This window comes from Sarcophilus harrisii, chromosome 3, assembly GCF_902635505.1.
Source record: "Sarcophilus harrisii chromosome 3, mSarHar1.11, whole genome shotgun sequence".
Classification (NCBI taxonomy): domain Eukaryota; kingdom Metazoa; phylum Chordata; class Mammalia; order Dasyuromorphia; family Dasyuridae; genus Sarcophilus; species Sarcophilus harrisii.
In genome coordinates, this window is record NC_045428.1 from 589,405,383 (window position 1) to 589,471,976 (window position 66,594).

At 50.8% G+C, this 66,594-nt stretch overlaps 9 protein-coding genes across 9 annotated transcripts; 7 read left to right on the forward strand and 2 right to left on the reverse strand.

The window, feature by feature from the left end:
• Positions 1–7,220: 7,220 nt before the first annotated feature.
• On the forward strand, positions 7,221–8,559 carry LOC116422648 (interferon lambda-2-like). Its single transcript, XM_031961604.1, has 5 exons — positions 7,221–7,394; positions 7,625–7,702; positions 7,864–8,007; positions 8,192–8,258; positions 8,438–8,559. Exons 1-5 carry the CDS (start codon positions 7,221–7,223, stop codon positions 8,557–8,559), a joined length of 585 nt encoding a protein of 194 aa, XP_031817464.1.
• A 5,130-nt stretch (positions 8,560–13,689) lies between these two features.
• Positions 13,690–15,002, forward strand: LOC116422649 (interferon lambda-3-like). Its single transcript, XM_031961605.1, has 5 exons — positions 13,690–13,863; positions 14,092–14,169; positions 14,331–14,474; positions 14,660–14,740; positions 14,906–15,002. The coding sequence occupies exons 1-5, from the start codon at positions 13,690–13,692 to the stop codon at positions 14,999–15,001; spliced, it is 573 nt and encodes a 190-aa protein (XP_031817465.1). The 3' UTR covers position 15,002.
• A 5,247-nt stretch (positions 15,003–20,249) lies between these two features.
• On the forward strand, positions 20,250–21,563 carry LOC100914299 (interferon lambda-2-like). The gene is made up of 5 exons (XM_031961606.1): positions 20,250–20,423; positions 20,652–20,729; positions 20,889–21,032; positions 21,218–21,298; positions 21,464–21,563. Exons 1-5 carry the CDS (start codon positions 20,250–20,252, stop codon positions 21,557–21,559), a joined length of 573 nt encoding a protein of 190 aa, XP_031817466.1. The 3' UTR covers positions 21,560–21,563.
• Positions 21,564–23,566: 2,003 nt separating this feature from the next.
• LOC100914565 (interferon lambda-2-like) lies at positions 23,567–24,906 on the forward strand. The gene is made up of 5 exons (XM_031961607.1): positions 23,567–23,740; positions 23,971–24,048; positions 24,210–24,353; positions 24,539–24,605; positions 24,785–24,906. The coding sequence occupies exons 1-5, from the start codon at positions 23,567–23,569 to the stop codon at positions 24,904–24,906; spliced, it is 585 nt and encodes a 194-aa protein (XP_031817467.1).
• A 4,825-nt stretch (positions 24,907–29,731) lies between these two features.
• On the forward strand, positions 29,732–31,316 carry LOC116422650 (interferon lambda-2-like). The gene is given in 7 exon segments (XM_031961609.1): positions 29,732–29,840; positions 29,991–30,073; positions 30,076–30,171; positions 30,399–30,441; positions 30,607–30,788; positions 30,971–31,051; positions 31,217–31,316. Coding segments are annotated over 7 exon segments (690 nt in total). The 3' UTR covers positions 31,313–31,316.
• Positions 31,317–36,513: 5,197 nt separating this feature from the next.
• LOC116422651 (interferon lambda-2-like) lies at positions 36,514–37,658 on the forward strand. The gene is made up of 4 exons (XM_031961610.1): positions 36,514–36,687; positions 36,916–36,993; positions 37,147–37,290; positions 37,477–37,658. The coding sequence occupies exons 1-4, from the start codon at positions 36,514–36,516 to the stop codon at positions 37,564–37,566; spliced, it is 486 nt and encodes a 161-aa protein (XP_031817470.1). The 3' UTR covers positions 37,567–37,658.
• A 1,061-nt stretch (positions 37,659–38,719) lies between these two features.
• On the forward strand, positions 38,720–39,738 carry SYCN (syncollin). The gene has a single exon (XM_003766996.2). It carries the CDS (start codon positions 38,762–38,764, stop codon positions 39,170–39,172), a length of 411 nt encoding a protein of 136 aa, XP_003767044.1. The 5' UTR covers positions 38,720–38,761; the 3' UTR covers positions 39,173–39,738.
• Positions 39,739–39,866: 128 nt separating this feature from the next.
• Positions 39,867–44,997, reverse strand: NCCRP1 (NCCRP1, F-box associated domain containing). The gene is made up of 7 exons (XM_031961611.1): positions 44,814–44,997; positions 44,334–44,552; positions 43,010–43,096; positions 42,766–42,817; positions 42,435–42,530; positions 42,163–42,301; positions 39,867–41,057 (listed from the first exon to the last, which is right to left on the reverse strand). The coding sequence occupies exons 2-7, from the start codon at positions 44,524–44,526 to the stop codon at positions 40,917–40,919; spliced, it is 708 nt and encodes a 235-aa protein (XP_031817471.1). The 5' UTR covers positions 44,527–44,552; positions 44,814–44,997; the 3' UTR covers positions 39,867–40,916.
• A 2,458-nt stretch (positions 44,998–47,455) lies between these two features.
• Positions 47,456–59,545, reverse strand: PAK4 (p21 (RAC1) activated kinase 4). The gene is given in 10 exon segments (XM_031963128.1): positions 47,456–48,391; positions 48,537–48,671; positions 48,940–49,065; positions 49,316–49,467; positions 49,695–50,250; positions 50,525–50,762; positions 50,764–50,974; positions 51,155–51,190; positions 51,983–52,235; positions 58,788–59,545. Coding segments are annotated over 9 exon segments (1,824 nt in total). The 5' UTR covers positions 52,197–52,235; positions 58,788–59,545; the 3' UTR covers positions 47,456–48,235.
• Positions 59,546–66,594: the final 7,049 nt, after the last annotated feature.

Consider the following 66,594-nt stretch of genomic DNA (forward strand, 5'->3'; position numbering starts at 1 on the left):
AATAAAAAGAGAAAATAATTAAAAATATGCATGTATAATTAGTTTTCATATTCACCCATGCAAAATGCAAAGATAGCTTTCAACATTGATCACTGTAAAATTTTGTCCAAATTTTTCTTCTTATCTTCCCTTCTTCCCCGACTGCAAGAGAGTAAGCAACCAGAGGTTAAACATGAACAGTTCTTCTAAACATATTTCCATATTTGTCCTCCTGTGCAAAAAAAAAAAAAAAAAAAAAAAAAAAACAGATTAAAAAGGTAAGAAAAAATTGAGAAAACATAAACAAACAAATAATAACAACAATAAAAAGATGGAAAAAGTATGCTTCCATCCATATTCAGTCTCCATAGTTCTCTCTCTGAATGCACATGGCATTTTTCATCCCAAGACTACTGTAATTGCCTGGAGTCACTGCATTATTTAGAAGAGCTAAATCCAGGACAGTTGACCATGACATAATCTTGTTTCTGTTTGCAATGTTATTCCAGTTCTGCTCATTTCCCTTAGCATCAGTTTATTGTAAGTCTTTCCAGGTCAAATTCTCTTTAAATCAGATTCTAGCCTTTGACTCCCCAGGCTCTTTCCAGATCTCTTATTTGGAGTACTTCCTGCCCACATTTTCAGCCACTCCCCCCTGCTTCCAGAGGGCAGGGACTTCCTTTTATTTTGCTTATATTTAGCACTATGTCTGACACCCAGTAAACACTTAATAAATGTTATTTTTTTCCCTACCTATTGCTTTATTTTTTAGTAATTTGGATTTTTTTCAGATCTCTGTTGATAACTTGGTTTCTTTCCTTTGAGAATTGCCTGTTCATATCAGTGGGCTGCTTCTTAATAGGAGAAGAAATTCCCCATTTTTCTTTATAATACAGTTCAGGATATGCAATGATTCTTTTGGGAAAAAAATAGATTGGTAACTTTTGATTTAATATCACTTAAGTTCTCCCATGTACCTTTCATCCTTTCCTTTCCAGAGAGGCTATCTGAACTTTTTTTTAAAGAGGAAGGAAAAAGATCATCAAAAGTGATTATTGAATCATTTCAAAAATCTGACTGCAAGCATTGCTCTACACCCTTGGCCTCCCAGGCTTGTTCTTTGTAAGGCTGGACTATTCTTTTATGATTGTGTCAGTTCTTTCCATTTACTCTGTGTTGTCAAGCCAACAGGCCCTTTTAACCTGCTCTGTCAGGCAGTCTACTAAGCACTTAGGATACAGAGAAAGACAAAAGACAGTCCTACAAGGATCTCACAGTCTACTGACTGAAGGGGACAAGAAGCAAATGACCAGCTACAAATAAGCTAGTCACAAGTTAAATTGAAGATAATCCACAAAGGAAAGGCACCTGGTTTTAAGGAAAGGCTCCTTAAAGAAAGTGAGATGTTAGCCTTGAGTTGAAAGAAGCCAGTCAAGCCAAGAAGCACAGATGAGGAGGTAGAAAATTCCAGACATGGGAAAGGATGGCCAATGAAAATGACAGAAGATAGAGTATCTGGAGGAAGGAAGAGCAAGGAAAACTGTCAGTGGAAAAGAAAGCAAGGGGAAGGGAGGAATATATAGTAAGTCTAGAAAGGGAAGCAGACACTAGGTTAGGAAAGCCTTCAAACAGAGGATTTTTTTAAAATTATAACTTTTTATTGACAATACATATGCATGGGCAATTTTTTACAACATTATCCCTTGCACTCACTTCTGTTCAAACAGAGGATTTTATCATTGATTCTGGAGGTAACAGGAAACCTCAGGTTCATTGTCCTTGTGCATATTTTTTCCTTGACTCTCTTGTTTTAATCTGCCTCCATTCATTTAAGTCATCCCATGCTTTTCTATATTTATTATATTCATTGTTCTTATACAGGACTTATAGTCCATTACAGTCATGTACCATGTTGTATTTAGCCATTCCATGATCAATGGGGAGGGACAATTGATAGAATACTTTGTTTGGAATCAGGAAGACTCATCATAAATTCATTTTAAATATCTACTGGTTGTGTGACGTCAAGCAAAGTAAATACCTTGTTTGCCTTTGTTTATGTATAAAATGATCTGGAAAAGGAAATGGCAAACCGATATCTTCACCAAGAAAAAAACCCAAAATAGGGTCACAGAGAATCAGAATGAAACAATTCAACAACAATCAATGGACATATATTTTGTTTCCATTTCTTTTCTACTAAAAAAAGAAAAGTTAAAAGTAGCTAGATGGTACAGTGGTTAAAGTATGGGCGTTGGAGTCAGGAGGACTTGAGTTCAAATGTGACCAGACACTTAAGACTTTCTAGCTGTGTGAACCTGGACAAGTCACTAACTTCTTCATGCAAAAAAAAAAAAAAAGTAATATTTTGGTGTATATAGATCCTTATTTCATATCAATGAGCTCTCTGGGCTATATGTCTAGCAATAGAATCTGGGTCAAAGAGCGTGGACTAAAAGCAAAACATCTTTGTTATTTGCATAAAACACAATTGCTTTTTTAAATGCTTGTACTAATTCACAATTCCATCAACAATGCATTTATGTACTATCTAGTACTTGTCCAAAAACTGACTTTTTCCAGTTAATGTCATCTTTGACAATTCTCTGGGGAGGAGGTAAAACCTCAGAGTTGTTTTGATTTGCCTTCCATTTATTAGTGATTTGAGGCATTTTCTTACGTGATTGTATTCGTATGTAATTTTTCTTCTGAGAACTGGTCACTGTTCTAACAACTTTTGACCACGTATCTATTGGGAACTGTCTATTAAAGGTAAGTTCATTGGAGGGGCCTTTGGTGAGCACAATCCATAGGCAGTTCTGTGAATCTGGTATAGTAGCCACTTCCTTCTCCACTCCGCAGCCTTTATCCCCAGCTAGAGATCCATCCTGATACCTGCAAGTACCAAATTGGGAAGAATCAACTAAAGAGCAGTATCAACTTGAGTAAGTCTCACAGAAAGGAGATTACTGTGGCATTTTTACTTTCTGGGGAGAGTGTTTACACAACAGGCTAGTAGCACAAGTCTTGAGGAGATTGGTGGGCCCTAAAAACAATATCAAATTCCATTCTTTTCCATTGAGAGGTGATGGATTTTCTCTTTCTGTATTGGTTTATTCACTTCTACAGGTCTTTAGCATTTTATGTGTGTTTTCTCATGATCAAATACAAGTTGCCTTATTCCTAAAATTCATATTAAACAATAAATATCTGTGTGAGTTGGGGGCTCTATTATCTAGATACATTTAGAGAAACTGAGTCATGTGCTATGATTTATTTTGGAGTTTTTCCTGGATTAATTGCAGATGTGTGTGTGGGGAAGATTAAAGAAAAGATATTGACTTCTTTGGAGTCCTTCAGATTAGGAATATTTTATGTGAGTTTCTAAATTGCATGGGGGACTGAGGAAGGGGTTCACAACTTACAAATACACATGAAGATTGAATTATTTAAGATTAGGAAAAAATATGATGGGTAATCAAAGCAGTGTTGCCCATTTGAAAGAGTTATTGACATCCCCAAATAGAAAGTGGATGGGCGAACAGATATTGACCCAGATAATAGCAGATTCTTACAGAAGTTTAGCTTGTGTAAATCAAACAATTCTATAAACCACTTGAGTCAGCAAATGTCTGATCTATTTTCCAAGTGGAGAGATGTGGTAGCTAAGGGCAGTACCAATTTTACAATAGAAAACTGTAAAATGGTAAGGAAGACTTTGAGCAGTATCAATTCAGGAAACAGTGAGCAGCAGAGAAATTTAGAGAAAGCTTGGGAAGATCTTGGCAACTAAAAACCATTCCTCCTGAGGACATTTAAAGATGAAAGTGGAAATAACAAAAGATTAAAGTTGAGAAAGAGAAGTCAATATTTTCATGTAATACCTGTGGACAATATGTGACACTTGATGAGTACACCATGTGTCAACTGGGCCACAGCAGCTGTGTAAGAAGTCAAAGTCATCAATTTTAGTGTTATCATCCTGTGAAACCCACAGGAAATCAGTATCCCTTGACTCATTGCAGGGGGGGAGAGGGAGAAGACAGCATATTTGAATTGTCCACCAGATAGTGTTATATTCAAGTCACCAACCAAGTGGTCTCATCAGGGTCTCTTGGGCACCAAGCCTCCCCCACCCCACCAAACAGTCTGGCTCTAAATAAATGGGGAAATAAGCCAAAAGAAAACTTGACCAAAAGAAAATCTATTCTGACCAGGTTCAAAATTTAGATTAGAGGATTATGAAATATTAAAAACATTAAAATATGAATCCATTGGTCCTCACAGAACTCAAAGTTCCCCAATCCTTCATCTGGACTTTAGTTTATCAGTTGAAACAACTTCTGTTCCCCCCAATTCATAAGACTATGGCCACATAACAAAAAATGCAGGAAAAAGGATCCAGTATGCTTATTTGGAGTATTTTAACCCCATTTAGATCCCCAAACGTTCTTTTCCTTGTTATATTGCCATTTTTTTTGAGTTATCAGAGGGACAATTTCAAAACACCTGTATTCTGACCCTGCAGAGTGAAAGACCAAGTGTGTATTTGTGGGAAATATTGGGGAGGGGAGTTCTTTGTCTGAAACCCCACCTCAGGTACAGAACTAAGACCAGTGGAAGATTTGGAAAGAGAAGGTGGTAGATGGATGCCCCTATCTCCTTCCCAACCAAAGGGATTTTCAAAAGCTGAACCGTCTAGCCACTAGTCTACCATTGCCATGGATCTTGATTGTTCCAATTGCTACTGTTGTCCAATCTGGTGGTCCCAGCTCTCCTAGGACAGTCCTGATTATAGCAAGTTTCTACAACCTGCCCCACTCCCCACATCTTCAAAGGGTATCAGGAAATCTCTCTTGAGATCAAAAGGGAACACAAGGGAGAAAATTAATTTTAGGCAAAAGCAACAGTCTCCCTTCCCTTTTCCAATGTTAGGCTTTACTTCTTGTCATGGAGCTCTAATTCAACAAGATATTATCCCACAGCATTGTAATGATGTTTCCCCACACTCATGGGTATGTTATTGGTGAGCAGTGCTCCTCCATCTTTTCCATCCTCAAACAGTCAAACCCAAAGGCACTGTGTGGGGCACAGGTTAAATCTTTTCACTATCAAGGATAGTAGAGATGCTATATCTGGCCTCTAACAGCATAGTCCCAGATGTGCTAAGCGAAGAGATGGAAATAGCAGAGATGAAAAGAAATGTGGGCTAGAGGCAATGCAATCATGAAGATTTTGAGAGGATATTCCCTGAGTATGTGAATCCCAATTTGTTATGGGAGCTTCCTATTAGTGGCTGCTGGGGATCTACTTCCCCTTTTTTGGTATGGGGTCATGATTATTTCTCCCCCAATAGGATGGTCAGTAAGTTTGTCCAGTATTGTGAAGGGCTGTTATCTGAGTCTGAATGTTGAGGAATGCAAACAGCATTATCAGTCTTTCTGTCCTATTCTTCTGCATGAGTGAGACACTATAGCAGATATTGAATCTTGTGAGATGTCATGGAGGGAAACTTTCTGACAAATAGAGAAATAGGACTGTAATCAGAAAAGGCATTTTTCATAAGTCTCTCATCAGTCTCCTGGCTTGACACTTTGGTATGCTGGCCCATTTGAATTATGCCAACTGAAAAAGTTTTACCAGGTCTCTTCTCCCTTTCCTTCCCCATAGGTCACAGCAGGAAGTCTCCTGGAAGGATCCTACTCCTGAACAGCTCTCAAGCACTGCTGCTACTGCTGCTGCTTTGTTTGTTATGATTCTTGTGCCCCATGTTGGGCGCCATTTGTTCCTGAAGCCTCCTGTTAGTGGCTGCTGTTGATCTACTTCTAACCATCAGAATACATGCTTTAATGTGAGTAGATGATAACAATACAAGGAGACTGAGAGGCAGTTGCAATCTCTGATCTTCCTTCTTTTCTCATTTACCTCCAATTTATTTCATTCCAAATTCACAAGCAACATCTGTGTCAATAAAAGCTGATTTACAATTGCTTCAGGCATGTAATGATTCATAGTTGTGGGGGCTTTCGGGCGATCTGACCTGTCCCTTCCCACATAATCCTTAACAATTCCCCCTTTTTGTTTTGTTTCCATTGCTTCAAGCAACAGGTTATTTCAGCCTTCTAGACAAACTCCATGATCTCTTTAAAGATGAAAAATGATAACTGATCAGGCTCTGATGTGTAATTGGACATGCAATGTATGAAACTTGTTTTGCAGTATACATATTTTGTACATCCATTGCGAATAGACAAAGAACTGAGTCTAAATTGTAAAGGAAAAAGAAAGCAGAAACAATCGCTTTGGGAAATTACAGTATTATTTTAATAATTTTAAGCTTCTCCCAGAAAAAAAGGCTTCCCAAATCAGTAACATTTATATTTTTATAAGGAGTGCAAAACAGTTTACATACATTGATTCGATTCTCCCAAAAACTTTGTGAATAAAGTATTACAAGTATTATTAGCTCTATTTTATACATGAGAGAACTGATGCAGAGAGAAATTGAATAATTTGCTGTAGTTCACACAGATTCACAGAGGGGAAGATATTTGGCCAAAGTGTCATTGGGTAGAGGGGCAGCTCAATGGCAGTGGATAGAGGACCGGCCCTGAAGTCAGGCTGACCTAAGTTCAGCTCCAGCCTCACACACTTAACATTTCCTACCTGTGTGGGCTATTCACTTAACCTCAATCGTCTCTGTAAAAAGAGAAAAGTTCATTAAGAGTCTTGGATAGAGGAAAGATGTGGAGGAAATTGATAGGGTAAGAAAGGGGAGAAGGAGGAAGCTGAGAGTAAAAGAGTGGAGGGGAGACAGAGGAAAAAGGGAGAGGTGCGATGAAGGAGGAGTGCCAGCATAGGAAGATCCAAGGGAGAAAGAAGAGAAGAAAAAGGCGGGGTATGGGCAGGGGCATGGTGGAAGTCTGAAAGGGGAAGATGAGCCGGGAAGAGGCCGCGAGGAGGGAAGATGCGCCCCAACCCGGGTGAGCAAAAGAGTTGTTGCTTTTGTGGAACGACTTGTAGGCTGCCTCCCTCAGGCTGGACCTTGCTCTTTCCCTTTCCCTTTTCCGGTACCCGCCCTTCTGACCTGCAGACACCTGGTCCCGCCCCTTTTGCAGCGGGATTTTTGGAATCCGTTTCCATTTTTCATACATCGGCGGAATCTCCGGCTTGGCCGCTTAAAAGTGCAGGGATGAAGCCGTCTCCGGAGACACTTGCAACCTCATCTCTCCAAGGCCATGATGGTGCCGCAGACTCTGCCGCTGCTGCTTTCTGCCCTGATGTCAGGGGCGATTTCGAAGTCCCTGGCCCCGCCTCCCAGCAGCCTTCTCCCCAAGAGGAGCTGCCAGATCAGCCACTTCAAGTCTCTTTCGCCTCGGGAGCTGGAAACCTTCAAGGTGGCCAAGGACGCCTACCTACGTTCCTAGAGGGCTTTTTGTACTCCACTCCTGCCACCTCGCACTTCCCCGGGGTTCTAACCTCGATCTCTTTTACTGTGCTCCAATACTCATCTCTCGCACTTAGGTCTAACCTTCATCCTTCCTTCTTGATCTCTGTCCCTTTCTCTGTTTCTAACCTCCGTCCTACATCGCAAGGAGCTAAAATGGTCACAAGTCTTTAACGTCTTCCTCTTCATCCCCTCAAGGAGAAGACCATGCTTCAGACGGAGAGGAAATGTAGCTCCAGATTCTTCCACAGAAACTGGGACCTTCGGCAGCTGCCGGTAAGAAGGGGCGCTCCCCACCTGTCAGTCCCACATCACCTTTCTCCAAAATCTGTCGCATCCCCATTTCTCTCCCCCATCTGTCGGTCCTCCCCGGTCTCCTTCCCCTGTTCCCTTCATCAGCCTCTCCCTCACAACGCCTCTCATCTCTCCCCTCACAGGTGTCAGTTCGGCCCGTGGTCTTACAGGCTGAGCTGAAATTGACTCTGGAGGTCTTGAAAGCCGTAACCAAGCCTGAGTTGGACAGCGTTCTGGCTCAGCCCCTACAAACGCTCAGCCACATCCACCAAGAGATCCAAAGCTGTGTGAGTACTGGAGGATGGGCGGGGCCCCCCTGGACCAATGGGCATGGAGCTGTTCCCTGTCTCTCAGGTGCCTGGGGCCCTTGCAGTGAGACTGAGAGGCTGCAATACTTGGATCCCCCTCCCCCCACCCATCAAATGCCTGGGTTCCCTTCCCTTTTGTCAAGTCCACACTCTCCCTACACAGGTTACTTCCCAGACCTCTAAAGAACACAGGCTTCCAGGCCGCCTGAAGAATTGGCTGAACAAGCTCAGTGAGGCCAGAAAGGTGAGTTAGAATAGCTTCATATCTATTGATGGCACCCAGCTATGGAAGGGAGGAGTCAGAGGGAACCCCAGAGTCTGGGCAGCTAGAGGCTCTGTCTCCTTCTGAGGGAGGAACAGGACCCAGAATTCCCCAGAGTACCCTTATCCCTGTGTCTCTTGCCTTCAGGAGCCTCAAAATTGCCTAGAAGCATCCATCATGCTCAATCTCTTCCGACTCCTGACCCAAGACCTCCGATGTGTAGCCTATGGGGACCTCTGTTGAAGATCCAGACCCAGCTTGCGGTCTGAGACTGAACTTTTGCACTCCAAACTTTATTTATGGACCAACACCCTTCTAATTTATTCATTCCCTCCGCCCCCAACACTCACATATTTATATGCCAGAGGATTGTTTTGTACTTTTGTATTTTTTTCTATATTTTGTTAAATAAATAAGAAAACACAAAACAATTGAAAGCCTGTGTGTTGCTTTGTAGCTGTTTTCTGTGTGACTCTTTGTGGGTATAAACAAATGTGGTTGTGGGTTTCTGTGTGTAGCTTGGAGAAGGTGAGAATGGGGATTTGTGGGATTGTGTGTGTAACTGTAGATCTGTACATGACTGTGAACAGGTAGGGTTGTGAATATGTGAATGCAATTGTGGGTCTGTGTAATAGTGTATATAGTGTATATAGTATATGTAATAGAGGGCAGTGCATGGTTGTGAGCAGGTGGGATTGTGAGTCTGTCTATGTGTGTGTGCAGTTGTAGGTTTGTGTATGGCTGTAAGCTAGTGAGATTGTGGGTTTGTATGTGTGGGTATAAGTGGGACTATAGGATATGTGATGACCTGGATCTCAGTGTGGGTGCAGTCTGGATCTACTTTGACCTTGCTTGTGGGCTCCACTTTGCTGGGAAGGTAGTACCTGGGCTGGAAAATTAGATTGCATTTAATATTGTCTCTAGTCAACCCCTACGGCCTGATTCTGAGTAAGCTCCTTGGACCTAGGTGATAGGGATCAGGAATCAATGTGTCCTCTTAGAGGAGCCAGCTGCATGCTGGGGTTGGGAGACCATTAGACATAAGGAGATTTCTTGATTCATTGTCCTCCCTTGGGAAAGAAGACAGTCCATGGAATTTATGCATCTTGCCTCACTTGCCTATGGTATTTACACACTAATTTGGTTCTTGCTCTTCTCCACTAAGATCAATTGAAGATGCAGCATAAAGTAAGGGGCAGGGAGAGCAGAAAACAGGGTGTCTACACAACAGGGTAGTAGCACGATTCTTGAAGAGACTGGGGGGCCCTGAAAACAACATCAAATTCAATTCTTTTCCATTGAGAGGTGATGGATTTTCTCTTTCTGTATTGTTTATTCGCTTCTACAGGTCTTTAGCATTTTATGTGTGTTTTCTACATGATCAAATACAAGTTGCCTTATTCCTAAAATTCATATTAAACAATAAATATCTGTAGGAGTTGGGGGCTCTATTATCTAGATACACTTAGAGAAACTGAGTCATATGCTATGATTTATTTTGGAGTTTTTCCTGGATGAATTCCATATGTGTATGTGGGGAAGATGAAAGGAAAGATATTGACTTTTTTGGAGTCCTTCAGATTAGAAATATTTCATGTGAGTTTATAAATTTCATGGGGGAGTGAGGAAGGGATTCACAATTTACAAATACACATAAAGATTAAATTATTTAAGATTAGGAATAATATGATGGGCAATCCCCAAATATAAAATGGATGGAGGCACATATTGACCCAGATAATAACAGATTCTTATAGAAGTTTAGCCTGTAGTAAATCAAATTTGTAAATCTATAAACCACTTGAGTCTGCAAACGTCTGATCTATTTGCCAAGTGGAGAGATGTGGTAGCTAAGGGCAGTACCAATTTTACAATTTGATAAAACTGTAAGATGGTAGGGAAGAGTGTGAGCAGTTATCAACTAAGGAAACAGTGAGAAGCAGAGAAATTTCGAGAAAGCTTGGCAAGATCTTGGCAACTAAAAATATTCATCCTGAGGATATTTAAAGATGAAAGTGGAAATAACAAAAGATTGAAGTTGAGAAAGAGAAATAAATAGTTTCATGTAACACCTGTAGACTGTGTGTGACACTTAGTGAATACTCCATGTGTCAAGTGGTCCACAGCAGCTGTATAAGAAGTCAAAGTCATCAATTTGAGTGTCATCATCTTGAAACCCACAGGAAATCAGTATCCCTTGATTCATTGGGGGGGAGGAAGAAGACAGCATATTTGAATTGTCCACCAGATGGTGTTATATTCAAGTCACCAACCAAGTGGTCTCATCAGGTTCTCTTTGGCACCAAGACTCCCCCACCCCACCAAACAGTCTGGCTCTAAATAAATGGGGAAGTAAGCCAAAACAAAACGTGACCAAAAGAATATCTATTCTGACCAGGTTCAAAATTTAGATTAGAGGATTATGAAATATTAGAAACATTAAAATATTAATCTATTGGTCCTCACAGAGCTCCACGTCCCCCAACACTTCATCTGATCTTTATCAGTTGAAACAACCTCTTTTTTCTCAATTCATAAGACTATAGCCACATAACAAAAAATGTAGGAAAAGGTTCAGTGTGCTTGCTTGGAGTATTTTTAACCCCAAACTTATCCCCAAACTTCCTTTTCCTTGCCTTATTGCCATTTTCTTTTGAGTTATCAGAGGGACAATTTCAAAACACCTGTACTCTAACCCTGCAGGTCATGAAAAAAACCAAGTGTATATTTGGGTGAAATTTTGGGGAGGGGAGTTGTATGTCTGAAACCCCACCTCAGGTACAGAACTAAGATCAGTGGAAGATTTGGAAAGAGAAGGTGGTAGATGGGTGTACCTCTCCTTCCCAACCAAAGGGATTTTCAAAAGCTTAACCTTCTAGCCACTAGTCTACCATTACCACGGGTCTTGATTGTTCCAACTGCTGCTGTTGTCCAATCTGGTGGTCCGGCTCTCCCAGGACAGTCCTGATTACAGCAAGTCCCTACAAGCTGCCCTGCTCCCCACATCTTCAAAGGGTATGAGGAAATCTCTCTTGAGATCAAAGGGGGACACAAGGGAGAAAATTAATTTTAGGCAAAAGCAACAGTCTCCCTTCCCTTTTCCAATGTTAATATTTACTTCTTATCATGGAGCTCTAATTCAATATGGGTAATCCCCATAGCACTGTAATGATGTTTCCCCACACTCATGGGCATGTGAGCCCATTTTTTTAGTGAGCAATGCTCCTCCCTCTTTTCTATCCTCAAACAGTCAAATCCAAAGCCACTGTGTGGGGCACAGGTTAAATCTTTTCACTATCAAGGATAGTAGACATGCTATATCTGGCCTCTAATAGCATAGTCCCAGATGTGCAAAGAGAGCAAATAGAAATAGCAAAGAAGAAAACAGAGTTGTGGGCTAGAGGCAACCCAGTTATGAAGATGTTAAAAGGATATTCACAGAGTATGTGAACCCAAGGGCGCCATTTGGTTTGGGAGCCTCCTGTTAGTGGCTGCTGAGGATCTACTTCCCCATTTTTTGTTTTATGGGGACAATTATTTTCCCCCAACAGAATGGTCAGTATGTTTGTCCAGTAATGTTGAGGGTTGTTATCTGAGTCTGAATGTTGAGGAATGCAAAGAGCACTGTCAAAGTCTTTCTGTTCTATTCTTCTGGATGGTTGCAGAGTGAGACACTATAGTAGGTATTGAATCTTGTGACATGTCATGGAGGCAAACTTTTTGACAAATGGAGAAATAGAGGTGTATTCAGAAGAGGCATTTTTCAGAAGTCTCTCAGCAGTCTCCTGGCTTGACTCTTTGGTGTGTTGGCCCATTATAATTACCCCAACTGAAAAAGTCTTACCAGGTTCCTTCTCCTTTTCCTCCCCAGAGGTTACAGCAGGAATTCTCCCAGGACGATCCCATTCACAAACAGCTCTCAAGCACTGCTGCTGATACTGCTGCTTTGTTTCTTGTGATTCTTGTGCCCCATGTTGAGCGCCATTTGTGCCTGAAGCCTCCTGGTAGTGGCTGCTGGGGATCTACTTCTGACATCAGAATAGATGCTTTCATGTGGGTGGATGATATCAATACAAGGACAACGAGAGGCAAGTTCAATCTCTGATCTCCCTCCTTTTCTCTTTTGCCTCCAATTTATTTCATTCCCAATCCATAAACAACATCTGTGTCAATAAAAGCTGATATGCAATTGTTCAGGCTTCTTAGGATTCACAGTTGTGGGGGCTTTCTGGAGAATTGACCTGGCCCTTCCCACTTAGGCACAATCCTTAACAATTTCCTTTTTTTGTTTTGTTTCCATTGCTTCAAGCAACAGGTTATTTTAGCTTTCTAGATAAATTCCATGGTCTCTTCAAAGATGAAGCATGATAACTGGTCAGGCTGTGATGTGTAATTGGACATACAATGTATGAAACTTGTCTTGCAGTATACATATTTTGTACATCCATTGCGAATAGACAAAGAGCTGGGTCAATAATTGTAAAGGAAAAAGAAAGCAGAAACAACCACTTTGGGAAATTACAGTATTATTTTAATAACTTTGAGCTTCTCCTAGAAACAAAGGCTCTCAAGAACAGTAACATTTAGATGTTTATAAGGAGTGCAAAACAATTTACATACATTGATTTGATTCTCCCCAAAACTTTGTGAATAAAGTGTTACAAGTATTATTAGCTCCATTTTATACATGAGAGAACTAAAGCAGAGAGAAATTGAATAATTTGCTCTAGTTCACACAGATTCACAGAGGGGACGATATTTGGCTAAAGAGTCATGGAGTAGAGGGGCAGCTCAATGGCAGTGGATAGAGCACTATCCCTGAAGTCAGGATGATCTGAGTTGAGTCCAGCCTCACACACTTAACGCTTCCTACCTATTTGGGTAAGTCAATTAACCCCCATTGCTTGTGTAAAAAATCGAAAGTTAAGAGTCTTGGGAAGAACAAAGGAAAGATTTGGAGGAAATTGATAGGGTAAGAAAGAGGAGAAGGAGGAAGCTGAGAGTAAAATATTGGAGGGGAGACAGAGGAAAAAGGGAGAGATTGGCTGGAGAGATCCAAGGGAGAAAGCAGGGAAGAAAAAGGGGGTGGTTATGGGAAGGGACAGCGTGGCCTGGAGGAGGGAAGATGCGCCCCAAGCGGGGCGAGCTCAAGAGCTGCTGGTTTTGTGGAACACCTTGCTGGCTGCCTCCCTTAGGCTGGACCTTGCTCTTTCTATTTCCCTTTCCCGGTACCCGCCCTTCTTACCTGCAGACACCTGGCCCCGCCCCTTTCGCAGCGGGATTTTTTGAATCTGTTTCCATTTTTCACACATCAGGGGAATCTCCGGCTTGGCCGCTTAAAAGTGCAGGGATGAAGCCGTCTCCAGAGACACTTGCAACCTCATCTCTCCAAGGCCATGATGGTTCCGCAGGCTCTCCCGCTGCTGCTTTCTGCCCTGATGTCAGGGGCGATTTCGAAGTCCCTGGCCCCGACTCTCAGCAGCCTTTCCCCCAAGAGGAGCTGCCAGATCAGCCAGTTCAAGTCTCTTTCGCCTCGGGAACTGGAAACCTTCAAGGTGGCCAAGGATGCCTACGTAAGTTCCTGGAGGGCTTTTGTACTCCACTCCTGCTACCTCCCACTTCCCAGGGGTCTAACATCGATCTCTTTTACTGTGCTCCAATACTCATCTCTCGCACTTAGGTCTAACCTTCATCCTTCCTTCTTGAGCTCTGTCCCTTTCTCTGTTTCGAACCTCCGTCCTACACCACAAGGACCTAGAAGGGTCACAAGCCTTTAACGTCTTCCTCTTCATCCCCTCAAGGAGAAGATCATGCTTCAGACGGAGAGGAAATGTAGCTCCAGGTTCTTCCACAGGAACTGGGACCTTCGGCAGCTGCCGGTAAGAAGGGGCGCTCCCCACCTCTCAGTCCCACATCACCTTTCTCCAAAATCTGTCGCATCCCCATTTCTCTACCCCATCTGTCGGTCCTCCCCCGTCTCCTTCCCCTGTCCCCTTCATCAGCCTCTCCCTCACAACGCCTCTCATCTCTCCCCTCACAGGTGTCAGTTCGGCCCGTGGTCTTACAGGCTGAGCTGAAATTGACTCTGGAGGTCTTGAAAGCCGTAACCAAGCCTGAGTTGAACAGCGTTCTGGCTCAGCCCCTGCAAACGCTCAGCCACATCCACCAAGAGATCCAAAGCTGTGTGAGTACTGGAGGATGGGCGGGACTCCCCTGGACAGATGGGCATGGAGCTGTTCCCTGTCTCTCAGGTGCCTGGGGCCCTTGCAGTAAGGCTGAGAGGCTGCAATAGTTGGATCTCCCCTCCCCCCACCCATCAAATGCCTGGGTTCCCTTCGCTTTTATCAAGTCCACTCTCTCCCTACACAGGTTACTTCCCAGACCTCTAAAGAACACAGGCTTCCAGGCCGCCTGAAGAATTGGCTGAACAAGCTCAGTGAGGCCAGAAAGGTGAGTTAGAATAGCTTCATATCTATTGATGGCACCCAGCTATGGAAGGGAGGAGTCAGAGGGAACCCCAGAGTCTGGGCACCTAGAGGCTCTGTCTCCTTCTGAGGGAGGAGCAGGACTCAGAATTCCCCAGAGTACCCTAATCCCTGTGTCTCTTGCCTTCAGGAGCCTCAAAATTGCCTAGAAGCATCCATCATGCTCAATCTCTTCCGACTCCTGACCCAAGACCTCCGATGTGTAGCCTATGGGGACCTCTGTTGAAGATCCAGACCCATCTTGCGGTCTGAGACTGAACCTTTGCACTTCAAACCTTTATTTATGGACCAACACCCTTCTAATTTATTCATTCCCTCCGCCCCCAACACTCACATATTTATATGCCAGAGGATCGTTTTGTACTTTTGTATTTTTTTCTATATTTTCTTAAATAAATAAGAAAACACACAAAACAATTAAAAGCCTGTCTGTTGCTTTGTAGCTGTTTTCCATGTGACTCTTTGTGGTTATAAGCAAATGTGGTTGTGGGTTTCTGTGTGTAGCTTGGAGAAGGTGAGATTGTGGATTTTGGGGTTTATGTGTGTAATTGTTGGTCTGTATATGACTTTGTACAGGTAGGGTTGTGAATATGTGAATGCAATTGTGGGTCTGTGTAATAGTGTATATAGTGTATATAGTATATGTAATAGAGGGCAGTGCATGGTTGTGAGCAGGTGGGATTATGAGTCTGTCTATATGTGTATGTGTACTTGTAGGTTGGGGTATGGCTGTGAGTTGGGTGGGATTGTGAGTCTGTCTATGTGTGTGTGCAGTTGTAGGTTTGTGTATGGCTGTAAGCTAGTGAGATTGTGGGTTTGTATGTGTGGGTATAAGTGGGACTATAGGATATGTGATGACCTGGATCTCAGTGTGGGTGCAGTCTGGATCTACTTTGACCTTGCTTGTGGGCTCCACTTTGCTGGGAAGGTAGTACCTGGACTGGAAAATTAGATTGCATTGAATATTGTCTCTAGTCAACCCATACGGCCTGATTCTGAGTAAGCTCCTTGGACCTAGGTGATAGGGATCAGGAATCAATGTGTCCTCTTAGAAGAGCCAGCTGCATGCTGGGGTTGGGAGACCATTAGACATAAGGAGATTTCTTGATTCATTGTCCTCCCTTGGGAAAGAAGACAGTCCATGGAATTTATGCATCTTGCCTCACTTGCCTATGGTATTTACACACTAATTTGGTTCTTGCTCTTCTCCACTAAGATCAATTGAAGATGCAGCATAAAGTAAGGGGCAGGGAGAGCAGAAAACAGGGTGTCTACACAACAGGATAGTAGCACAATTCTTGAAGAGATTGGGGGGGCCCTGAAAACAACATCAAATTCAATTCTTTTCCATTGAGAGGTGATGGATTTTCTGTTTCTGTATTGGTTTATTCACTTTTACATCTTTAGCATCTTATGTGACTTTTCTACATGATCAAATACAAGTTGCCTCATCCCTAAAGTTCTCATTATACATTAAATATCTGTATGAGTTGGGGGCTCTATTACCTAAATTTAGATAAATTGAGTCATGGGCTGTGATTTATTTTGGAGTTTTTTCTGGATTAATGCCAGATGTATGTGTGGGGAAGATGAAAGGAAAGAAACTAACTTCTTTTGATTCCTTCAGATTAGGAATCTTTCATGTGAGTTTATAATTTGCATGGGGGAGTGAGGAAGGGGTTCACAAGTTGCAAATACACATTAAGATTAAATTATTTAAGATTAGGAAAAAAATACGATGACCAATCAAAGCAGTGTTGTCCATTTGAAAGAGTTATTGACAGCCCCAAATAGAAAATGGATGGGCGAACAGATATTGACCCAGGTAATAGCAGATTCTTACAGAAGTTTAGTCTGTGGAAATCAAAGGGTTCTCTAAACTACTTGAGTCATCAAATGTCTGATGTATTTGCCAAGTGGAGAGATGTGATAGCTAAGGGCAGTACCAATTTTACATTATAAAACTGTCAGATGGTAAGGAAGTGTTTGAGCTGTATCAACTCAGGAAACAGTGAGAAGAAGAGAAATTTGGAGAAAGCTTGGCAAGATCTTGGCAACTAAAAACATTCATCCTGAGGAAATTTAAAGATGAAAGTGGAAATAACAAAAGATTAAAGTTGAGAAAGAGAAGTCAATATTTTCATGAAACACCCGTGGGCAGTACATGACACTTGATGAGTACTCCATGTGTCAACTGGGCCACAGCAGCTGTGTAAGAAGTCCACGTCTTCAATTTAAGTGTCATCATCTTGAAATCCACAGAAAATCAGTATCCCTTGATTCATTGCGGGGGAGGGAGAGGACGGCACATTTGAATTGTCCACCAGATGGTGCTATATTCAAGTCACCAACCAAGTGGTCTCCTCAGGGTCTCTGGCACCAAACTTCCCCCACCCCACCACGCAGTCTGGCTCTAAACAAATGGGCAAGTGAGCCAAAACAAAACTTGATGAAAAGAAAATCTATTCTGACCAGGTTCTGAATGGAGGTTAGAGGGTTATGAAATACTAAAAACATTAAAATATGAAATGATCGCCACAGAACTCAAAGTCCCCCAACACTTCATCTGGTCTTTATCAGTTGAAACAACCTCTTTTCTCTCAATTCATAAGACTATAGCCACATAACAAAAAATGTAAGAAAAAGGGTTCAGTGTGCTTACTTGGAGTATTTTTTAACCCCAAACCTATCACCAAACTTCCTTTTCCTTGCCTTATTGCCATTTTGTTTTTGAATTATCAGAGGGACAATTTCAAAACACCTGTACTCTGACCTTGCAGGTAATGAAAAAAGAACAAGTGTATCTTTGTGGGAAATTTTGGGGAAGGGAGTTTTATGTCTGAAACCCCACCACAGGTACAGAACTAAGATCAGTGGAAGATTTGGAAAGAGAAGGTGTTAGATGGATGTACCTCTCTTTCCCAACCAAAGGGATTTTCAAAAGCTGAACCTTCTACCCACTAGTCTACCATTATTACGGGTCTTGATTGTTCCAACTGCTGTTGTTGTCCAATCTGGTGGTGCCAGCTCTTCCAGGACAGTCCTGATTACAGCAAGTCCCTACATGCTGCCCCATTCCCCACATCTTCAAAGGGTATGAAGAAATCTCTCTTGAGATCAAAGGGGACACAAGGGAGAAAATTAATTTTAGGCAAAAGCAACAGTCTCCCTTCCCTTTTCCAATGTTAGTCTTTACTTCTTGTCATGGAGCTCTAATTCAACAAGATATTATCCCACAGCACTCTAATGATGTTTCCCCACACTCATGGGCATGTGAGCCCATTTTTTGGTGAGCAATGCTCCTCCCTCTTTTCTATCCTCAAACAGTCAAACCCAAAGGCACTGTGTGGGGCACAGGTTAAATCTTTTCACTATCAAGGGTAGTAGACATGCTATATCTGGCCTCTAACAGCATAGTCCCAGACCTGCTAAGAGAGCAAATGGAAATAGCAAAGAAAACAGAGTTGTGGGCTAGAGGTAACCCAGTTATAAAATTTTTGAAAGGATATTCCCAGAGTTTGTGAACCCAAGGGCACCATTTGGTTTGGGAGCCTCCTGTTAGTGGCTGCTGAGGATCTACTTCCCCATTTTTTGTTTTATGGGGACAATTATTTTCCCCCAACAGAATGGTCAGTATGTTTGTCCAGGAATGTTGAGGGCTGTTATCTGAGTCTGAATGTTGAGGAATGCAAAAAGCACTGTCCAAGTCTTTCTCTTCTATTCTTCTGGATGATTGTAGAATGAGACACTATAGTAGGTACTGAATCTTGTGAGATGTCATGGATGCAAACTTTTTGACAAATGGAGAAATAGAGTTGTATTCAGAACAGGCTTTTTCCATAAGTCTCTCAGAACTCTCCGGGCGTGACATTTTGGTGTGCTGGCCCATTTTAATTACCCCAACTGAAAAAGTATTACCAAGTTTCTTCTCATTTTCCTCCCCCCAGGTTACAGCAGGAATTCTCCCAGGAGGATCCCATTCACAAACAGCTCTCAAGCACTGATGATGATGCTGCTTCTTTGTTTCTTATTATTCTTGTGCCCCATGTTGGGCGCCATTTGTTCCTGAACCCTCCTGTTAGTGGCTGCTGGGGATCTACTTCTGACATCAGAATAGATGCTTTCATGTGAGTGGATGATATCAATACAAGGACACTGAGAAGTAGGTGCAATCTCTGATCTCCCTCCTTTTCTCTTTTGCCTCCAATTTATTTCATTCCCAATCCACTAACAACATCTGTGTCAATAAAAGCTGATATGCAATTGCTTCAGGTATGTTAGGATTCACAGTTGTGGGGGCTTTCTGGAGAACTGACCTGCCCCTTCCCACTTAGGCACAATCCTTAAAAATTTCCTGTTTTTTGTTTTGTTTCCATTGCTTCAAGCAACAGGTTATTTTAGCTTTCTAGATAAATTCCATGGTCTCTTCAAAGATGAAGCATGATAACTGGTCAGGCTGTGATGTGTAATTGGACATACAATGTATGAAACTTGTCTTGCAGTATACATATTTTGTACATCCATTGCGAATAGACAAAGAGCTGGGTCAATAATTGTAAAGGAAAAAGAAAGCAGAAACAATCACTTTGGGAAATTACAGTATTATCTTAATAACTTTGAGCTTCTCCCACAAACAATGGCTCTCAAGAACAGTAATATTTATATGTTTATAAGGAGTGCAAAACACTTTATGTACATCGACTTGATTCTCCCCATAACTTTGTGAATCAAAAATTGCAACTATTATTAGCTCCATTACATGAGAGTACTAAAGCAGAGAGAAATTGAATAATTTGCTCTAGTTCACACAGATTCACAGAGGGGACAATATTTGACTGAATAGTCATGTGGTAGAGGGGCAGCTCAATGGCAGTGGATAGAGCACCAGCCCTGAAGTCAGGATGATCTGAGTTGACATCCAGCCTCACACACTTAACACTTCCTACCTATTTGGGCAAGTCAATTAACCCCCGTTTCTTGTGTAAAAAAATCAAAAGTTAATTGTCTTGGGCAGAGCAAAGGAAAGATTTGGAGGAAATTGATAGGGTAAGAAAGGGGAGAAAGAGGAAGCTGAGAGTAAAATATTGGAGGGGAGACAGAGGAAAAAGGGATAGATGGGCTGAAGAGAGGTCCCCAAGGGAGATAGAAGGTAAGAAAAAGGGGGTTATGGGAAGGGACAGGGTGGCCGCGAGGAGGGAAGATGCGCCCCAAGCGGGGCGAGCCCAAGAGCTGCTGCTTTTGTGGAATTACTTGCAGGCTGCCTCCCTTAGGCTGGACCTTGCTCTTTCCATTTCCCTTTCCCGGTACCCGCCCTTCTTACCTGCAGACACCTGGCCCCGCCCCTTTCGCAGCGGGATTTTTGGAATCTGTTTCCATTTTTCACACATCAGGGGAATCTCCGGCTTGGCCGCTTAAAAGTGCAGGGATGAAGCCGTCTCCAGAGACACTTGCAACCTCTTCTCTCCAAGGCCATGATGGTTCCGCAGGCTCTCCCGCTGCTGCTTTCTGCTCTGATGTCAGGGGCGATTTCGAAGTCCCTGGCCCCGACTCCCAGCAGTCTTTCCCCGGAGAGGAGCTGCCAGATCAGCCAGTTCAAGTCTCTTTCGCCTCGGGAGCTGGAAACCTTCAAGGTGGCCAAGGATGCCTACGTAAGTTCCTGGAGGGCTTTTGTACTCCACTCCTGCCACCTCGCACTTCCCAGGGATCTAACGTCGATCTCTTTTACTGTGCTCCAATACTCATCTCTCGCACTTAGGTCTAACCTTCATCCTTCCTTCTTGAGCTCTGTCCCTTTCTCTGTTTCGAACCTCCGTCCTACACCACAAGGACCTAGAAGGGTCACAAAACTTTAACGTCTTCCTCTTCATCCCCTCAAGGAGAAAGCCATGCTTCAGACGGAGAGAAAATGTAGCTCCAGGTTCTTCCACAGGAACTGGGACCTTCGGCAGCTGCCGGTAAGAAGGGGCGCTCCCCACCTGTCAGTCCCACATCACCTTTCTCCAAAATCTGTCGCATCCCCATTTCTCTCCCCGTTCTGTCGGTCCTCCCCCGTCTCCTTCCCCTGTTCCCTTCATCAGCCTCTCCCTCACAACGCTCCATCTCTCCCCTCACAGGTGTCAGTTCGGCCCGTGGTCTTACAGGCTGAGCTGAAATTGACCCTGGAGGTCTTGAAAGCCGTAACCAAGCCCGAGTTGGACAGCGTTCTGGCTCAGCCCCTACAAACGCTCAGCCACATCCACCAAGAGATCCAAAGCTGTGTGAGTATTGAAGGGTGGGCGGTGCTTCCCTAGACCAATGGGCATGGAGCTGTTCCCTGTCTCTCAGTTGCCTGGGGCCCTTGCAGTGAGACTGAGAGGCTGCAATACTTGGATCTCCCCTCCCCCCACCCATCAAATGCCTGGGTTCCCTTCCCTTTTATCAAGTCCACTCTCTCCCTACACAGGTTACTTCCCAGACCTCTAAAGAACACAAGCTTCCAGGCCGCCTGAAGAATTGGCTGAACAAGCTCAGTGAGGCCAGAAAGGTGAGTTAGAATAGCTTCATATCTATTGATGGCACCCAGGGATGGAAGGGAGGAGTCAGAGGGGACCCCAGAGTCTGGGCACCTAGAGGCTCTGTCTCCTTCTGAGGGAGGAGCAGGACTCAGAATTCCCCAGAGTACCCTTATCCCTGTGTCTCTTGCCTTCAGGAGCCTCAAAATTGCCTAGAAGCATCCATCATGCTCAATCTCTTCCGACTCCTGACCCAAGACCTCCGATGTGTAGCCTATGGGGACCTCTGTTGAAGATCCAGACCCAGCTTGCGGTCTGAGACTGAACTTTTGCACTCCAAACTTTATTTATGGACCAGCATCCTTCTAATTTATTCATTCCTTCCACCCCCAACACTCATATACTTTATATGCCAGAGGATCGTTTTGTACTTTTGTATTTTTTTTCTATATTTTTTTAAATAAATAAGAAAACACACAAAACAATTGAAAGCCTGTGTGTCACTTTGTAGCTGTTTTCTGTGTGACTCTTTGTGGGTATAAGCAAATGTGGTTGTGGGTTTTTTTGTGTAGCTTGGAGAAGGTGAGATTGTGGATTTGTGGGTTTATGTGTGTAATTGTAGATCTGTATATGACTTTGTACAGGTAGCGTTGTGAATATGTGAATGCAGTTGTGGGTCTGTGTATATAGTCAGAGGGTTGTGCATGGTTGTGACCAGGTAGGATTGTGAGTCTGTCTATATGTGTGTGTGTACTTGTAGGTTTGGGTATGGCTATGAGTTGGTGGGATTGTAAGTCTCTCTATGTGTGTGTGTGTGTAGTTGTAGGTTTGTGTTTGGATGTAAGCTGGTGAGATTGTGGGTTTGTATGTGTGGGTATAAGTCTCAAGCACTGCTGCTACTGCTGCTGCTTTGTTTGTTATGATTCTTGTGCCCCATGTTTGGGCGCCATTTTGTTCCTGAAGCCTCCTGTTAGTGGCTGCTGTTGATCTACTTCTAACCATCAGAATACATGCTTTAATGTGAGTAGATGATAACAATACAAGGAGACTGAGAGGCAGTTGCAATCTCTGATCTTCCTTCTTTTCTCATTTACCTCCAATTTATTTCATTCCAAATTCACAAGCAACATCTGTGTCAATAAAAGCTGATTTACAATTGCTTCAGGCATGTAATGATTCATAGTTGTGGGGGCTTTCGGGCGATCTGACCTGTCCCTTCCCACATAATCCTTAACAATTCCCCCTTTTTGTTTTGTTTCCATTGCTTCAAGCAACAGGTTATTTCAGCCTTCTAGACAAACTCCATGATCTCTTTAAAGATGAAAAATGATAACTGATCAGGCTCTGATGTGTAATTGGACATGCAATGTATGAAACTTGTTTTGCAGTATACATATTTTGTACATCCATTGCGAATAGACAAAGAACTGAGTCTAAATTGTAAAGGAAAAAGAAAGCAGAAACAATCGCTTTGGGAAATTACAGTATTATTTTAATAATTTTAAGCTTCTCCCAGAAAAAAAGGCTTCCCAAATCAGTAACATTTATATTTTTATAAGGAGTGCAAAACAGTTTACATACATTGATTCGATTCTCCCAAAAACTTTGTGAATAAAGTATTACAAGTATTATTAGCTCTATTTTATACATGAGAGAACTGATGCAGAGAGAAATTGAATAATTTGCTGTAGTTCACACAGATTCACAGAGGGGAAGATATTTGGCCAAAGTGTCATTGGGTAGAGGGGCAGCTCAATGGCAGTGGATAGAGGACCGGCCCTGAAGTCAGGCTGATAAAGTTCAGCTCAACCCTGCTGTTCCGTAGATAAAAATAAAATCCTGTAAAGTTATTAAGAGTCTTGGATAGAAAGGAAGATGGAAGTGTCGAATGAAAGGGAGAAGGCTAAGAAATCCGTGGAGACAGAGGAGGGTCTGATGGTCCTGCTCGGGAAAAGATCAAAATAAGTGTCGACAGAACCTCGTTAAGAGATCGAAGATAAAACAGGGAAAACCCGCTGAGGAGAAGATGCGCCCCAACCCGGGTGAGCAAAAGAGTTGTTGCTTTTGTGGAACGACTTGTAGGCTGCCTCCCTCAGGCTGGACCTTGCTCTTTCCCTTTCCCTTTTCCGGTACCCGCCCTTCTGACCTGCAGACACCTGGTCCCGCCCCTTTTGCAGCGGGATTTTTGGAATCCGTTTCCATTTTTCATACATCGGCGGAATCTCCGGCTTGGCCGCTTAAAAGTGCAGGGATGAAGCCGTCTCCGGAGACACTTGCAACCTCATCTCTCCAAGGCCATGATGGTGCCGCAGACTCTGCCGCTGCTGCTTTCTGCCCTGATGTCAGGGGCGATTTCGAAGTCCCTGGCCCCGACTCCCAGCAGTCTTCTCCCCGAGAGGAGCTGCCAGATCAGCCAGTTCAAGTCTCTTTCGCCTCGGGAGCTGGAAACCTTCAAGGTGGCCAAGGATGCCTACGTAAGTTCCTGGAGGGCTTTTTGTACTCCACTCCTGCCACCTCGCACTTCCCCGGGGTTCTAACCTCGATCTCTTTTACTATGCTCCAATACTCATCTCTCGCACTTAGGTCTAACCTTCATCCTTCCTTCTTGAGCTCTGTCCCTTTCTCTGTTTCGAATCTCCGTCCTACATCGCAAGGACCTAAAATGGTCACAAGTCTTTAACGTCTTCCTCTTCATCCCCTCAAGGAGAAGACCATGCTTCAGACGGAGAGGAAATGTAGCTCCAGATTCTTCCACAGAAACTGGGACCTTCGGCAGCTGCCGGTAAGAAGGGGCGCTCCCCACCTCTCAGTCCCACATCACCTTTCTCCAAAATCTGTCGCATCCCCATTTCTCTCCCCCATCTGTCGGTCCTCCCCGGTCTCCTTCCCCTGTTCCCTTCATCAGCCTCTCCCTCACAACGCTTCTCATCTCTCCCCTCACAGGTGTCAGTTCGGCCCGTGGTCTTACAGGCTGAGCTGAAATTGACCCTGGAGGTCTTGAAAGCCGTAACCAAGCCCGAGTTGGACAGCGTTCTGGCTCAGCCCCTACAAACGCTCAGCCACATCCACCAAGAGATCCAAAGCTGTGTGAGTATTGGAGGATGGGCGGGGCTCCCCTGGATCAATGGGCATGGAGCTGTTCCCTGTCTCTCAGGTGCCTGGGGCCCTTGCAGTGAGACTGAGAGGCTGCAATACTTGGATCTCCCCTCCCCCCACCCATCAAATGCCTGGGTTCCCTTCCCTTTTATCAAGTCCACACTCTCCCTACACAGGTTACTTCCCAGACCTCTAAAGAACACAGGCTTCCAGGCCGCCTGAAGAATTGGCTGAACAAGCTCAGTGAGGCCAGAAAGGTGAGTTAGAATAGCTTCATATCTATTGATGGCACCCAGCGATGGAAGGGAGGAGTCAGAGGGAACCCCAGAGTCTGGGCACCTAGAGGCTCTGTCTCCTTCTGAGGGAGGAGCAGAACTCAGAATTCCCCAGAGTACCCTAATCTCTGTGTCTCTTGCCTTCAGGAGCCTCAAAATTGCCTAGAAGCATCCATCATGCTCAATCTCTTCCGACTCCTGACCCAAGACCTCCGATGTGTAGCCTATGGGGACCTCTGTTGAAGATCCAGACCCAGCTTGCGGTCTGAGACTGAACCTTTGCACTTCAAACCTTTATTTATGGACCAACACCCTTCTAATTTATTCATTCCCTCCGCCCCCAACACTCACATATTTATATGCCAGAGGATTGTTTTGTACTTTTGTATTTTTTTCTATATTTTGTTAAATAAATAAGAAAACACAAAACAATTGAAAGCCTGTGTGTTGCTTTGTAGCTGTTTTCTGTGTGACTCTTTGTGGGTATAAACAAATGTGGTTGTGGGTTTCTGTGTGTAGCTTGGAGAAGGTGAGAATGGGGATTTGTGGGTTTGCATGTGTAATTGTAGATCTGTATATGACTGAGTACAGCTAGGGTTGTGAATATGTGAATACAATTGTGTTTCTGTGTAATAGTGTATATAGTGTATATAGTATATGTAATAGAGGGCTGTGCATGGTTGTCAGCAGGTGGGATTGTGAGTCTGTCTATGTGTGTGTGTAGTTGTAGGTTTGTGTATGGCTGTAAGCTGGTGCGATTGTGGGTTTGTATGTGTGGGTATAAGTGGGACTAGGGGATATGTGATGACCTGGATCTCAGTGTGGGTGCAGTCTGGATCTACTTTGACCTTGCTTGTGGGCTCCACTTTGCTGGGAAGGTAGTACCTGGGCTGGAAAATTAGATTGCATTGAATATTGTCTCTAGTCAACCCCTACGGCCTGATTCTGAGTAAGCTCCTTGGACCTAGGTGATAGGGACCAGGAATCAATGTGTCCTCTTAGAGGAGCCAGCTGGATGCTGGGGTTGGGAGACCATTAGACATAAGGAGATTTCTTGATTCATTGTCCTCCCTTGAGAAAGAAGACAGTCCATGGAATTTGTGCCTCTTGCCTCACTTGTCTGTGGTATTTACACACTAATTTGGTTCTTGCTCTTCCCCACTAAGATCAATTGAAGATGCAGCATAAAGTAAGGGGCAGGGAGAGCAGAAAACAGGGTGTCTACACAACAGGGTAGTAGCACGATTCTTGAAGAGACTGGGGGGCCCTGAAAACAACATCAAATTCAATTCTTTTCCATTGAGAGGTGATGGATTTTCTCTTTCTGTATTGTTTATTCGCTTCTACAGGTCTTTAGCATTTTATGTGTGTTTTCTACATGATCAAATACAAGTTGCCTTATTCCTAAAATTCATATTAAACAATAAATATCTCTATGAGTTGGGGGCTCTATTATCTAGATACATTTAGACAAACTGAGTCATATGCTATGATTTATTTTGGAGTTTTTCCTGGATGAATTCCATATGTGTATGTGGGGAAGATGAAAGGAAAGATATTGACTTTTTTGGAGTCCTTCAGATTAGAAATATTTCATGTGAGTTTATAAATTTCATGGGGGAGTGAGGAAGGGATTCACAATTTACAAATACACATAAAGATTAAATTATTTAAGATTAGGAATAATATGATGGGCAATCCCCAAATATAAAATGGATGGAGGCACATATTGACCCAGATAATAACAGATTCTTATAGAAGTTTAGCCTGTAGTAAATCAAATTTGTAAATCTATAAACCACTTGAGTCTGCAAACGTCTTATCTATTTGCCAAGTGGAGAGATGTGGTAGCTAAGGGCAGTACCAATTTTACAATTTGATAAAACTGTAAGATGGTAGGGAAGAGTGTGAGCAGTTATCAACTCAGGAAACACTGAGAAGCAGAGAAATTTGGAGAAAGCAAGCGAAGATCTTGCTTAGCTAAAAACATTCATTCTGAGGAAATTTAAAGATGAAAGTGGAAATAACAAAAGATTAAAGTTGAGAAGTCAATATTTTCATGTAACACCTGTAGACTGTGTGTGACACTTGGTGAATACTCCATGTGTCAACTGGTCCACAGCAGCTGTGTAAGAAGTCTAAGTCATCAATTTTAGTGTCATCACCTTGAAACCCACAGGAAATTAGTATCCCTTGATTCATTGGGGGGGAGGAAGAGGACAGCATATTTGAATTGTCCACCAGATGGTGCTATATTCAAGTCACCAACCAAGTGGTCTCCTCAGGGTCTCTTTGGCACCAAGACTCCCCACCAAACAGTCTGGCTCTAAATAAATGGGGAAGTAAGCCAAAACAAGCAGCTGAAAGATATCTATTCTGACCAGGTTCAAAATTTAGATTAGAGGATTATGAAATATTAGAAACATTAAAATATTAATCTATTGGTCCTCACAGAGCTCCACGTCCCCCAACACTTCATCTGGTCTTTATCAGTTGAAACAACCTCTTTTTTCTCAATTCATAAGACTATAGCCACATAACAAAAAATGTAGGAAAAAGGGTTCAGTGTGCTTGTTTGGAGTATTTTTAACCCCAAACTTATCACCAAACATCCTTTTACTTGCCTTATTGCCATTTTCTTTTGAGTGATCAGAGGGACAATTTCAAAACAACTGTACTCTGACCCTGCAGGTCATGAAAAAAGAACAAGTGTATATTTGGGGGAAATTTTGGGGAGGGGAGTTGTATGTCTGAAACCCCACCTCAGGTACAGAACTAAGATCAGTGGAAGATTTGGAAGAAGGTGGTAGATGGGTGTACCTCTCTTTCCCAACCAAAGGGATTTTCAAAAGCTGAACCTTCTAGCCACTAGTCTGCCATTACTACGGGTCTTGATTGTTCCAACTGCTGCTGTTGTCCAATCTGGTGGTCCCAGCTCTTCCAGGACAGTCCTGATTACAACAAGTCCCTACATGCTGCCCTACTCCCCCACATCTTCAAAGGGTATGAGGAAATCTCTCTTGAGATCAAAGGGGGACACAAGGGAGAAAATTAATTTTAGGCAAAAGCAACAGTCTCCCTTCCCTTTTCCAATGTTAATATTTACTTCTTATCATGGAGCTCTAATTCAATATGGGTAATCCCCATAGCACTGTAATGATGTTTCCCCACACTCATGGGCATGTGAGCCCATTTTTTTGGTGAGCAATACTCCTCCCTCTTTTCCATCCTCAAACAGTCAAACCCAAAGGCACTGTGTGGGGCACAGGTTAAATCTTTTCACTATCAAGGATAGTAGAGATGCTATATCTGGCCTCTAACAGCATAGTCCCAGATGTGCTAAGAGAGCAAATGGAAATAGCAAAGAAGAAAACAGAGATGTGGGCTAGAGGCAACCCAGTTATGAAGATGTTGAAAGGATATTCCCAGAATATGTGAACCCAAGGGCGCCATTTGGTTTGGGAGACTTCTGTTAGTGGCTGCTTACGATCTACTTCCCCATTTTTTGTTTTATGGGGACAATTATTTTCCCCCAACAGCATGGTCAGTAAGTTTGTCCAGTAATGTTGAGGGCTGTTATCTGAGTCTGAATGTTGAAGAATGCAAAGAGCACTATCAAAGTCTTTCTGTCCTATCCTTCTGGATGGTTGCAGAGTGAGACACTATAGTAGGTATTGAATCTTGTGACATGTCATGGAGGCAAACTTTCTGACAAATGGAGAAGTAGTCAGAACAGGAATTTTTCATAAGTCTCTCATCAGTCTCCTGGCTTGACTCTTTGGTGTGTTGGCCCATTTTAATTACCCCAACTGAAAAAGTCTTACCAGGTCTCTTCTCCATTTCCTTCCCCACAGGTTACAGTGGGAATTCTCCCGGGAGGATCCCATTCACAAACAGCTCTCCAGTACTGCTGCTGCTGCTGCTTCTTTGTTTCTTATGATTCTTGTGCCCCACGTTGGGCGCCATTTGTTCCTGAAGCCTCCTGTTAGTGGCTGCTGGGGATCTACTTCTGACATCAGAATAGATGCTTTCATGTGAGTGGATGATATCAATACAAGGAGACTGAGAGGCAGGTGCAATCTCTGATCTCCCTCCTTTTCTCTTTTGCCTCCAATTTATTTCATTCCCAATCCACAAACAACATCTGTGTCAATAAAGCAATTTGCTTCAGGCTTGTTAGGATTCACAGTTGTGGGGGCTTTCTGGAGAACTGACCTGCCCCTTCCCACTTAGGCACAATCCTTAACAATTTCCTGTTTTTTGTTTTGTTTCCATTGCTTCAAGCAACAGGTTATTTTAGCTTTCTAGATAAATTCCATGGTCTCTTCAAAGATGAAGCATGATAACTGGTCAGGCTGTGATGTGTAATTGGACATACAATGTATGAAACTTGTCTTGCAGTATACATATTTTGTACATCCATTGGGAATAGACAAAGAGCTGGGTCAATAATTGTAAAGGAAAAAGAAAGCAGAAACAATCACTTTGGGAAATTACAGTATTATTTTAATAACTTTGAGCTTCTCCCAGAAACAAAGGCTCTCAAGAACAGTAACATTTATATGTTTATAAGGAGTGCAAAACAATTTACATACATTGATTTGATTCTCCCCAAAACTTTGTGAATAAAGTATTACAAGTATTATTAGCTCCATTTTATACATGAGAGAACTAAAGCAGAGAGAAATTGAATAATTTGCTCTAGTTCACACAGATTCACAGAGGGGACGATATTTGGCTAAAGAGTCATGGAGTAGAGGGGCAGCTCGATGGCAGTGGATAGAGCACGGGCCCTGAAGTCAGGATGATCTGAGTTGAGTCCAGCCTCACACACTTAACACTTCCTACCTATTTGGGCAAGTCAATTAACCCCCATTGCTTGTGTAAAAAATCAAAAGTTAAGTGTCTTGGGAAGAGCAAAGGAAAGATTTGGAGGAAATTGTTAGGGTAAGAAAGGGGAGAAGGAGGAAGCTGAGAGTAAAATATTGGAGGGGAGACAGAGGAAAAAGGGAGAGATTGGCTGGAGAGATCCAAGGGAGAAAGCAGGGAAGAAAAAGGGAGCGGGGTATGGGAAAGGACAGGGTGGCCGCGAGGATGGAAGATGCGCCCCAAGCGGGGCGAGCCCAAGAGCTGCTGCTTTTGTGGAACAACTTGCTGGCTGCCTCCCTTAGGCTGGACCTTGCTCTTTCTTTTCCCTTTCCCGGTACCGCCCTTGCCTGCAGACCTGGCCCGGCCCTTTCGCAGCGGGATTTTTTGAATCTGTTTCCCATTTTTCACATCTGGGAATCTCCCGGCAGCGCCAAAGTGCAGGGATGAAGCCGTCTCCAGAGACGCGCAGCCTCTCATCTCCAAGGCCGCCCAGTGGTTCCGCAGGCTCTCCCGCTGCTGCTTTCTGCCCTGATGTCAGGGGCGATTTCGAAGTCCCTGGCCCCGACTCTCAGCAGCCTTTCCCCCAGAGGAGCTGCCAGATCAGCCAGTTCAAGTCTCTTTCGCCTCGGGAGCTGGAAACCTTCAAGGTGGCCAAGGATGCCTACGTAAGTTCCTGGAGGGCTTTTGTACTCCACTCCTGCCACCTCCCACTTCCCAGGAGTCTATGGTCGATTTCTTTTACTGTGCTCCAATACTCATCTCTCGCATTAGGTCTAACCTTCATCCTTCCTTCTTGAGCTCTGTCCCTTTCTCTGTTTCGAACCTCCGTCCTACACCACAAGGACCTAGAAGGGTCACAAAACTTTAACGTCTTCCTCTTCATCCCCTCAAGGAGAAGATCATGCTTCAGACGGAGAGGAAATGTAGCTCCAGAGGTTCTTCCCACAGAACTAGGACCCAGCCCGGCCAGCCTACCCGGTAAGAAGGGGCGCTCCCCACCTGTCAGTCCCACATCACCTTTCTCCGTCTATGCATCCCAGGCCTCTACCCACCCCATCTGTCGGTCCTCCCCCGTCTCCTTCCCCTGTCCCCTTCATCAGCCTCTCCCTCACAACGCCTCTCATCTCTCCCCTCACAGGTGTCAGTTCGGCCCGTGGTCTTACAGGCTGAGCTGAAATTGACTCTGGAGGTCTTGAAAGCCGTAACCAAGCCTGAGTTGGACAGCGTTCTGGCTCAGCCCCTACAAACGCTCAGCCACATCCACCAAGAGATCCAAAGCTGTGTGAGTACTGGAGGGTGGGCGGGGCTTCCCTGGACCGATGGGCATGGAGCTGTTCCCTGTCTCTCAGGTGCCTGGGGCCCTTGCAGTGAGGCTGAGAGGCTGCAATACTTGGATCCCCCTCCCCCCACCCATCAAATGCCTGGGTTCCCTTCGCTTTTATCAAGTCCACTCTCCCTACACAGGTTACTTCCCAGACCTCTAAAGAACACAGGCTTCCAGGCCGCCTGAAGAATTGGCTGAACAAGCTCAGTGAGGCCAGAAAGGTGAGTTAGAATAGCTTCATATCTATTGATGGCACCCAGCTATGGAAGGGAGGAGTCAGAGGGAACCCCAGAGTCTGGGCAGCTAGAGGCTCTGTCTCCTTCTGAGGGAGGAGCAGGACTCAGAATTCCCCAGAGTACCCTTATCCCTGTGTCTCTTGCCTTCAGGAGCCTCAAAATTGCCTAGAAGCATCCATCATGCTCAATCTCTTCCGACTCCTGACCCAAGACCTCCGATGTGTAGCCTATGGGGACCTCTGTTGAAGATCCAGACCCAGCTTGCGGTCTGAGACTGAACTTTTGCACTCCCTACTTTATTTATGGACCAACACCCTTCTAATTTATTCATTCCCTCTACCCCCAACACTTATATACTTTATATGCCAGAGGATCGTTTTGTACTTTTGTATTTTTTTCTATATTTTGTTAAATAAATAAGAAAACACACAAAACAATTAAAAGCCTGTCTGTTGCTTTGTAGCTGTTTTCCATGTGACTCTTTGTGGTTATAAGCAAATGTGGTTGTGGGTTTCTGTGTGTAGCTTGGAGAAGGTGAGATTGTGGATTTTGGGGTTTATGTGTGTAATTGTTGGTCTGTATATGACTTTGTACAGGTAGGGTTGTGAATATGTGAATGCAATTGTGGGTCTGTGTAATAGTGTATATAGTGTATATAGTATATGTAATAGAGGGCAGTGCATGGTTGTGAGCAGGTGGGATTATGAGTCTGTCTATATGTGTATGTGTACTTGTAGGTTGGGGTATGGCTGTGAGTTGGTGGGATTGTGAGTCTGTCTATGTGTGTGTGCAGTTGTAGGTTTGTGTATGGCTGTAAGCTAGTGAGATTGTGGGTTTGTATGTGTGGGTATAAGTGGGACTATAGGATATGTGATGACCTGGATCTCAGTGTGGGTGCAGTCTGGGATCTACTGACCTTGCTTGTGGGCTCACTTTGCTGGGAAAGGTAGTACCTGGACTGGAAAATTAGATTGCATTGAATATTGTCTCTAGTCAACCCATACGGCCTGATTCTGAGTAAGCTCCTTGGACCTAGGTGATAGGGATCAGGAATCAATGTGTCCTCTTAGAAGAGCCAGCTGCATGCTGGGGTTGGGAGACCATTAGACATAAGGAGATTTCTTGATTCATTGTCCTCCCTTGGGAAAGAAGACAGTCCATGGAATTTATGCATCTTGCCTCACTTGCCTATGGTATTTACACACTAATTTGGTTCTTGCTCTTCTCCACTAAGATCAATTGAAGATGCAGCATAAAGTAAGGGGCAGGGAGAGCAGAAAACAGGGTGTCTACACAACAGGGTAGTAGCACAAGTCTTGAGGAGATTGGGGGGCCCTGAAAACAACATCAAATTCCGTTCTTTTCCATTGAGAGGTGATGGATTTTCTCTTTCTGTATTGGTTTATTCACTTTTACATCTTTAGCATCTTATGTGTGTTTTCTACATGATCAAATACAAATTGCCTCATCCCTAAAGTTCTTATTATACATTAAATATCTGTATGAGTTGGGGGCTCTATTACCTAAATTTAGAGAAATTGAGTCATGGGCTGTGATTTATTTTGGAGTTTTTTCTGGATTAATTCCAGGTGTGTGTGTGGGGAATATGAAAGGAAAGAAACTGACTTCTTTTGAATCCTTCAGATTAGGAATCTTTCATGTGAGTTTATAATTTGCATGGGGGAGTGAGGAAGGGGTTCACAAGTTGCAAATACACTAAGATTAAATTATTTAAGATTAGGAAAAAAATACGATGACCAATCAAAGCAGTGTTGTCCATTTGAAAGAGTTATTGACAGCCCCAAATAGAAAATGGATGGGCGAACAGATATTGACCCAGATAATAGCAGATTCTTACAGAAGTTTAGTCTGTGGAAATCAAAGGGCTCTCTAAACTACTTGAGTCAGCAAATGTCTGATGTATTTGCCAAGTGGAGAGATGTGGTAGCTAAGGGCAGTACCAATTTTACATTATAAAACTGTCAGATGGTAAGGAAGAGTTTGAGCGGTATCAACTCAGGAAACAGTGAGAAGCAGAGAAATTTCAAGAAAGCTTGGCAAGATCTTGGCAACTAAAAACATTCATCCTGAGGACATTTAAAGATGAAAGTGGAAATAACAAAAGATTAAAGTTGAGAAAGAGAAGTCAATATTTTCATGAAATACCCGTGGGCAGTATGTGACACTTGATGAGTACTCCATGTGTCAACTGGGCCACAGCAGCTGTGTAAGAAGTCTACGTCATCAATTTTAGTGTCATCATCTTGAAATCCACAGAAAATCAGTATCCCTTGATTCATTGCGGGGGAGGGAGAGGACGGCATATTTGAATTGTCCACCAGATGGTGCTATATTCAAGTCACCAATCAAGTGGTCTCCTCAGGGTCTCTGGCACCAAACTTCCCCCACCCCACCACGCAGTCTGGCTCTAAACAAATGGGCAAGTGAGCCAAAACAAAATTTGATGAAAAGAAAATCTATTCTGACCAGGTTCTGAATGGAGGTTAGAGGGTTATGACATACTAAAAACATTAAAATATGTAATGGTCGCCACAGAACTCCACGTCCCCCAACACTTCATCTGGTCTTTATCAGTTGAAACAACCTCTTTTCTCTCAATTCATAAGACTATAGCCACATAACAAAAAATGTAGGAAAAAGGGTTCAGTGTGCTTACTTGGAGTATTTTTAACCCCAAACCTATCACCAAACTTCCTTTTCCTTGCCTTATTGCCATTTTCTTTTTGAGTTATCAGAGGGACAATTTCAAAACACCTGTACTCTGACCCTGCAGGTCATGAAAAAAGAACAAGTGTATATTTGTGGGAAATTTTGGGGAGGGGAGTTGTATGTCTGAAACCCCACCTCAGGTACAGAACTAAGATCAGTGGAAGAGAAGGTGGTAGATGGTTGTCCCTATCTTCTTCCCTACCAAAGGGATTTTCAAAAGCTGAACCTTCTAGCCACTAGTCTACCATTACTACGGGTCTTGATTGTTCCAACTGCTGATGTTGTCCAATCTGGTGGTCCCAGCTCTTCCAGGACAGTCCTGATTACAGCAAGTCCCTACATGCTGCCCCACTCCTCACATCTTCAAAGGGTATGAGGAAATCTCTCTTGAGATCAAAGGGGGACACAAGGGAGAAAATTAATTTTAGGCAAAAGCAACAGTCTCCCTTCCCTTTTCCAATGTTAGGCTTTACTTCTTGTCATGGAGCTCTAATTCAAGAAGATATTATCCCACAGCACTGTAATGATGTTTCCCCACACTCATGGGCCTGTAAGCCCATTTTTTGGTGAGCAATGCTCCTCCCTCTTTTCCATCCTCAAACAGTCAAACCCAAAGGCACTGTGTGGGGCACAGGTTAAATCTTTTCACTATCAAGGATAGTAGAGATGCTATATCTGGCCTCTAACAGCATAGTCCCAGATGTGCTAAGAGAGCAAATGGAAATAGCAAAGAAGAAAACAGAGATGTGGGCTAGAGGCAACCCAGTTATGAAGATTTTGAAAGGATATTCCCAGAATATGTGAACCCAAGGGCACCATTTGGTTTGGGAGCCTCCTGTTAGTGGCTGCTGAGGATCTACTTCCCCATTTTTTGTTTTATGGGGACAATTATTTTCCCCCAACAGCATGGTCAGTATGTTTGTCCAGTAATGTTGAGGGCTGTTATCTGAGTCTGAATGTTGAAGAATGCAAAGAGCACTATCAAAGTCTTTCTGTCCTATTCTTCTGGATGGTTGCAGAGTGAGACACTATAGTAGGTATTGAATCTTGTGAGATGTCATGGAGGCAAACTTTTTGACAAATGGAGAAATAGAATTGTATTCAGAACAGGCATCTTCTGTAAGTCTCTCAGCAGTCTCCTGGCTTGACATTTTGGTGTGTTGGCCCATTTTAATTACCCCAACTTAAAAAGTCTTACCAGGTCTCTTCTCCTTTTCCAACCCCACAGGTTACAGTAGGAATTCTCTGGAAGGATCCCATTCACGAACAACTCTCAAGTACTGATGCTGCTTCTTTGTTTCTTATTATTCTTGTGCCCCATGTTGGCCGCCATTTGTTCCTGAACCCTCCTGTTAGTGGCAGCTGGGGATCTACTTCTGACATCAGAATAGATGCTTTCATGTGAGTGGATGATATCAATACAAGGACACTGAGAAGTAGGTGCAATCTCTGATCTCCCTCCTTTCTTGTTTGCCTCCAATTTCTTTCATTCCCAATCCACAAACAACATTGCTTCAGGTATGTTAGTATTCACAGTTGTGGGGGCTTTCTGGAGCACTGACCTGCCCCTTCCCACTTAGGCACAATCCTTAACAATTTCCTGTTTTTTGTTTTGTTTCCATTGCTTCAAGCAACAGGTTATTTTAGCTTTCTAGATAAATTCCATGGTCTCTTCAAAGATGAAGCATGATAACTGGTCAGGCTGTGATGTGTAATTGGACATACAATGTATGAAACTTGTCTTGCAGTATACATATTTTGTACATCCATTGCGAATAGACAAAGAGCTGGGTCAATAATTGTAAAGGAAAAAGAAAGCAGAAACAACCACTTTGGGAAATTACAGTATTATTTTAATAACTTTGAGCTTCTCCCACAAACAATGGCTCTCAAGAACAGTAATATTTATATGTTTATAAGGAGTGCAAAACACTTTATGTACATCGACTTGATTCTCCCCATAACTTTGTGAATCAAAAATTGCAACTATTATTAGCTCCATTACATGAGAGTACTAAAGCAGAGAGAAATTGAATAATTTGCTCTAGTTCACAGAGATTCACAGAGGGGACAATATTTGACTGAATAGTCATGTGGTAGAGGAGCAGCTCAATGGCAGTGGATACAGCACCAGGCTGAAGTCAAGATGATCTGAGTTGAGATCCAGCCTCACACACTTAACACTTCCTACCTATTTGGGCAAGTCAATTAACCCCCGTTGCTTGTGCAAAAAATCAAAAGTTAATTGTCTTGGGCAGCGCAAAGGAAAGATTTGGAGGAAATTGATAGGGTAAGAATGGGGAGAAAGAGGAAGCTGAGAGTAAAATATTGGAGGGGAGACAGAGGAAAAAGGGAGAGATGGGCTGAAGAGATCCAAGGGAGAAAGCAGGGAAGAAAAAGGGGGTTCGTATGGGAAGGGACGGGTTGGCCCCGAGGATGGAAGATGCGCTCCAAGCGGGGCGAGCTCAAGAGCTGCTGCTTTTGTGGAACACCTTGCTGGCTGCCTCCCTTAGGCTGGACCTTGCTCTTTCCATTTCCCTTTCCCGGTACCCGCCCTTCTTACCTGCAGACACCTGGCCCCGCCCCTTTCGCAGCGGGATTTTTGGAATCTGTTTCCATTTTTCACACATCAGGGGAATCTCCGGCTTGGCCGCTTAAAAGTGCAGGGATGAAGCCGTCTCCAGAGACACTTGCAACCTCTTCTCTCCAAGGCCATGATGGTTCCTCAGTCTCTCCCGCTGCTGCTTTCTGCTCTGATGTCAGGGGCGAATTCGAAGTCCCTGGCCCCGACTCCCAGCAGTCTTTCCCCGGAGAGGAGCTGCCAGATCAGCCAGTTCAAGTCTCTTTCGCCTCGGGAGCTGGAAACCTTCAAGGTGGCCAAGGATGCCTACGTAAGTTCCTGGAGTGCTTTTTGTACTCCACTCCTGCCACCTCGCACTTCCCGGGGATCTAACGTCGATCTCTTTTACTGTGCTCCAATACTCATCTTTCGCATTTAGGTCTAACCTTCATCCCTCCTTCTTGAGCTCTGTCCCTTTCTCTGTTTCGAACCTCCGTCTACACCACAAAGACCTAGAAGGGTCACAAAACTTTAACGTCTTCCTCTTCATCCCCTCAAGGAGAAAGCCATGCTTCAGACGGAGAGAAAATGTAGCTCCAGGTTCTTCCACAGGAACTGGGACCTTCGGCAGCTGCCGGTAAGAAGGGGCGCTCCCCACCTGTCAGTCCCACATCTGCTGCCAAAGTCATCCCCCATTTCTCTCCCCGTTCTGTCGGTCCTCCCCCGTCTCCTTCCCCTGTTCCCTTCATCAGCCTCTCCCTCACAACGCTTCTCATCTCTCCCCTCACAGGTGTCAGTTCGGCCCGTGGTCTTACAGGCTGAGCTGAAATTGACCCTGGAGGTCTTGAAAGCCGTAACCAAGCCCGAGTTGGACAGCGTTCTGGCTCAGCCCCTACAAACGCTCAGCCACATCCACCAAGAGATCCAAAGCTGTGTGAGTATTGAAGGGTGGGCGGGTGCTTCCCTAGACCAATAAGGCATGGAGCTGTTCCCTGTCTCTCAGTTGCCTGGGGCCCTTGCGAGGTGAGACTGAGAGGCTGCAATGCGGATCTCCCCTCCCCCACCCATCAAAACACCAGGTTCCCTTCCCTTTTATCAAGTCCACTCTCTCCCTACACAGGTTACTTCCCAGACCTCTAAAGAACACAGGCTTCCAGGCCGCCTGAAGAATTGGCTGAACAAGCTCAGTGAGGCCAGAAAGGTGAGTTAGAATAGCTTCAGATGTACTGATGGCACCCAGAGATGGAAGGGAGGAGTCAGAGGGGACCCCAGAATCTGGGCAGCTAGAGACTCTGTCTCCCTCTGAGGGAGGAGCCAGGACTCAGGATTCCCCAGAGGATCCTTATCCCTGTGTCTCTTGCCAGCTAGGAGCCTCAAAATTACAAAGCCATCATGTAATCTCTTCCGACTCCCTGACCGGGCCGCCTCCGATGTGTAGCCTATGGGGACCTCTGTTGAAGATCCAGACCCAGCCCGAGGTCTGAGACTGAACTTTTGCACTCCAAACTTTATTTATGGACCAACACCCTTCTAATGTATTCATTCCCTCCACCCCCAACACTCACATACTTTATATGCCAGAGGATAGTTTTGTACTTTTTTCTATATTTTGTTAAATAAATAAGAAAACACACACAAAAAAATATTGAAACCTTGTCTGTCATTTTATAGCAAATTTCTGTGTAACTGTTTGTGGCTATAAACAATTGTGGTTGTGGGTTTCTGTGTGTAGTTGTGAGCAGGTGAGATTGTGCATTTGTGGGTATGTGTGTGTAATTGTAGATCTGAGTATAGCTGTGAACAGGTAGGGTTATGGATTTGTGAATGCAATTGTAGTTTTGTGTATATTCAGAGGGCTGTGTATGGCTGTGAGTAGGTGAGATTGTGGGTCTGTCTCTCTCTATGTGCGTTTACTTGCAGGTCTGTGTATGGTTGTGAGCAGGTGGGATTGTGGGTTTGTGTGTTTGGGTATAAGTGGGACTGTGGGAATTTAGGTGTCTGTGTGCAGTGACTTGGATCTCAGTGTGGCTGCAGCCTGGGTCTCCTTTGACCTTACTTGTGGGCTCCACTTTGCTGGGAAGGTAGCACCTGGCCTGGAAGATTAGATTGCAGGGAATAGGGTCTCCAGTCAATCAATACTGGCTGACCCTGAGTTCCTTGGGCACAGGTGATGGGTATCGGGGAGACGGTGTGCCCTTTTAGAGCAGCCACCTGGATGCTGGGTTTGGGAGAGTCAGTCAGGAGGGGTCAAGTTAAAACTCCCAGGTGCTGGAATCCCACTGCCCACCCTTGCCCCTTATCTCTTCCTGGCCAGGTTTTCCCCTTCCCACAATCTCTCCCAAGGCTCTTATAAGGAGGTTGGGGAGCAAGGAGGACAGGTGCCTGTGTAATCTCTGCTTTTAACTATGGCACCACTTCTCTTGCCATCACTCCTCCTGTTGGCCCTTCTGAGGGCCCTGCCGGGCACCCAGGCTGCGTGTCCTGTCCCTGCCACCCTGAAGCCCACCGAGGGACCCCGAGAATGTGCCCGCCTTTATGACAAGAGTGACGCCTACTATGAGAATTGCTGTGCCGGAGCTCAGCTGAGCCTGGAGCCCGGAGTCGACCTGCCCTACCTGCCCTCCGACTGGCACCGCAAAGCCTCCTCCCTGGTGGTGGGTCCCCGCTGTGAGCTCACAGTCTGGTCTCGCTCCGGCAAAGGGGGTAAGACCCGAAAGTTCTCATCCGGAACCTACCCTCGCCTGGCGGAGTTTCGCCTCGGAATATTTGGTGATTGGAATAACGCCATAGGGGCTCTCTACTGCAAGTGTTTCTAAGCTGGCCTGGGACCCCTCCTCATCCATCACAGCCCAAACCTTGCACCTGACCCCATGCCCTCCTCATTGCCACTTGTGACTGCTGACCAGCCAAATGCCCAGGTGAGCACCTGGTCCCAACTCTGGTGCCCCGAGACTATGAACCATCAACTGCAGGGATCCAGGAGACTAAGTTCCCAGAGCTCCGCTTCCAAGAACCCCGGAATTCAGCCCATTAGCCTTCTAGGGCTAGAGGAGTCCATTCTAACCCAGAATCCTAAAGTTAGCTGAGATCCTGTATCCCTTCCAGGAGTCCCAACTGGGCCCCTTGTTCTATCCCATATGCCATCATCTGGACCCCAGAGCTGACCTGGACTATGGAGACTGAGCTAAGAGTGAGTCAGGAACCCACTTAACTTGGACCCAGCCAGGAAGCCCATAGGAAGCTCACCTGACCCTTCTTCCTTTTCCTCCTCACTCCAGGTCCTTTGCCCCATTTTTCTGCCCTATCGCTCACTCCTGCTGATACGCTGGGGACAGTCTCAGATGCTCGCTCACCCCCTCAATAAAGAGCTTTTGTGAAACTATTCAATACCTTCTCTTCCTCTTTAGGGGAGTGGGGCTCAGTGGGAAAACTCCCTTGAAGTCTGAGAGCTTTGTAGAGCATCGTCCCCATTGGAAAGTTAAATTCAGGGATCGGAGAAAAATACAGAAATAGGGAGAAAGTCACACACCACGACTTTAATCTAGAATTTCTATAGGAAAAGATGATGAGGAAAAAACTTTGAGAGAATATCCCACAAAACATAACCCAGGGAGATCTTAGGGAAGGCATTGCTGTCCCCAAGGGATGTACTGAGGTGAGTATGAAGGGTCTTCAAGGAATATTGAGGAAATATAAGGTTCTTAAGGAAGATATTATTTGGGATGTGAGGAGTGTTTAGGGAGATATTAGGGGTTTCTGGGAAATATCTGGGAGAGATAAGGGATTCCTAAAAGGATATTTAGAGCAATGATTTTGAGGGGAGATGAAGGGTTCCCAGTGAGTTGTTTAGGGAAAATAAATCTCTGGAGGGATTTTCAGGAGATGAGAATGCACGAGAGATATTAGAATGATGAATGGGGTCACTGTGAAGAGACTTTTTGGGAGGGTTGAGATGACCCTATGTGGATTTTTTTGGGGAAAATAAAGCATTCTTTAGAAATTGAGAGTGGTGTGGGAATCCTTGAGGGGATACTCTCCCGGAGAAGAGACGTTCTTAAGGGGGATAGTCAGGGGTTTAGGGGAGAAAAGGCAGAGTCCCCAGGGCATATTTGACAAGATATTTTGGAATTCCCAGAACATGTTTGGGAGAAAGAAATTCCTAGGGAAAATATTTGAGGGATTCCTAGAAATTTTAGGAGCTGGGGGTTCCTTTGGTGGAGGTGTTTGGGAAAATATCTGGGCTAAGATGAGCAATGTATTTGGGAGGAGAGGAGGTGTGCTTAAGTGGGGCAGGCAGGAGCTAAGAAAGTGTGGCCCAGCCTGGAGGGTCAAGTTCTAACTCTGACAAATATTAGCTGTGTGACCCCAGATAAGGCAACCTCTCCCAAGACAAAAGTAATACACAGCATAAGCAGAGGGAGTGTCCACAAAGGGAATTTTCTACCCTGATGATAAAACCAAAAAAGAGAAGATCCTTCCCAGAAAGTGAGGGAGGTCACCTGAAAGAGGGATCAAGGACAGGAGGGAGAGAAGGGGTCAAGATGTACGAGGGGCGACAGGCTATGTTTGTAGCTGCACGGACACTGAGGAGTCGGTCACCCGAGTTCTCCGGAACCCCTCGGAGCCCAGGCGGTTCTTCGATTTGTGCAAAAAGTGAACGAATCGCACTCCTGGGCCATAGCGTTTGAATACATGAGACACCTGGAGAGGCAGGGCAACAGAGTGAGGGATCCTTCTCGGCTTGGGGAAGAGAAGACAATTTCCAATCTCCCCTCCCTCCCCATTCCTTCCCTAGTTAATTGGGGTGGGTGTGAAGGAGGACTTAAGGAGAGGAACTTCGGGACATTGGGAAGGAACCCTGTGAAGTCACTGGGAAAAAACATTAGGGGGCATTGGGAAGGAACAGTAGGAGACACTGGGAGATGGCACTAGAGCACTGAGAGAGGGCATGGAATACAATGGGAGAAAACACTGTGGGGTCACTGGGAGAAGACAATAAGAGGTATTGGAAAGCATCAGAAGGGAACACTGGGAGATGTTGTAGGACACTGGGAGGGAATTGAGATACTGGAATAGAAATGGACATATTGGTAGATACTGGGAAGAAGGTTTTGGGGAAACTTTAGGGGGAAGATTGGGAGGAAAGGCTCACATATAACATTGGAAGAGAGAAAGGAAACACTGGAGAATATTTGGGGGAGAAGGGGTGATCTTTGCAGAAGATACTGGAGAATACTGGGGGATATGTACAAAGTATGGGAGAAAGAAGGTGATATTTGGGGTCAGTCAGTTGTGTCCAACTGTTTATGACCCCGTGGGCCATATCACCCCACTACTGTCCATGGGGTTTTCTTGATAAAGACACTGGAGTGGTTTTCCTTTTCCTTCTCCAGCTCATTTTACAGTTGAGGAAACTGAGGCAGACACAGCTTAGGGGACTTGTTCAGGGTCACACGGCTAGTGAATGTCTGAGACTGGATTTGAAGGGCATTCTAGACACGGAGCCACCTAATTGCCCAAATCAGAGGCCCTGAGTTCAAATCGCGGCTATTTACTCATGGCATCACTTTGGGGAAATCATTTGCTCTCAGTTTCCCTCCTCTTTAAAATGAGAAGCTTTCGCCTCGATGACCTGTAAGGTCTCTCACAGCTCTAAGTCACCGGCCCAGACTGAAGAACGGTGAGAAAAGGTTGGTGAGGACATTGGGAAGCGCACCTGGGTCCCCATGGGATCGGAGGGTCCCAAGGACACGGGAGAGGGAGAGCCAGAAGGAGCCGGTGGGCAGAGAGTGGAGGGCAAGCTCACCTGGCACCAGCGTCCTCCTGGGCCCCGGGGAGAGGGTCGGGGAGCGGCGTGATACTGCCGGATGACGGTCTGTCTGTCAGCCGCCAGGAGCCACACGTGCAGCTCATACACACACACGTCTAGGCGGCTGTCCTCAAACCTTGGAGGGGGGTTTGGGGGGAGAAAGGCTCTAGGCACCAAGCTCCAGGGCCCCAGCAGGGGGGGCAGGGCCCCGGGGGCCCCCCTTCCTCAGCAGAGCCTCCTCCCCAGCCCCGCCCTCTCAGCCCCCATACCAGTCCATGATGGTGATGTCGGGCTGCTCATCATCCAGCAGCTCCTCCCAGAGCCCCTCGGCCAGAAGGTCCACACACTGTTGCTTCACTGTCCAGCTGGGGCAGAAGGAGGATGGAAGGAGACTGGGGTCAGAGGCCCGTCCTGCCCCTCCCCTATGCCCTGGGAGATCTGGCCTCTGCCATCTGCCCTTCTCCCCGAGCCCTCCAGCCCAGAGAGAGGCGGACACCAGGACACCCCTGAAAGGAAGGACCCTGCCGTCTGAGCTCTCCAGCTGAAGGGATGACTGTGGGCTGGCTGCCCGTCCCCAGAATCCCCAGGCTTCACCCTCACCTGAAGTGGGGGAGCAGTTTCTCAGTGCTGATTTGCCATCCACTAAAGTTACCTGAGGGAGGAAGGCCAGGGTTAGATCCGGGTGCCAGGCCCGTCAGCACCTCAGTTTCCCCAGCCTCCTCCCGGGGACCCTGTTCCCCCTTCCAGGAGCCTGTTTCTGGGCTGGTGACAAAGCGGAGGGTGGGAACGTCAGCTCTCCTCCCTCTCCCAGCCCCACAGGGCCCACCAAGGTGGGGGATCTTACCCAGAGTCTCCAGGGACCGAGCAGGGCCACAGGGCGGGCCGCTCATGATGTTATGCCCGAAAAGGGGGAGGGGTGCCTCGACCCCCCCTGAAATACACTGGTGGGGCCCCCACACCAACCCCCATCTTCTCTGATTTTTGCTCCCTCATCCCTCAGTCTCCATGTAGATCCCCAGGTCCCTTTTCATCCTCGCAATTGTCATGGGCGGGATCCCTGGGTCACTTTCCCTAAACCCTCTACTTTCCCCCTCTCCGCCCCCTTTTCTCCCTCCAACCCCCTCCTTCCCGCTCCCTCCCAGGGTCAGCCACACACCCTGCCCCATCCCCCCCACCCCCAAATCCAAACTCCTCCGGCTCTTCCCTGGGGCGGAGGGGGCAAGGGGACCCAAAAAAAAGAAAAACCCCTTTTTTTTTTTTAAAAAAAAGGGGGGGTCAGGGGGGCCAAAACCCAAAAAGGGGGCCCCTTTAGTTCCAGAGAAAAAAAAAAAAAAACCCCCCCCTTGGGGAAAGGGGGAAAGGGAAAAAAAAAATTTAAGGGGAGGGGGGGGGGGGGGAAAGGTTTCAAAAAAAAACCAAAAAAGGGGAAAAAGGAAAAAAGGGGGAAGAGAAACAAAAAAAATTAAAAAAAAAAAAAAAAAGCAGAGAAAATAAAGGGGGAGGGGGAGAGAGAAAAGGCCACAAAAAAACCACACGCAAAGACGGGAAATGAAAAAAAAAGGGGGAGAAACAAGTTAGAAAAAGAGTGGATAGGAAAAAATGGCAAAAAAAGAAAAACGGGGGGGAAAAGAAAAGGAAAGGAAAGGGAAAGGAAGGGGGGGAAAAAAGGACATATAATGGAAATGGAAAAAAAAAGGAAAAGGGATTTCAAGGAAGGAAAAAAAAAAGGAAAGCAGAGGAAAAGAAGGGGGGGGGAAAGGGAAGAAGAAAAAAACAAGGGGGGAAGTGGAAAAGGAATGAAAAAGGGAAAGGAAAAGGGAAAAAACGGGGAAAGAGAGGGAGAAGAAGGAAAAAGGAGAGACCCAGAAACAAGAGAGGAGACACAGAGACCCGGGGGAGGGGGGGCAGGGGGGAGGAGGGGAACGGGGAGGGAAGGGGGGGACCAGGTGCAAAAACCCCCAAAACCGCCAAGGACAGGGGCAGGGCGGGCCCCCGGCGCCCCAAAAGTTTCTGCCCCGCCGGCCCCGCTCCCGGCCCCGCCAGCTTGGGAATCCCCCCCCCCCTCGCACCCTCGGGGTTCGGGGATCGCAGCAGGTTTGCGGGAGGCCTCCACTGGGAAAGCAGCCCGCTGAACCCGGGGCGCCAGCCCGCCCCGGGAGTCCCCCCACCTGCCAGCAGCAGCTGGCGGGCCCCTTGCTCCGACGGCCCCGGCGAAGGGGGCGCTCCGAGGATGGAGCCCGGGGACAGCGGCGGCGGGGGCGAGGGCGCCCGTGGGGGGAACGGGGGCGACGGGGGTCTGAGCGGCCCCTGCCCTCCTCGCGCCGCAGGTGCGTCCGGGCCCGTGTCTGCGGCTCCGTCCATCTCGGGATCTCGTCGTTCTGGCTTTCCTGAGGGAGGGGTCACACCATTGGGTATTTAAGGAGGAGCTGCCCTAGGTGGGGAAAGACCCGGGAGCTCCCGGCCACAACCCTCCCCTCTCAACTCAGGGACTCGGGCAGACCAGCCCTCCCCCCATTTGGGACCCGCCCGGCCGAGATCTGTAGAGAGAACGGTCTAGTCCCCTCAGCGCTCCCTTCAGAACCTCTCCTCCTCCCACCTCCAAGGTGCCATCAGAGCCCCCCCCCAACCCCTGACCCAGCAGGGCCCACCCCAAGTTCTGCCGCCTCCTTGGGGGTCCAGAGCCCGCTGCGGGATGCGCCGTGACCTCCTCAGGCCCGGAAAGGGGACATTGGCGGCCCTTCCTTCCTGCAGGACTAATTAAAGAGGCTCACGTTGGGATGGGGCCCTCCCTAATGGGGCCAATCGACCTCGTTAACATTCCTAATGGCAGGATTAATAGGGAGCCCACTGACCTCAGAAGCTCCGCGAGGCACTTAGGGCCAGCCCGCCCTACCTGCCAGGGCCCGGGGCCATTGGCTCCGGGCCATTTCCGGCCAAAGCCCAGAAACCCAGGGGTTTGGGGGAGAGGGAGGGGGGAGGACTGGAAGATCCACCCACGCCCCGGTCACTGGCTCCAGGCCCCCCCCCGCCCACCGCGGACAAACACGCAGACCCCACCCAGGGCTAATCAAGCATCCTGCCCCCCTCAGCCAGGTGGAGGTGGAGGGAGGAAGGACCCGGATGGGTGGGAGCCGAATCTAATGAGCACCGAGTCCTCGCGGAAGAATCCAGGGCAGGGAGGGGCCTGGAGCCAGTGACCGGGGCTGAGACCTCGGTGGGCACGGGTCCCAGGCTGCGAGTTCAAATGCCGGCCCTGCCACATACTGGCTGCGTGACTCGGCTGCCCTCTCAATGCCTCTTTCTTCAGAACCAGACGGGCCAGATTGATCTGCCGGTTCTGCCCGAACAGTCGTCACTCGGGCCTTAGCTGAGCGCTCCTCCCCGCGGGGTTGGGGCCCCTCCCGCCGCTGCTGCCCCGGCAGATGCCCCCCTGCCAGGGGCCCGAGGCTGTGCTCTCTGCGGAGTGAGGAGGCAGCGCCAGGCCCGAGGAACGCATTTAGGCCCTCGGACAGCGGGAGGACCTGCTTGGATGGAGGGGCTGTTGTAACAAGGGGAAGGAAGGAGAGTTCCCAGGCTGGATCCGAGAACTGTTAGGGCTGGAAGGAAATTTAAGAGATGATCTAATCCAAGTGTCTCATCTGACAACTGAGGAAACTGAGACCCGAGGATGTGCCAGTACAGTAACCTAGTAAAGGTGGGATCCAACGTGGCTTTTGTGACTCCGAGCCACTGCTCTCTCATGCAGGTAGTGGAGTTCAGCAGCCCCTCTAAATAGTGTCCCCCACCCACTCCAATCTGAGACCCTGGGATGGAGGATTACAGCCTGCAGGGGATGCCAGAGCCAAGGGACACACAGGTCCAGGGACGATGGGTTGGGGGGCGAGGGTGCAGAGCTGGCTGCCCTTTCTGGTTTGCACCGGGTCCTGGTCTCTTCCACAGCCACCACTGCCCAGGGGCCGGAGAGGGGAGTGGCGAGGGCCCCGGCTGTGCTGGGCGGCCATCCCTTAGCGCTCCTCAACACCCGCTTCCCCGACTTCAAGGCCCTCGGAACAACGGTTGTCATCGGCCCATCCACCAGGGAAATCTTTGTGCTTGGGGTAGACACCCCCCCTCACTGATGGGACTGAGACCCCCACTTGTCCCCAGCCCGGTCTAGCCCCTTTGCAGTGTCAGCTGTCCCGGGTGTGGCAGCTGGGCCTGCCACAAAATCGGGAAGTGCTGCCTCATTTCATTCAATTTGGCCCAGATCAGGTTACCCAGGTGAAATCACCTCCCCACGGTCAGTCATCACTGATAATGAATCAGCCACCAACAATGCCTCCTGTGTGCGGCAGCAGGGGAGGCTGGAAGGAGATGGACTCGAGGTCTGGGCCTCGGTGCGGGATGGGACGGGGCCAGGGCAGGGAGGACTCACAGGGGTGCCGGGCCTCTGGGCTCGTGTGCCTGTCGGCCATGCTCGGGCCATAAGGGTTATTGTGGATGACAGCCACGGGGACGGTTTCTCCCCGCTGATGGGCAACCAGCCCCGCAGGAGGGTCCTCTCTGGGGTGACCTTGTACTGCCGGTCCCATTTCAGTCCCATTGGCTAACTACGGAAGCCCAGGAGGGGACACTTCTGAACAACATGACTTAGAAAACCATCTCGTTCACGAATCCTCAAGCCCCAGAGGGAGCTCAAGACCGTCTAGGCCCCAGCCTTCATCTCAGGGAAGAACCCGAGGCTTGAAAGGCCGGGCCTAAGAGCGCCCCAGCCCCAAGGGGGCCGAGGGGAACGGCTTCGGGGGATGAAGAATCCAGGGATGACCATCTCCACCCCACCAGCTACTGGATCCAGGCAAGGCCCTCGCCTTCCTGAACTTTGGGTTCCTCCTGAGCACTATGAGCTGGGAAGTGAACCCTTACCCCACACTGGCCAGCCTAGAACCTCATGGGAGGAGAACCTATAAAGGGGAAAGTCCCAATATGCTGCAGGGTTCAGAATGGGACTGAACCCTTAAAACAAGTCCTCCCTTCTTGGGGCCGGGACCTTTCAGGGGTTTGGTACAGGCAGCTCGGACCCCATTTGAAACCTCCTGAGAACCATGTGGGGGCCCTGGTCCAAGATGCTGAAGCTGGCCATACTCAGCCCCACCCCCACCAGAGCACCCACAACTTCCCGGGACCTTCTTCCTCGCCAGGTGACCCCAGCTGGATTTCTTGGGGAAGCCCAGACTGGGCTCCCATTATTCCTTCTCCGTGGCCCACAGTCCCATCCCACAGACTCACGTTCAGTTTCAGTTTTTCTCAGAAATGAAGGAAAACATTTTAATTGTAAAACTAACTGGGGGTCCAGGCCTGCAGCACGGCTTCCCAAATCCAGGACCCCGGCTCCCGGCGGACCCCGGCATGGGGCCCAAGGCCGAAGATTTGTTATGAAATGACAATATAAATAGCTCTTTTGTTAAAAAGAGGGTCTCCCAGGGGCACAGTAGTATTCTCGGCAGAGGCCGGAGGACAGAGGCGGCCAGCCCTCCCCGGCATCAGGCCTCAGCAGGGGAGAGGGGGGTGGAGGCGGCCCCCAGACGTCACCGCTCTGGCACTTGCACGCGCCTCGCTTCATGCACTCGAACAAAAGCACAGAGACGCAGGCAAGCGCCAGCATCCCCCGCCACACGCAGACACCCAGCACGGCGCGGAAGGGCGCGGGTGCCTCTGTGCCCACTGCCCGCCCCAGCCGCCCTCTCTCGAGGCCGGGAGAGCTCTCCCGCTCTGCAGATTTCCAGTGTCAAGCCAACCGGCCCCAAAGGAGGCAGATGGCAAGGGGCTCCGGTCTGAGAGACCCTCGGCGCCCTTGCTCCCAAGTCATTATTTAAAAACAGCAAAACATCAAAACCGCAACTCAGTAGTTGAGTTCCCCAGAAGGGTCTGAAGGAGCCACGGGGTGCCCGGGGCCAAGTCTGCCAGGAGGCATCTAGCAAATGCACGAGGGGGGGCCGGGGCGCCCACTGAGCTCCCTCCTGCTTCTCCCGGGCAGGATACCTGCCTTTGAGGCGCTTCTTTGGTTAGGGGGAGGGCCAGGGCTGGTCCAGTCTCATCTCATGCGGTTCTGGCGCATGAGGGGCACGATGCTGGCTGGGGGGCCTGCCTTGCCCAAGAAGGGATGCTTCAACAGTTCACTGGCCGTGGCTCTCTGCGCTGGGTCCCGCACCAGCAGGCGATCCAGGAAGCCCTTAAGGGAGGGGGAAACCTGCAGGGCCAAGGAGAGGGGGGAAGGACTGAGGAGCTGCTCTCCGTCTCTCCTAGCCGCCACACCCCCCCTCCCCCTTCTCAGAGTCCGTCTCCATTCCCAGGGGATGGTCCCGGGGGAGGGAACGTCAGCCCAGGGTGCTCACCTTGTGGAGGTTTTTCAGCTTGGGGGGCAGGTTGTCCCGGATCATCTTCATGGCCTTCAAGGGCGGTTCATTGAAATATGGGGGTTCCCCATCTACCATCTCAATGACCATTACTCCTAGGGACCATATGTCCACCTGGGCAGAAGGGAAAGGGATGCTGTGGCTGCGGGCAAGGTGCTGGGCCCCGGCAGGGAGGTTGGGAAGACAGACCCCCAGTCTGACGGCACACCTGCCAGAAGACTACTCCCCTGGCACCGCCCCGCGCCCTCCTCCCACATTCCAGAGCTCCATCAGCCTCCCAGTGTCCAGGCCGGGGTCATCCCCTAGTGTGGGGAATCCTGGGAGGCCTTACACAGGAAGCGGGGAGTGGGGCAGGGATGAGGAACCCCCACGAGGGCCTCACCTCGGGCCCGTAAGGCAGGCGGGAGATGAGCTCGGGAGCCATCCAGTAGGGGGTGCCCACCAGGGACTTCCTCCTGGGCACCTCCTTGTTCACCTGGGCGCAGAAGCCGAAGTCGGAGAGCTTCACCTGGGGGTTGGAGCAGGCACAGGGCTCAGCCGCCCGTGCAGAAGCGTGCCACAGAGACGCCATGCAGACGTCTGGGAGCATTTGGTGCCCAACCTTGGCCTGAGCTTCGAACCCCATGCTCCAGCCCAACACGCTGCCTCCAAGGAGCCCACAAGGAACCCACCCCCTTCCTCAGGGTCAGCTCCCCAGTGGGCCCCCAGGGGCCATGACGGGACTGACTGCGGCCCCTGGGGACGGGCCCATGCCATACCCGCCCGTCGTGGGTCAGCAGGATCGAGTCACTTTTGATGTCACGGTGGATCACGCCCTGGGCATGGAGCACAGACAGAGCCTTCAGGACAGCCAGACACACGGCAGCAATCTGCTCCTCATTCATCCTGGGGAAACCTGAGAGGAACCGGGCTGAGGGGGCGGCCGGGAGCCCCGGGCCTGGGACCCGGGGAGCCGGGAGGGAAAGGTTCTCCCCTGCCGGGTGGGGGATGTCGGGGAGGGCCCCTTCCAGGAACCCAACCAAGAGCCTTCCCCCGGAGGTTGTACATCTTACCACATTTCCTCGCTGAAAGGTCCCATTGGGCCCCTGGGATGGGGGGCAGAGGACCCGGCGGGGTGGGGGGAGGGGGGGCGCAAGCCCCCGCCCCCCGCCAGGGGCCCTAAGAGAGCCCAGGCCTCCCGAGGGCCACAAGACAAGGTTTGGGCCCGGGGCCAGGCTGGAGGGGGGCCCCCCGACTCAGCCCCTTCCCCCACTCCCACCTCATTGAAGAGCAGCTCCCGTCGCTGCTGCTTCCGAAGGTCCATCTTCTTCACGGCCACCAGCTTGCCACTGCTCCGGACCGTGGCGATGCACACGATGCCCGTGGAGCCCTCGCCAATCTTGATGAAGTTGTCTAGGTAGGTCCGGGGATCGCCCGGATCCACCACGAGCTGCAGCGCGGCCCGGAACTGCTCGTGGGACACCCTCTGGGGCTCCCTCTGGGGGGAGCGGGGTCCCGACGGGGGCACGGCAGGCTGGGCTGAAGGCGGGGGGGGGACACGAGAGGCCAGCTGGGGTTCCGAAGCGTGCGGGCTCAGGGTACCCGGGGCAGGGGCGGGCTCTGGGCCCCGGGCAGCACGGGGCGGCGGCTTGGAAGAGTGTGCAGGGAGCCCTCCTGCGGAGGGACCGTTGGGGGCAGGATGGCGGGGCTCTCCCTGAAACAGAAAAAAGAGGTTCCAGGTCAGCGGCAGCTCCCCCAGCCCCTCCAATCACAGCATAGTGGAGGGAGTCCTCTGGGCCCAGCTCCCCGGTGATGGTGAACAGAGAGATGTGAGATGGACGGAGGGGAGGGAGGGGAGGGCAGGGGTGCTGGAGACGATGGGAGCTCTGGGATGCGACGACAGGCCTCCCCGTTTCCTACACTGTAGAGGGCCTGGGCAGGGCAGGGGTGAAAGCTGGGGAGGTGGGGAGAGGGGCTGCCTTGGTTACCTGGGGCCCTGGGCCCCTCGGGGGATGGTCCGAGTCAGCACGCGGATACGTGTTAAACGGCCTCCCGGCCGATGACTTCGCCCCACCTCCTGCACCCGGGGGCCGTGGGGTCCGGACGTCGGGCCCCGACAGGGGCCGTTTGTCCCGGGCCGGCTGGGGGCTCCCCGGCTGGCCTGGAGCTCCCTCCCCTGATGACTTGGGCCTCTTCTCCATCCCGCCCCCTTCCCCACCGGGCCCCTTGCCGGCGGCCTCCACCCTCGGGGACCCCCTGCCCCGGGCCCGGGTGCCCTTGCCGGGCCCAGGCACGAGCCCCCGATCCCTGGGCCTCAGTCAGCCCATTCTCTTGGGGCGGGCCCGGAGGAGCCAGCAGGGGCAGGGGGGGGCTGTCCCGCCGGAGTGAGTTGGACCGGGTCACAGACATGTTCTCAAACTCATCCAACAGCGAGGGCCCTCCCGAGCCCTTGCCCCAACATGGTCTTTTCCCACGGAAGGGGCAGGGGGAGGAGGAGAGGAACGCACCCATGGGAGGTGCCTTGGAACGAAGGGAGGCAGACAACACAGAAACGGAGAATGAGGCCAGGCAAATTGGCCTGGAAATGGGTGCCCAAGGACAATGGTCCCCAGGGGCACTTGCCTTGGCCCCTCCCTTGCCCCCCTTCCTCCCCCCTGCCGTGATGGGGCACAGAGAGGGTGGGGGGGGGCGGGAGGGTCCGGCCCCCCGTTCCGGTTTGCCCCTTTGGGGAGGGATGAGGAAGGACCCAAACCAAAGGGGGTGAAGGAGGGGGAGGGAGTTCAGAGGGGGGCGGGGGGGGGGGGGGAGGGCTCCCGGTCTGGGGCGGGACTAATCTGGTTTTCCCCGCCCGGAGCCCCAGGCGGTGACAGGCAGAGCTGCAGCTCCCCGAGGGGGCCCGAGGCTGGGGCAGGGCGGCCCTACAATGTGACTGAACTGGTCCATCAGGCCCAGCAGCACCAGGGAAAGGCTCCCGCCATGGGAGGAAGGAGGGGAGGGACTGGGGAAGGGCTGCCCTGACCTCCCAGGCAAACTGAGCGTCCCCTCTGCCATCCCCCAGAGCCGGTTTTCTGAATGGGAGGAATGGGAAGGTCAGACAGAGCTGGAGGCTCCAGACAAGTCATTCAACGCCCCTCAGTCTACTCATCTCTGAGATGGGACTGATCTCTGCAGCCCCGATCATCTGCTCCTAACAGAGCCCAAGGCCAGGGTCCTCGTCTCCCCGAAAGGGACAAAGCGCTTGTGGGAGACAAGTACACGGAGGCTGCGGCGGGGAGAGGAAGGGGGGAAGGGGTGGAGCAGCAGGGGGAGGCAGCTCCTCACAGGCCCCGCCAGGCGGCGCCCTCTCTTTGGCACCAGCTAGCCCCGGACTGCAGCCCAGTGGGCCACAAGGAGACCTGAAGGGAGGGGGCTGCTCCTGGGCGTGGGGGGCAGACCCGAGGTGGGGCTGGCGCGTACCTTGTGGGCCCCATGCTGGATGGCGGTGATGCAGGCGGGGTCGATGAGGGGCTTGGGCCGCCGGGCCGACTCCTCGATGAGCCCCTGCCACTGGCGCGGGAGCCCCGTGAACTTCTGCTCCTGCTGGTCAAAGCCCGTGTGCACGCGGTGCTCGAAGTTGGAGGGGGCCGAGATCTCCAGCCGCTTCTTCTTCTTCCCGAACATGGTGCAGGGGCTGCGGTCACCTGGTGCCAGCTACCAGGCCTGGGGGAGAAGAGGCGGTCATGGGGCGCCCTGGGCTCTGCCCACCATCCTATTGCCCGGACGAGCACCCACCAGGGGTGCCGAGGAGGGGGCGGGCCGCCCAGCTGCTCCCCCCTCCACACGCCTCCCTCAGGGGGGCAGGGGGCCACATCTTCGCCCCCACAGGCCACACGTGTTGGCGCGGGCACGTGTGTATGTGTGTGTGTGTGTGTGTGTGTGTGTGTTTGTCTGCGGGCGTCTGCACTGTTGTTGGGGCAGCCTCTCCCGCGCCCCAGCTCGGGCCTCCCAGGCCCTCCCCCTGTTCCCATGCTCCTGCCCAAGCGGAGCCTTCCCAGCAGCAGCTCCAGCCGGGGGAACCGGTTTGGCTGGGGGTGGGGCGTGCCAGGCCCTGGCTGGGAGGGGAAGGATCGGCGTCGGCCTGTCCCGACTGGTCAGTGCCCAGAGACGGCCCCGAGCGCATCCCCTGCCCTTCTGGGCACAGCCATCAGTCCCCTGTGGGTCCTGGGGCTGACCCCCCAGCAGAGAGCTCGCTAAGCATTTTTCCACAACTGTCACCATAGCCAGGCCCAGGCCCCCAGGGGGTGGGAAAGGGGGCTGGGCAAGCAGAGGTCCCGGGAAAAGAGAAGCAGTTTGTCCTGGGAGAGACCGACCTCGGGGAGAGCTTCTTGGAGGGCAGCCGGGCTTACCGGGCCCCCCGCTGGGCGGGGACATCACGTGGCTCAGCCCCCCGGACTCCTGGGGTCTGGCCGGGCACTCCCTGCTCAAGCCGCCCAGAGAAAGTTCCAAATAAACATGAAGCCACGTGGGGGCCCAGCCTGCCAACTTATCTACCTCCTGCCAGGCGGTTCCTCTCCCCTTATTCCCTTCCCCTTCTCGGCCCCATCAGAGAGCATGCCCACCCCCACTGGGGGGTCTGTGAGGAAGCTGGGGGAGCCACACCTCCGGATATTTGTCTTAGTCGGCAGCTGGACAGATGGACGCACAAACGGAGGAACTGAGTGGGTGGAGTATATTTACAGAAGCCTGGTCCCAAGAGCCCCGGCAGCTGAGCCCAGAGACCCCCACGCCAAGGCCCTGCACCTGGGTCTCCAGGCCGCCATAGTGCTGCTCCCCAGCTCCCCATGGTTACCAAATCCTCCACTGACCTCAGAGAGCTCAGGTCATTCCCTGGGTGCCCCCGGGCCCAGACTCCCACCTGCTGTGCCAAGAGTCTTGAGCTCCAAGACCCCCATCTGGACCCTTCTCACCTAGACTCCCAGGCCCCTTTGTGACAAAAGCCATCAACGGCCACCTGTGCTGAGGTCCTGGGATAGCTGTGGCTTGGGAACTTCAGCCCCTACCCAGACCACGCCAGGCGGGTCTCCAGGGCCCCTCCCCCACTAGTCCCGAACCTCCCGGCCTTATCAGCAGCCCAGGCCAGGCCCCTAACACAAACAAGAGGGAGGAAGAGCCTGGTAAAAGCAGGAGCCTGAAAGAACGAGGCGGAAGGGCAGGGGGAGAGCCAAGGGGAGCCTGGTTTTCCATTCCACCTAGAAGAGTGGGAGGGTTGAGAATCAGCAGGAAAGGGGGCAGGCTCCCCTAGGGAAGGGAAGTACTCCCAGGACACGGGAGGCACTGGACAACAAGTGCAAGACTTCCCGAGAGGAAAATCATCCTTCCCCCCCCCCCACCCCCATGGCCAAGGCTCCCTCTGAGTCGTGGAGAGAAGCAGAGGATGCTGAGGTACACAGGATGTTCCCTCCCCCTAGCCTTTGGAGACTCCGCTGTGCTCTGTCTCTCCCTCCCTAAGGTCCACTCTGACCCTTCCCCAGACGGCCTGGGTTCCCAGAGCTGTTGGAGGAGCGCGCTGGGGGATCCCTCCCTCCTCTATCAGGGTCTGGGGCACGAGGCCTTTCCTATCCAGAAGACTGGATCTGAGAGTGCCCAAGCAGAAGCCTCTGGAGGCTTGGGCTGCGACAAGCCTGCTCTGGCAGCGCACTCTGCACTCTGACCCTCGGCCACCACCTGACGACCTCCAGCCCGGAGGAAGGCCCGCCGGTCAGCAAGCTTGTCCACCGGTCAGTCCTCAATCTGCCTCGCGGCCCCATTCACTCTTCTTTTGTCCAGGCCAACCAGCCTTCGTTCTTCCCAATGATCTTTCAATGGCACAAATGAGGGACCTGACCAGCAGGGTGCACGCCACCCCTCCGTGTTTCTCAAATTTTCCTTGTCTTCTTCTGGGGGTGGCAGTTCCTCACTAGGCCTGGGCACCCCAAGGCCTCTCTCACGGCTGCCTCCAGTGACAATGTCCACTCGCTCAGTTGCTTCTTCAAGTTGTAACTTTATATTTGTCCAAAAATAGCTAAAGCCCCCTGACTGTTTTCAAATCAACAGGCATTTTAAATTAAGACAACTCTGAGGTACCACGACCCACCTCTCAGGTTGGCCAAGATGACAGGAAAAGATAATGAAAATGTTGGAGGGGATGTGGGAAAACTGGGACACCGATGCATTGTTGGTGGAACTGTGAACGAATCCAACCATTCTGGAGAACAGTTTGGAAATATCCTCAAAATGTTATCAAACTATACATACCCTTTGACCCAGCAGTGTTTCTACTGGGCTTTTATCCCAAAGAGATCTTAAAGGAGGGAAAGGGACCCACCTGTGCACGAATGTTTGTGGCAGTCCTTTTTATAGTGGCCAGAAACTGGAAACTGAGTGGATGCCCATTAATTGGAGAATGTCTGAATTGTGGTATATGAATGTTAAGGAATATTATTGTTCTATAAGAAACGATCAGCAGGATGATTTCAGAAAGGCCTGGAGAGACCGACAGGAACTGATGCTAAGTGAAATGAGCAGAACCAGGAGAATATTGTACACAGCAACAAGATTATACAATAGCCAGTTCTGATGGACATGGCTCTTTCCAACAATGAGATGATTCAGGCCCGTTCCAATGATTTTATGATAGAGAGAGCCACCTACACCCAGAGACGACTGTGGGAACTGAGTGTGGATCACAACACAGCATTTTCACTCTTTTTGTTGTTTGCTTGAATTTTTTCTTTTTCACTTTTCCCCCTTTTGGATCTGATTTTTTTGTGCATGACACTCGTGGAAATACATATAGAGGAACTGCACAGGTTTAACATGTATTGGATCACTTGCCCACTAGAAAAGGGAGTGGAGGAAGGGAGAGAAAAAATTAGAACAGGGTTTTGTAGGGGTGAATGTCAAGAATTATCAATGTATATATTTTGAAAATAAGAAGCTTAAAAAAAAAATCAATGGGCATTTTGCCTTTAGGAGATCCATCTTTTTTAAGCCCAAGCACAAACATTTCCATTCATCCTTTTTCAATCACTCTTATTCATTAGGCCCAGAGACTATGAGAGGCCATCTTGATCACTGTAATTTTCAGTGCTCCCCACTGTGTCAGCTCTGTGCCGGTGCATGCCACCTGTCCCTTTCTGGGTTACTAACAAAAGCACCCCAAAAGGGCTCTGCCCAGATCCTTGGACACCTGCAGGGAGAGCTCCTTCCAGGCCAACTGAAACCACAAGTGATCCTCTGGGAGTTCCATGAACACACTCATGTTCCTGCCTGCAGGAGCCCCTCGATCTCTCAACCTGCTAACCCGGGCAAAGGAGGAGACAGGGAACCTAGGGCGTGGCCTGAGTGGAAGCCGTGTCACGTTGGCCCTTTAAGGTCCCTGCGTTAGTAAGTTCTAGAATTTGCTCAGTAACAGTTTGTGGAGTCTACTTTCTTATTGTGGAAAATCAGAGCTGTCTGTGCTCCGGTAGTGCTGCTCCTCTGGGTGTCTGTGATCTCACTATGGTCACAGGTAGGGGCCCTGCAGTGCCCACGTCTCCAGGTCCTTCAGGGCCCCGAAATGGAGTTCTGCTGGGCCGGCATCCTGGGCTCGGCCCCTCCTATCGGCCGTTTCTGTTTTAATCCAAAGACCGGTGCCCAACAGAAGCCTTCTGCTCTCCTTGTGCAGTCCGCAGGGAGCTTCAGTCCCATCCCTCTTCCACCTGGCCCTCTCCTGGGCCAAGGCAGCCCTGGCCCCTCCATGCGTGGGCCACCTCCGCTCCGCCCTGCTGCTCCTGCTAGCCTCTCCTGAAAAGCTGTGCTGGCCGGGAGCTTCCTGTGACATTGATCTCGGCCTAAGCCCTGGGACAGAGCGACCTACTGCCCACAAGGGCTGCTGATTCACAAACGAAGGAGGACGACTTTTTAATCAGTGGCTGTCATCTGGACTATGCTTCAGACTCCCCAGCTTACGGGGACTACTCTGGGACTGCCCAGAGGAGGGGGGATGGGCGGCCTCTGCCATCCACCAGTCACAATCAGGAATTATTTTATTCACTTGTTCCACAGATTATTACAAAGGAGAGACAAATAGGAGAGTGGGTTGTCCCAGAACCCCTTCTTGTATCAAAAAGCTGGGAACAAGCCGAGAACCCACTTCTGAACAGTTCTCTGAGGCTGGGCTGGCTCTGGAGGGCGAGGCTTCGAATCCAGCTTTTCTGGCCCCAGACCAGGACTCCTCACTGGGTGGGGCAATGGTCAGTAGCAAGGACAGGGACTTGAAGGGCAGACTGCGGCCATCAGGAAGTTTTGCCCCCCTCCTCCTCCAAATAAAGCTCCCCAAAGGCCCCACAGCGCCTCAGGAAGGTCAGAGGTTATCCCGGGGGATGACTGATATCCCTAGAGGTACAGAGATGTCAGGGTCAGGCAACCTCTGGCCCGAGAGCCAGATCCGGCCCGCTGCTTGTTTATGTGCAGCCTGGAAGCTAAGAATGGTTTAACACTTTACTTAAAAGTGCAGAAGCCACACAAAAACAGGCAGCAGTGCCATTGTGGCCGGAGGGAGGCCGAGGCTTGTTCTCCACGTCCCTCCCCAAAGTGCTCCCCATTCTGGGAGGACGGGCGGAGAAACACTTGCAGAATGCAACCATTTGAGACCTTGGCAGCCAGAGCACCACCACCCCCCACCCCGGGGTGGATCCCTCTGGGATGAGGGGTCATACAGCCTCTGCCTGCAGCCCCTGGAGAAGTCTCCCACACAGCCTTCACACACCTAAGTCTGCCTTCCTGGAGCTCCTACACTCCTTTCTGGGATGGAACAAGACAAGCCTCGGCCCTCTCCCACAAAGAGCCTGAGGCCTTCGCTGCCCCTGCCATTCTCCCCTGGCCTGGCCATCCTAGGGAGGAAACGACCCTCAAATGTGGCTGAACTTCCCCCAACTGGGAGCCTCTAAATGCCAACCCAGAGAAGTGGACAAAGCAAGGAATAAGCCAATGCTCCTGGGAGCCACAGGGGGCCACAGAAGGAGGGAGGGGGTGTGGCTTGGAGACAGCCCACACTGGCCGAGTCTGGCCCAAGATCACTCGGTCACCCGTTCACTGGGATAAAAATGTGGTCACGGCTCCTGGCTGACAAGCTTGGACCGGCCCCCTTTCTGTGAGCTGGAGGAGCCCTCCCAGGGCATCGCAGCCAAGCCTGAGGAACAGGAAGCCCCTCCCCACCTGGGACTCTCCCACAGGGGCCGTTCTTCCCCCCAGGTCGAGCCGAAGCCTGTTTCTTTGTAACTTCCCCTGCTCCCATCTGCCCTTCAGGGCCAAGCGGGTCAAGGACAACCTCTTGCCACATGATAACAATAAGGCTTCCAACACTTGAACATGGTGAAAATGGCCTCTTTGAGGGGAGGCCATGGAGGCAAAGAGGGCTGAGCGGCCATGCCGAGGAAGCACCTCCTCCCAGGGGAGACAGCGATTCTGGCTAACTGAGCCCGGCCAGACCTGAGCTTTCTTGGCTCTAATACGGGCCCGGCATTCTAGGCTAGTGACCCTTCCCTCAACCCGTTGGTGTCATCAATAATAACGGGCAGGTGAGGGTGGCAGAGGAAAGCTGCTGGGCCGCCCTCTTCGCCTCCCATGAGGTGCCTGAAAGGTAAACAAGAAGATCGGAGAGCCCGCCATCCCCGACTCCCAGGAACCTCCGGGGGCCCCGCCCCACTGGGCACACCCACGCCCCTTTCCCAAATGGCAGAAGTGGCGCCCTGGGGCCAAGGGAAGGGGCAGCAGGCCCAGGAACTGAAGCCTCTGATCCTGATCCCGGAGACAGCAAGATCCGAGGCAAACCCAGAGTGATGGCAGGAGGGAGCTGCGGGGGGCAGGTACAGAGGGCACAGGGCAAGTATTCCCAGTGGGGGCCCAGCACAAAGGAGACTTTTCTCAGGGCCTCAGCAGGAGGCCAAGGCTCTGATTCCCACAACAAGGGGATCAGATAAACTTCATTCATTCTAGTGAAAGATGAGGAAAAGTGAAAATAAGGTCCCCCCTCCCCTTGCTCCCCACTCAATGGGGCCTTCTACTGCCTCCCTACTTCCCTCCTCCCTCAAGGAACAAAGACAATCAACGAGGGCACCTTCCCCCAAAGAACAGTGCCGGGCCTGAGCCCGCCCCCCCGCAGAGCCCAAGCCCCCACAAGGCACCTGTGTAGGCCCACAGCCCCAAGGGGCTTCCCTCCGCCCCCTTGCACCCCCCTCCCTCCAGGCTCACCTCCAGCCTTCTGCTCTCCGGCCGGGGGAGGCTGGGCCCAGGCAGGGGCTCAGAGCGTGGCTAGCCCAGGTAGGGGGGGCTCCCGGCCCAGAGGGAGCCAGCTCTCCTCTCCTGGCATGGCAGTATCTGAGGCCCGCTCCGGCTGGCTGCCCCGGCTCCAAGCGGCCCAGCTTCCCTCCTCAGGGCCTGCCCCCTTGGCAGGGGTTCAACCTCAGCTGCCACGGGGAGGCGGGAGCTGGGGAGGGGACTGACTCAGAGTCCCTGCTGTTTGGTGCTGCCCACAAGGGCCGCTGGGCCTGGGGGGGGCAGAGGGAAGGAGACCCCGGCCCGCCTCCTTGCTGCTGGGAGGGGGAGTCAGAGACAACGCAGTGAGCCTGGGCAGAGACACAGAGACAGAGATACTGGGGGGCGGGGCTGGGACAGTTAGAAAGGTGGGAGCCAGAGGCCAGGCAGGAAGGGAGGGCCGCAGGATGGCCAATGAGGCAGCTCTGATTCAAACAAACTGACCAGTGAGAGACGGGCTGGAGGACAACTGGCTGGGGGAAGGTGGCAAAGAGCGGCTGGCCTGGGAGGGAGGCCAAGTGGACCTCTGGGGAGCCCCAGCCGCCCCCCATCTCCTACCTCCTGTCTCTCAGCCAGTGTGCAGGGCGGAGCCCCAGGGAAAAGGCTCCCCAACCACCAGGTGCTTGGAGATCTCAAGATGAAAGGGCAGGCTCCACCCCCCGCAGCCTCATTAGGGCTCCAGTCTAGTCAGGCAGCCTCAGCCAGCCACAGGCCTCTGGTAGGAGGTGGGGAGGGCCGCAGGCCTCTAGGAGGAGGTGGGGAGGTGGGGCCACCAGCAGGCCCCTGGAAGCCCTCAGCCTCCCCTCTCCTCTGCTCACACCTGCCCATGACCACGCCCGTCCCAAGCTCCCTCAGCCTCCCCTCCCCCCCCCAACCTTGGCCCTCCAGGCCTCCTGGGAGGCAGTGAGGACTTGGGGCTGGGCCAGGGCCCAAGGGAGAGGGGAGGACAGAGTCCTGCACCAGGGTAAAGGAACCTCCCCAGATCTCTCTGGCTGCAGGGAAAGCTGGTTTGGGGGCAGAAGCCCATGGGGCAGTCTCCCCGGATCACTGTGTAGGGGTCAGAGTCAGAAACTCCTGATGGGCGGCTGGGCGGCACGGTGGGCAGGGCCTGGCCTGGAAGCAGGAAGGCTCCAGTTCAGATCTGCTCCCAGACATTCCTGGCTGGGTGACCCTGGGCAGGTGCCTTCACCCTGTCTGCCTCAGTTTCCTCATCTGTCAAATGAGCAGGAGAGAAAATGGCAAATAGCTCCGTATCTCTGCCAGGAAACCCCAGACGGGGCCCAGAGAGCCCAGCTCAGGAGAACCAAAGTAGGAGAGCGGAAACAAGCAGGTGACAGGGAGCACAGCAGGTGACCTCTGAGGGGGAGGCACCGGGGCTGCCAGGGGCAGGAGGGCCAGCTCAGAGCTAAGAGTCAAAGGGCCTGGGGCCGATGGAGGCGAGGGGCATGAAACAGGAACATCTGGCCCCCGGAGGTGCACAGGAGTCTGGGGTCGGAAGACCAGAGGGTCCCAGTTAAGACCACAAGTTCTACAGCCAAATGTCCCCGGAGTCAGCAGGCGCTCGGGCATGGAAGGGGAGGGGTGCTTGGCACTTGACCCTGCTAAGAGTAGGAGAGGGGAGCGGAAAACCTGGCAGGGAAGGGAAGGGAGGACTGGGACGTGGTGTGAAGGCAGACGGCTCCAGGCGGCAGTGAAGGGCCCAGCATGAGCGTGGTCCTGGGGGGCCCGGAAGATGATGGGGCCCTCAACAGTGAAAGGCAAAGGAAGGGGGAGGACTGGGGTGGGGGGATGTGCTGAACTTGACATGCCCACAAATGTCCAGTTTCAGAAACCTCAGTAATGGAGGAGAGCTGAGGCTTAAATCCAATTCCACCCAAAAGTTAAGTTCGTGATGTCAGGGGTACTCTGAGAACCAGGGGCAAACAACAGTGCTGCTGGGGAGGGGGCTGGGGCAGAGGCCTGGGGGCACCCACAGCCAGTGAGGGAAACTGAGGAGCGGTCAGAGAGGCAGGAGGAGGACAGGGAGAGAGGGAGGGAGAGGAGAACCAGGGAGAGAGGCAGGCTGGAGCTGGGCAGCCCCAGAGCTGGGACTCAGGTAACCCCCCAGTTGCTGGCGGTGCAGCCCCCCACCCTTGGTGTTCCCATTTGGGGCTGGGAAGGCCGGTTCTTTCTTGGACCTCAGTCCTCCCAAAAATGGGGAACAATGGTTTCCTGTCCCAGGCTTTTGGGGGGGTCCTTTGAAAGGGCCTGGGGCTCTATGTCACTTTCCAACCCGGCCTTTGGTCCCCAACCTTGCCGCCTGCCCCTCCCAACCCCAGCCTGGGCCTTCTCCCTTTTGCCCCTGCCCCCCTCCAGGAAATTCTTTGCCAAACCCCAAAGAAAGAAAGAGGGCCAGGCCCCAAAGAAAGAGGGGGGAGGAGAGGCGAGAAGGTGGGAGAGGAATTGGGGACCGGGCCTTTTTCTTAGGTGGGGTTTGCATTTCCCCAGGGTTTGGGATCACCAATTGGGGTTAAACATTTTTTCCTGGGGCCCATCCCATGGCTTAAGGTTCCCCCCCTGGGACAGTTGGGGCCCATGCACAAGGCCGGCTAACCTGCTTTCCATCCTTCCCTCCCAAGAGCAGCAGTGGGCTGGGTGCCCCTCCCCCCAGCTCCAGGATCCCAAGCCCTTTTGGGGTAAACTGTGCCTCCAAACCCAAGCCTGGCCCAGAAGACCCCTCATGTGGGCTCCTCCCTTCAACTCTGGACCTGGGGGGCCAGGGAATGGGAACTGGGAAGGAGGAAGGAAAAAGGAGGGGGGGGCCCTGGGGATGCTCTGGACAATCTGGAGGGGAGGGCAGGGGCAATTGGGAGAATTCCCGGGTCCGGGGGGGAGGGCAGGGGAGGCGGGGACTGAAAAGCCCTGCTCCCTAGGCCAGGTGGGCTTCTCTTTGGGAGGGGAGGGGAGGCTGGGGGCAGGGCCCTGGGAGCAGTGGGGAAGGGTTGGGAGCAAATTGCGGTCAAAGCATCCCGGCTCATCCTGGTGGCCCCTCAAGGGGCATTCCCCCACCCTTCCCCTTGGAACCCTTGGCCCAGGCCTCCCCCCTTGGCCTGGAATTTAAAACCAACCAAAGCCCCTGAAAGGCCCACCTCCTGGAGTTGGGAAGCCCCTGAATCAAGGACAAAGTTGCTTTTTCCGGGTTGGGAATTGCATTTGTTGGCTTTCTCAAGTTGAATTGTGGAAAAACCTTTTAATTAGCCCTTGGGCATTAATTCGGGAAATTTAAGCCTCCCATTCCTCCCTCCTCCCCTCAGGCTGGGGGGGAAGGAAGCCCTCAGGTTTTGCTCCTTTACCGGCAGGAGACATCCCGGCCCCAGGACTGGGGCCCAAACCAGGGCAGGGTCCTTAACCGCCCACCTCTTAACAAACTTTAGCTCGGGAGAGAACATGCCACACCCCTGGGAGAAGCCCACAGTTCCTCTTCCCTCCCAGGGAGGGCTTTTTACAAACCGGGTTCTTTCTGTCCCTTGGTTTACGCCCAGGTGCCCACCCTGCCGGGGGGGTCCTTGGGAACCCATCAGCCAAGGAGTGGCCCGGGCCCCCGAAGCCTGAGGCCCGGGGCCCGGCCTGAATCCGATCATCCCGGCAACCCGGCGTCCACAGCCGCCAACAAGAAAAGTTCCCAGGAAGGGTGACTCCGGGAAAACCACTGGGGATTATTGAAGGGGGGACCAAACCTGGGGTTTTTGGGGGAAAGGGCAAGGGCCAAACCTCAGCCTTCCCAAACCCAAACTCAAACCCCAGGGGAAGGATCCGTTTTTGGGGGCCAGGGTTGCTGGGGTTGGGGCCCCTGCCTGGGCCTCCCCGGCCAAGTCCCAGGGGGGGAGGGACGGGAGGCCGCTTTGGGGCCAGGGGAGGGGGAGGGCCTGCCCCTTAATTCCTTCCTTGGGGCAGCGGCCCTCTGAAACTGGGCCTTCCACTGGTGCTCAAGGACCTCCTCCAGCCGGTGGGGCCCCGAGCAGACATCCCGCCCCCCCTTGGTGCCGGGGGCCTGGGGAAGAGAATCCCTCCTCTGGGGGGCCCCCTGGCCTGGGGACATTGGGCCCGATTCCCGATTCAAAAAAGCTGGGGCCTCCGGAAGGGAAGTCAAATGGCAGGGAGGGCCCTGGAAAGGGAAGTGGAAGAAGGGTTCCGTTCCCAAATTAATTGGCCACCTGGGTTTCCTGGCCAGGTCCTTAATCCCCTAGAACCACAGCTAGGGGAAAAAATGGCGGGGACCCCTTAGGGAGGTCAGGGAGGGGAAGCCGGTTGGAAATGGTTGGAAACCCAGAACCGGGGCCAAGGTTCAAAGATTTCCTGGGCCAGGCACCGGGCCAGAGCCCGGCCTAGAAAGGGCCCGAGACCCTCACTTCGGGGGGTCCGCCGGCCACTTTCTGGGGCCTGGCAAAAACCAAGCCAAAAATGGCAAAACCATCCACAAGGCGGGCCCAACCCCGGGCCCAGAAAAGGCAAGGGGCCCCAAAGGGCATCCAAGGGCCCTCTTAAAAAGCTTAGGCATGCAAGGAGGGGCAGATGCCCCAGGCGGTCCACTAAGGAAAGGCCCAGGGGACCTGGCTTTCCTCCTTTTCAGGGTCGGGGAAGTCCTTCCCGGGGTCTGGGTTCTGGCCCCTCATCCCTTCCCATTGAGCAAGGTCCTGGGGTCTCGGAGGGGAGGGGACCGGGGCCAAATGGGGTCACTTACGGAAGGAATCTTTCCTGTTCTTGGGGCGTGGCCCCAGGGGTGTTTCCCTGGCCTGGCACTTCTTAAGGGGCCCCTTCTCCCCAGGTGGGGCCCTGGCCTCCACCCACCCTCCCCGGAGGGATCCAACCTGTTGGGCGGAGGCTGGGGAACCCCAGGGCCGGGAAAACCCCGGCTCACCGGCCTGCCCCCCGGGAAGGAGGGGGGAGGGAGAAACCCTAAACTCCCCAGCAATTGGGGCCTCCCCTTTGGAAGGCCCCGGGGAAAGGATTCCTTCCCCCCGGAACCCCAGGAGACGGAGCGCTTGGGAACCTCCCCGGCAGGGCTCCGGGGCCTGACTGGCCCAAGCTCTCCCCCGGCCCGGGCCCCCCCCCCCCCCCGGGCACGCCCCCAGCCCACGCCCTGCGCGGACGCTCCTTCCCGCCCCCCCGGGCCACACCCACCCCCCGGTTACTGGCACGCCAGGCCTTCCCCCAGAGCCGAGCCCGTGCCCCAGAGAGCGCTCGCAGGCCCAGCCCCGACGCCAGGCTGCCCGCGGCCGAACCAGCCGGTAGGTGCCTCCCCGGGCCCTGCCCACTGCCCTCGGGCCCCCAGCGGCCCGGCCCCGAGCGCCCGCCCTCCACCCACCGGATCAAAGGGATCAAATCAAAGCCCGGCGACTGCAAGCAGGCGCGGGAGGCAAATCCCGGCCCGCAGGGGGCTCACTCTCCTCCCCCGAACCGGTCCGAAATCCGGAGCCGCCCCGCCGGGCCGGACCTGGGAGAGCCCCGGGGGGGGGGGGCGGGTCAGACTGGGGGTCTCCCTTCCCCCCCGAACCCAAGGGCCACCGGGGAAAGGGGGTGTGTCCCCCCCCCCCTTCCATTTAAGGGCCTGCCTTTCCCACCCGACCCCGGGGCCTGGCCGCCCCCTCCGGATTCCCGCCACCCACGGCCAGGGCCTTCCAACCCCCCAAAAGTCCCAGCCTGGACTGCCCTGGCCCCCCCTCCCGTTTCACCCTCTGGACCCCCCTTTCCCTTTCCCCAGTGCCTCCCCTTCCCCCCCCACCTTTTGCCTTCCCCCCCTCCGGCACGCCCCCGTCTCCGCCGCCCGTCTCTGCTCCCCGGTCCTCCAACCTTGCTCCCTGGCTAGATCGCCGCTCTTCTCAGTCCTCTCCTCGCCACCCCTCAGCTCGTCCAGGCCGGAGCCGCCACCACGGCCGCCGCCGCCGCCATGTTGAATCCCGCACCAACATCCGGGGCTTTTCCCCCTGCCGCCCACCCGTGCCCATGGCAACCGCGGCTGTTCCGGGCGTGAGGCGGGCCGACCCTGAAGACACGCCCACTCGAGAGAACTTCGATTGGCCTCGACCTCCCCCTCCACATGAACTGCCCAATAGATAAGCACCAAAGGCAGATACGGACCAGGGATTGGCCAATTTAGTCGGGGCGTCCTCCGCCCACCTGCGGGCTTCCCAGACACGCTCGGTTCTGAGCAGCCGCTCCCGACGCCGGCGGCCTTAAAGGAGTAGGAGCCAGTTTTCCCGACCCACTCCGGGGGCGAGGACGGGGGCGGGAACGCGATCGCTTTAGGAGGGAAACTTCCTTTAAGCTCCCACCACCTCCGGCCTCTTCCCCCGAGTTGAGGCCACGGAGGCAGGGCCACCGGGCAAAGGACCCAGCCGCCTCCCTCCCATTCCGGCCTCTTTTTCCCTTCCCCTTTGTTTCCCTCTTCTCCTTTCCCAACCTTTCTTCCTCCCTTTTTCTTCCCCCTTTCCCCCTCCTTTCCCCTCCCTTTCTCCCTTTCCCCCTCCTTTTTTTCTTTCCCTTTCTGGGGCTCCCTGGGTTGCCTTTCCTCTCCTTTGGGTCCTTTTTCCCCTCCCTTTCCCCAAGGCTTTTCCCCTCCCTTCCTCCCCCACCCTCCGGGTCCCCTCCCCCTTCCAGGCCGGGGGGGGAAGGTCCGGAGCCTGGGCTGGAAAAGGAAACCCTGGCCCAGCTCTGGGCAGGCCTTCCCGGGGGGTGGTTAACCAGGCCCCTTTCGGGAACCTTCCCGCCCAGCCGGGCCAATAATTTTTAAAAAGCCTTTTTTCCAAGACTAGGCCCAAATTTCACAAGGAAAAGGCCCGCAATCCTTCTGGGTTGGGCAGGCCCTCCCCACCCCCCTCCCGTGGGCCCAAAGGGGTTTGGCCCAAAAAACTTTTTACCCAACGGGGTTAACTTTGTCCGTTCCCGCCGGGGTTTCCCCCTTCCCCCCCCTCCCGGAGCCAGGGAAAAGGGTTTGGGCCCCGGCCTCCAGCCCCCCTCCCAAGGGAGGGCCCCGCCCGTGCCCCCGGCCCCGGTGACCCCCTGGGGCCCGGACCCGGGAGGGGCAGGGGGGAGCCCGGTTTGAACCCAGCCCCAGGCCGACTGGCGGGGATCCCGGGTCTGCCCCGGCCCGCCAACATTAAAAGGGAATATCGGCCTTGGGCCTCCCAGAGCGGGCAAGTGACCGGACAGATGGTTAGAAACCTTCCGAGGCCCCGGGACAAAAGGGTCTGCCTTGGGGAAGCTTCCACTCTTCCGTGAGCAAATGCAAAAGCCAGCAAACGCGTGTTTTCTCTTGGGATGGATGGCGAGAGAGCTTCCAGGCTGAAGATCGCCTGCCCTCAGCTTTCCGGAGCCAGGGCCATTGTTCGGATCGGGCTTTCCCAAGATTAGAAGGAAAGTTTCTGAGCATAGAGAGTGCGATGAGCTGCGTGTTAGATACCTTTTCTCCCACCTGATCACCCTCTTGCCTTTAGAAATGGCATTTTTCTAGCCGTGTAACCCTGGGCAAGTCACTTAACTCCGGTTGCCTCAGGGGGAAAAATGGCATTTTGGGGGTCCTATTGATTTTAATCTAAAGCATTTCAGCTTATGGGATCTATTATTGAGATCTCAAACCCAATATCAAAATATTGAGTATTATTAAATTTTGAACCCAATATTGAAATAGAAAGACTGAGATTATCAATAAATTAGAGGGACACAGGATAGTTTACTCTCAGACCTGTGGAAGAGGAAGGAATTTATG

Bases quoted from the DNA above. Each gene is read 5' to 3' on its own strand.
- LOC116422648 (XM_031961604.1), top strand. From the start codon at position 7,221: ATGGTGCCGCAGACTCTGCCGCTGCTGCTTTCTGCCCTGATGTCAGGG. The intron at 7,395-7,624 runs CTACGTTCCTAG...CATCCCCTCAAG, and splicing joins AGGTGGCCAAGGACGCCTAC to GAGAAGACCATGCTTCAGAC. The intron at 8,259-8,437 runs GTGAGGCCAGAA...TCTTGCCTTCAG, and splicing joins GAATTGGCTGAACAAGCTCA to GAGCCTCAAAATTGCCTAGA.
- LOC116422649 (XM_031961605.1), top strand. From the start codon at position 13,690: ATGGTTCCGCAGGCTCTCCCGCTGCTGCTTTCTGCCCTGATGTCAGGG. The intron at 13,864-14,091 runs GTAAGTTCCTGG...CATCCCCTCAAG, and splicing joins AGGTGGCCAAGGATGCCTAC to GAGAAGATCATGCTTCAGAC. The intron at 14,741-14,905 runs GTGAGTTAGAAT...TCTTGCCTTCAG, and splicing joins AGCTCAGTGAGGCCAGAAAG to GAGCCTCAAAATTGCCTAGA.
- LOC100914299 (XM_031961606.1), top strand. From the start codon at position 20,250: ATGGTTCCGCAGGCTCTCCCGCTGCTGCTTTCTGCTCTGATGTCAGGG. The intron at 20,424-20,651 runs GTAAGTTCCTGG...CATCCCCTCAAG, and splicing joins AGGTGGCCAAGGATGCCTAC to GAGAAAGCCATGCTTCAGAC. The intron at 21,033-21,217 runs GTGAGTATTGAA...CTCCCTACACAG, and splicing joins ACCAAGAGATCCAAAGCTGT to GTTACTTCCCAGACCTCTAA.
- LOC100914565 (XM_031961607.1), top strand. From the start codon at position 23,567: ATGGTGCCGCAGACTCTGCCGCTGCTGCTTTCTGCCCTGATGTCAGGG. The intron at 23,741-23,970 runs GTAAGTTCCTGG...CATCCCCTCAAG, and splicing joins AGGTGGCCAAGGATGCCTAC to GAGAAGACCATGCTTCAGAC. The intron at 24,606-24,784 runs GTGAGGCCAGAA...TCTTGCCTTCAG, and splicing joins GAATTGGCTGAACAAGCTCA to GAGCCTCAAAATTGCCTAGA.
- LOC116422651 (XM_031961610.1), top strand. From the start codon at position 36,514: ATGGTTCCTCAGTCTCTCCCGCTGCTGCTTTCTGCTCTGATGTCAGGG. The intron at 36,688-36,915 runs GTAAGTTCCTGG...CATCCCCTCAAG, and splicing joins AGGTGGCCAAGGATGCCTAC to GAGAAAGCCATGCTTCAGAC. The intron at 36,994-37,146 runs GTAAGAAGGGGC...CTCCCCTCACAG, and splicing joins GGGACCTTCGGCAGCTGCCG to GTGTCAGTTCGGCCCGTGGT.
- SYCN (XM_003766996.2), top strand. From the start codon at position 38,762: ATGGCACCACTTCTCTTGCCATCACTCCTCCTGTTGGCCCTTCTGAGG.
- NCCRP1 (XM_031961611.1), bottom strand. From the start codon at position 44,526: ATGGACGGAGCCGCAGACACGGGCCCGGACGCACCTGCGGCGCGAGGA. The intron at 42,531-42,765 runs GTGAGGGTGAAG...CTTCTGCCCCAG, and splicing joins AAACTGCTCCCCCACTTCAG to CTGGACAGTGAAGCAACAGT. The intron at 41,058-42,162 runs GTGAGCTTGCCC...CTGCCTCTCCAG, and splicing joins CAGGAGGACGCTGGTGCCAG to GTGTCTCATGTATTCAAACG.